A 72,089-nucleotide genomic window follows, 5' to 3' on the forward strand; every position below is an offset into this window, starting at 1 on the left:
GTTTTTAACCCTGCATGTTCTGTTATATTTTTCGCTACGTTTTATTCTTATTAAATTTAGGAAGTGCCAAGAAAGGTAACTCGATTTGTTAATTGAAAAACATATTCGGATTTGGCATAAAAATTAAGGTAGATTATGCTAACGTAACAATACATACATTTATATTTTTTAGTTCCACATTATCCATAATATAGATGTGTCAAATCGCCCTTATGCATATCAAATATATTTTGCAGTAAACACAATCATTATGTAGACTGAATAATTGCAACTCTTTTTTTTTCATCTGACTTGGTGATTTGACTTCCTCTAATACCTCCCTTTAGTACTGTCATAATACCATATCCTCTGTTCAATATTGTGACTGGATATACAAAATACCCTAAAACCTTATTTTATCCATTTTTAGGTAAGCACAAAAAAATTCAGCTTTTAGTAATATCGGTAAACATTTTCAAGATGGAAGTTATGGTTGTCTCAAGGAATTTTAATATGAATAATTAAACTCATCATAGATACCAGTATTAAATTTTGTATTTTCGCCAGACGCACGTTTCGTCTACAAAAGACTAATCAATGACGCTCGAATCCAAAAAATTTAAAAAGACCAAATAAAGTACGAAATTGAAGAGCAATCCCTTAAATATATATTTATAAATAATATAAACACAAGGAGGCAATTAGGATTTCCAATAAACCAATTATTTAATAGAGGTCATCGAACAATAATGTGAAAAACTACATGTATAGGGCGCTGTATGGCCTTCAACCCAAACCGTATAGTAATGCTTTCACATGGTTTGTATCATCATAAAGACAAGAAGCTTTGTTTGATTGCCTATGTAACAAGACCCACTCAGAGAGCAAATGACATGCATACATGCTTATTCAATTTATTCGGGATGTATTAAGCTTGAATTGTTCAATACTGTAAATTGGCCACAACAGCAATCATGAAGAAAAGTTTTCTAGACATACTCAATTTTTTGGTCAGTGAATGTTCAAGCTGCAAAAATAAAATATCCCAGTGCAATCACGTTCATAAAAGTATAGGCCTTTGGGAACTTATGGTTAGCATTTGTTTCTGAAACGGTTTAAGTAATAGTATTTTAAATAATAGATTTCTTGTTTATAAATTGTACACACCTTTGTTAGACACTGCATGATGTGGTCATAGTTTGTGCTACGATTTATTCATTTTCAGGAAATTCGGGCCAAGAAAAGTAACTCATTTTTACCACTGAAAAAAACATTGATATCAGGCAGCAAAAACAAAGGGAGATCAGATATTCTAATTATAAATACATTTATTACTTATAACAATCACGACCGGTTTGACATTTCTGTGTCCCAACTCATTAATAACATGGTTTTGCATTCAGGATCTTTAGATACCACGATATGCGTCTGAAATGTTATCGATTGTCCATTACCGATTGTAACATGTTGTGGAGTGTGCATTCGCATGGTTGCTGAAAGACAATTAAAAGCTGATTTTAAATGTCGCATAACCAACTACAGTGTGTTTTCAACTGACTGCATACAAGATAAATAAAGGCAACAGTAGTATACCGCTGTTCAAAACTCATAAATCCATGGACAAATAACAAAATAGGGGTAACAAACTAAAACTGAGGGAAACGCATTACATATAAGAGAACAACGACACAACATTAAAATTTAACACACACAGAAACGGACTAAGCATTAGACAAATCCTTTGAGAATAACAAATATAACATCAAAACCAAATAAATGAATTTGGAATAGATAAGTACCGTGACACGTCTTATAGTAATGTGAATTCACACTCAAAAATAAGAGAAAACAAACGACACAACGTAAATATGTAATACACACAGAAACGAACTATAATATAACAATGGCCATATTCCTGACTTGGTACAGGACATTTTTAAAGAAAAAAATGGTGGGTTGAACCTGGTTTTGTGGCATGCCAAACCTCCCTCTTTTATGGCCATGTGAAATGTAACATTATAACGACAACACAACGTTACAGGACTACAATATAAATAAATAGGAGAACACAATTGACAAAGAAACACACGAATAATAGCTAACAAAAGGCAACAAGTTTAAAAAATAAAAAAAAATACGCCAGAAGTGCATTTTGTCCACACAAGACTCACCAGTGACGCCTAGATACAAAAGTTTAAAAGCCGAAACAAGTACAAAGTTGAACAGCATCGAGGACCAAAAGTTCAAAAAAGCGGTGCCAAAAACGGCCAGGGTTTTCTGCTAGGTACCAGAACATCCCTATTATTTAAAACAATTTATACTTTTTCAAACAGTAAATTTTATAAAATGCCTATACAAAAGATGTAAATGATAAAACTGAAGTATTAGCTAATTACAGGAAACAACCGAAATACATTACATAACCCGACAAAATGCAACACATCCAAATAAGTTTAAACCTCAACGCCAAGTGACGTCATATTAGAATTCGTTAAAAATGACAAAAATTGAGAATGGAAATGGGGAATGTGTCAAAGCGACAACAACCCGTCCATAGAGCAGACAACAACCGAAGGCCACCAATGGGTCTTCAATGTAGCGAGAAACTCCCGCACCCGGAGGCGTCCCTCAGCTGGTCCCTAAACAAATATGCATACTAGTGCAGTGATAATGGACGTCATACTAAACTCCGAATTAAACCCTCCCCCTATTCCTCTATCTAATGTAGAAAAACAAACGCACAGTAAAACTCAGTTGAAGAGAAGTCCGCGAGCGATGTCAGAATATGAAACAAAAGAAAATAAACAAAATGACAATAATACATGAACAGACTACTAGCAGTTACTGACATGCCAGCTCCAGACCTCAATCAAACTGATTGAAAGATTATGTCTTCATCATATGAATATCAGGCACAATCCCTCCTGTTAGGGGTAAAGTATTATACCATCATGAAATATATGAGAAGAACATAACCCGTGTCATTCCAACAACTGGTTTTAGAATGAATGTGTTTAATTCCGATGCAAAGACCATATAAGTGAATCAATATTAAAGCCAAAATATGCTAATGACCTGACAACAGTATCGTAACTATATCCCTTCTTAATAAGTCTGTTAAAATAACATGCCAATTTATGGAATAGATAGATAGATATTTTTATTTTAAAGTACAACTTGATACATATACATGAAATACAATATATTACAATTTTCAACATAAGCAGTCAATTAACATGTATATTTATACCAACCAGCTTTATTAGAAGCTTATGATGTCATTTATGCACGAAAAATTATTTGAATAAATTTCAAGTCCATTAATCCGTATTATATCAGAGGCTAATTCTTATTAGATACAATATAGTTTCAATATATCAGTTGTGTTTAATAATTAAATGAGAAAATAAGGATGAAAGTAACTTAATAATTTTGGTTTGACAATGTAAGGGTTGTTCATGGAAAATTTGGAAGTTAAGAGTTGTCTCTCTTTGCACGTATCCACATTATATTAAGGGGAAAAAAAATAGAAATTGAAATAAAGGATAAAAGAGAATTTATCACATAGAATTGACTAAATTCTGACAGTTGATCTATCTAATAGTTATTTATCCCATTTGCTGTGAAAGCAAAATAGTATGTAAACACTAGCTATGACTAATATTTGAAAATGTCAACAGGTACATTTAAATGCATACAAGTAAAAAATAAATAAAAAAAAATATGACACTATTTATCACAATAAGTACATAACAAGCATGTGGGACAATGAACTAACTATACCCTATTAAGTACAATGCAGCTCTTATAGAAATATAAATTTAATGACTAGAGTTTGTATAAATGTGTAGTTTGCCTTTTCATCTTGGTGTTACTTCGGGTTATCTCTCTTTATCAAAATTGAAGATTTGACATTTACTTCTTAATTGGGTGTATTTTGTTTGCTCTTTCTTATATTTTAAAGGTAGCTTTACTGGCATATAAATTGGTTCTATTGTGTTAAAGTTAATTTGTATTATTGTGTATATCATCAAATCATGTGTGCCTGTTCCAGTGATCATACATGAATATTCCACAAAGTGTTTTTTCTTCAGTTAGTTTGAAACATAGTAATATAATTCAAGCTTTTTTCAACAGTAAAAGAATTCACATTACATATATTATATACAAATTGTATGCACTGTAACATCTCTTACTTTTACGTTTATATTAAAAATTTACATTGGATTCACATTACCACATCAAAATAATTACATTAGATGTAGGTTTCATTATGATACTTTATTCTGATTCCGCGCTTCATACAAAATGTACTTCGGTCAACGCTTTTACACCCCAACGAAGTTACAAAAAGAAACATTCAATTCTTAAATAAAGTGCTCATGTACACTTTTCTCAAAATTTCTTAAGGGGTCTAAGCATAGGTTGACAAACTCAAAAGTGTGAATAGAATTGAACCGTAACATGTAGGAAAAGTTATGTTACTGACTGATGACAAATTTGACTAATAAATGAACAGACTTTGAACATAAATATTTATATATTGATCAGGTTCAAACTTTTCGATAAAATTATTATGATCGTGTAAAATAAGTATATAAGGGTTTAAAAGAGAATGTATTTACAAAAAGGCATAGAACAGACACTGTATGTATTTACTACTGATCACAAATAGATACTTTTTAAGTTTCTACAGTTAGAAGGGCACAAAATTTTTTTTTAGGAACCAACAGTGCATTTATTGCCATTTTGGGGGGTTTGAAAGGCACTTATTTTTATTACTCTCATCCATATAATTGCATTAAACTTTGAATGCATATATTTAAATTTCATGACCTGTTATTCATTACAGTAAGCCATGTATTGTCCTTTTGTAGATATAAAGTGTTTCCTACAACTTTGAGCATTGTGATTGCACAACATAGAACTTTGATACAACACAGAATGTATACTTTGTGCTGCTTCATATGTCACAGCCATACATCTTGTTATTACATTGCAATATATATCATCAAGAACATGATATCTGTAACCGAAAGTTGGACGGACTGAAGGACGAAACAATGGATCGAAGAACTATCTAACAAATGGACAGACTAACAGACGAATAAAGAAAGACACACACCATTCTTGATGCCCCCAAATGAATATTTCAAAATAATGTGCTGATGTTCCTCATGTTCTCTCTAAGAATGTGTCTGATGGAAATAGTCTTTACCGTTAGTTTTCAATCGACTCTTTTTCTTATTGTTAGAATCAAAACTATTTATTTAATTGTATTCACATTTGATTGTTAATCGTAATTTAAGTTCAAACAGTTGGTTATTTTTCCTTATAAAGTTTGTTAGACAAATTTATTCATTGACCTACATTTAAACCTATTTTACAGCTGCAATGTACATGTTCACAAGCCTATTATGTTGCTATACCTATTTCATCGAGAGAAGAAAAGTATTTGCCATGGAGGTGAAATGAACAGTACTTTTTTATAAACCTCTATTGTACGTTTTTCGTAAGTCATTTCCAAGATCAGCGAGTAAATTTCAACATCATTAAAGATTCAGTTTCTATATATCCTTGTTGTTTAAAAACATTTCACAGTGACAGCATTTGGAATTGAATAAGACGGTAGGCTAATACTACATTCATTATCTGTTTGTCGAAATTTAGGGATTTTCGTTAGTTCATGTCTGTTGTATTTGGTTTTATTTATCGCCCCGAAACGAAGTTGTCGGTGCCATATAGTTTTACCCTTGTCAGTAAGTCCAAAACTCTTTCCGTCATTCCTCAACAAACCATTATACGGAGTTTTTTCTAAATGCCTTCAGATATTGGGCTGATTTTTTGTATGTGAATAAACCATGATGAGTTACAGATCAAGTTTAAGTTTCGTTCCTCTCCGCTCATTTTTGCCGAAATTACGGGCTTTGGACTGTGATAATTTGTTGAAAATCACAGTTATACGGACTTTTTTTCGAAACGCTTTCAGATATTTGGATGATTCTTCGTATGTGAGTTACTTATGATGAGTTAAAGATCAAGTTTAAGTTTCGTTCCGATCCGCTAATTTTTGCCGAAATTACGGGCTATGGACTTTGATAAATTGTTGAAAATCACAGTTTTACAAACTTTTTTCTTTACGTCTCCAGATTTTGAGCTGATTTTTGATACGGAGACTACCATCATGTTTGTGTCCACATGTGTTATTGAAATTGCAGATTTTTCAACTTTTTGAGACGGGGCCATTCGTGTCGCATTGACAAAGTTTTAAATTGTATTGTTTAAATCAGGTCATATTTTTTTCATTTGAATTATTTCACATGTTTCATGTTGGGACTGTATTGCTGATTATCGATATGAGTTTTCTCATCGTTGAAGGCTATGCGATGACCTATAATTGATTGCATCTTAGTCATCTGAACTCATATAGATAGTTTCCAGTTGGCTATCGTACCACATCTCGCATTTTCTCAAACTACAGGTTGTGACAAAATGACACGTTTTGTATGGATTATACAGAAAAAAAAACACCATTTTGTGATAAGAAACTAAACTAAATGATAGAATTGTGTAATAAATTACGCAAAGATAGCTCATAGAGAATGCTTTAAGAATATCATTAGAAAGATAGGGTCACAGTACGTTTTCCCCCGCTAAAATACAAAATATGAAAATTCCATTTAGATACCTTCAGAAAATGCACTGTTTTAGTTACCTCCCCTTAAAATGCCAATCTAAAATCATTTAAAAATCACCAAAAAAATCTACACAAGTAAAAATATTAATATGTATTAGTTATATTCTTATAAACTGGTTCTTTTAAATTACTATTTATATTATATATCTGCTAACTTGATAGAAAATCTGGACCTTAGGTTCTCTGTTTTTTACAATCCAAGATGGCGAAAGACACCTTAAATTAAGTATGTTGGAACAAATGCACCGAAGATAAAGATCAATAAAGGTTTTAAAGAAAACAAGTCTGGGAATGTCCTTTGACCGCAGAATTCTTCACGACACGACAGAACGATCAAAACTGGCTGCAGAAATGAAACAGTACCATTGCTGTGCTGTTTTCATTATTTCAATAGATACTTGTAAATTTTGTAATTTTTTTAATATTCTTGCTTGTTAAAGAAAAACATTTTTTTTTCGATTCATCTTACGGCTATGTCGTGATTTCATTCCTGCGGTTTTTTTTCTTGGATTTTTTTATTTCTTATCTAATGTTGTGGTATACCTGTGTGTTCATATATAAGTGATAGTTTAATTTATAGTATAAAAGAGGGACGAAAGATATCAAAGGGACAGGCAAACTCGTAAATCTAAAACAAACTGACAACGCCATGGCTAAAAATGAAAAAGACAAACAAAAAACAGCACACATGACACAACATAGAAAACTAAAGAATAAACAACACGAACCCTCCCCCCCCCAAAAAAAAACTAGGGGTGATCTCAGGTGCTTCAGGAGGGTAAGCAGATCCTGCTCCACATGTGGCACCCGTCGTGTTGCTTATGTGATAACAAATCCGGTAAATAGTCTAATTCGGTAGGTCACATTCATGAAAGGGAAGGGGATTGTAGTTACGACGTAAGGAACATATCCGATATCATTTGTGAAACGGTTATTCCATAACGGTCAACCAACTTATGATGGCGTCCGTAAAATTTACGAAGGGATGATTTCAACTTCACCATTTGGAACTCTTGGTTTAATAGCGTCCTTGTGAGCAGCAACCCTCTATCAAGAAAATCATGATAGGAAATGCAAGCACAGGAATATTGTATCAATTGGGAGATATATACCCCGTATGCAGGTGCTGCTGGGATGTTGCTACTTAGAAATGGAAAGTTCACAATTGGAAAGCTGAAATCATCTCTTTTGTCGTAAAGTTTTGTTTTCAACCGACCCTCATTGTCAATTTCTAGATGTAAGTCAAAATATGAGGCCGACTTAATTGTATCTGTGGTATCCTTTATCCCTAGCTCGATGGGATAGATGCGTTCCACATAGTCACCAAATTTTGAATTATTTAGTGAAAGAACATCATCTATATAGCGGAAAGTAGAGTTAAAGGATATTGCGTACTTCTTATCTTTCTTCATAAGAAGTTCCTGCATGAAGTCAGCCTCATAATAATTAAGAAACAAGTCGGCAAGTAGAGGGGCACAGTTTGTTCCCATTGGAATGCCGACAGTCTGTTGAAAAACACGTCCCCCGAACGTAACAAAAATGTTGTCAATCAAGAAATCAAGCATCTTGATAATATCAGTTTCAGAGAATTTTTTGTTTGAATCAGAGTGGTCCTTTAAAAAGTAGGATTTATCCCTCCCTAAGACAAGATACTTGTATCTGCGTTGGCCATTCTTTTTTATAAAGCAAAGCAATACCAACTCTTTCAATTTGTCTCTTAGTTTGGAATGTGGAATACTAGTGTAAAGAGTAGAAAAGTCAAATGTTTTAATACCGTTACAAGATGAAAGAGAGTTAGATTGTATGTACTCTAAAAGATCTTTGATATTTTTAAGTATCCACATCTTATTCACGCCCCCTCTAGAATAGGCAGTTTCATAATAACTTTGAAACTCGTCTTTAATTGCTGATAAAATATCTTTTTAACCGATTACGTTTTTAGCTCACCTGGCCCAAAGGGCCAAGTGAGCTTTACTCATCACTTGGCGTCCGTCGTCCGTCGTCCGTCGTCGTCGTAAACTTTTTACATTTTGAACTTCTTCTAGAGAACCACTGAATGGAATAAAACCAAACATGGCAATTCAATTCAATTCAATATTTTATTTACGTCTTACCTTATGTATAAAATTACACAATACATTTATAAAAGATACATTTTGTATACATAAACCAATCTGTACAGATTTATGAGAGACGATCATTTAAAAGAATATGTATATGTACATAATAAATATTAAACCTGAATGGTAAAATTATACAACAAAAGTATTTAATTATTATTTACAATATAAAACTTCTCGGCGTCGTTTAAGAATAAAATTACAGGTTTTGGCACATAATCTTATAATATCTTGATTCGAAAATAAAAAAAACATTTTCTGACAATCTGTAAAACTGTTAAAATGTTCATCAATTTTAAGAGACTCAGTAAAAAGAAATTGTCTAAGATCATTATAAACAGGACAATGTAAAATAACATGATATTCATCTTCGACAGTATTAAAACAATTAAAACAACATCTCTCTTCCAGCGGCAAATTTTCATACCTCCCAGTTTCCAGTCTAATAGGAGCCACCCCACATCTAAATTTTGCAAAGGCGCTTCTTTCACAAAAAGGCATTAACAGTTTACAGTAGTTTTCTACAACAGACTCCTGCTTAAAAATATTATAGGTTCTCAATTCATTACGCCCATTTCCCCGTCTGGAAGAGGATGAACTAACAATACTTTTCCATTCTTCAATATAAATATCAAACATTCTTGACATGACTGTATCAATAAACATATTTTTATTAATATTAGTGTTTGTATTACAAAAGTCAACCAGTTCAAGTTCCGTGAAATGTTTTTTAACAATGAAATTCCAATTTTTCACAATTCTATGTTTCAGACTGACCTCATCTGCCCATATGAATATACTCCTATTAATACGATCTGGCTCCATATTTACTAATCTGTGCCAGTGTCTTGCAATTACTTTCCATTGAGTATGGTAAATTGGAATGAATGTTCCTTATGAGGTGCTGACCAAGTGTTGTTACTTTGTAGCCGATCCATTATCCAAGATGGCTGCCAGCGGGGGACTTAGTTTAACATAGGACCCTATGGGAAATGCATACAAATGACTTCTTTTAGAGAACCACTGAATGGAATGAAACCAAACATGGCATGAATGTTCCTTATGAGGTGCTGACCAAGTGTTGTTACTTTGTAGCCGATCCATCATCCAAGATGGCCGCCAGTGGGGGACTTAGTTTAACATTGGACCCAATGGGAAATGCATACAAATGACTTCTTTTAGAGAACCACTGAATGGAATGAAACCAAACATGGCATGAATGTTCCTTATAAGATGTTGACCAAGTTTTGTTACTTTGTAGCCGATCCATCATCCAAGATGGCCGCCAGCGGGGAACTTAGTTTAACATGGGACCCAAAGGGAAATGCATACAAATGACTTCTTTTAGAGAACCACTGAATGTAATGAAATCAAACATGGCATGAATGTTCCTTATGAGGTGCTGACCAAGTGTTGTTACTTTGTAGCCGATCCATCATTCAAGATGGCCGCGAGTGGGGGACTTAGTTTAACATAGGACCCTATGGGAAATGCATTCAAATGACTTCTTTTAGAGAACCACTGAATGGAATAAAACCAAACATGGCATGAATGTTCCCTATGAGGTGCTGACCAAGTGTTGTTACTTTGTAGCCAATCCATCATCCAGGATGGCCGCCAGCGGGGGACTTAGTTTAACATAGGACCCAATGGGAAATGCATACAAATGACTTCTATTAGAGAACCACTGAATGTAATGAAACCAAACATGGCATGAATGTTCCTTATGAGGTGCTGACCAAGTGTTGTTACTTTGTAGTCGATCCATCATTCAAGATGGCCGCCAGCGGGGGACTTAGTTTAACATAGGACCCTATGGGAAATGCATTCAAATGACTTCTTTTAGAGAACCACTGAATAGAAAGAAACCAAACATGGCATGAATGTTCCTTATAAGGTGCTGATCAAGTGTTGTTACTTTGTAGCCGATCCATCATCCAAGATGGCCGCCAACAGGGGACTTAGTTTAACATTGGACTCTATGGGAAATGCATACAAATGACTTTGAATTCTTTTAGAGAACCATTGAATGGAATGAAACCAAACATGGCATGAATGTTCCCTATGAGGTGCTGACCAAGTGTTGTTACTTTGTAGCCGAATCCATCATCCAAGATGGCTGCCAGCAGGGAACTTAGTTTAACATAGGACCCTATGGGAAATACATACAAATGTCTTCTTTAAGAGAACCACTGAATGGAATGAAGTCAAACATAGCATGAATGTTTCTTATGACATGCTGACCAAGTGTTGTTACTTTGTAGCCGATCCATCATCCAAGATGGCCGCCAGTGGGGGACTTAGTTTAACATTGGACCCAATGGGAAATGCATACAAATGACTTCTTTTAGAGAACCACTGAATGGAATGAAACCAAACATGGCATGAATGTTCCTTATAAGATGCTGACCAAGTGTTGTTACTTTGTAGCCGATCCATTTACCAAGATGGCCGCCAGCGGGGAACTTAGTTTAACATGGGACCCAAAGGGAAATGCATACAAAAGACTTCTTTTAGAGAACCACTGAATGTAATGAAATCAAACATGGCATGAATGTTCCTTATGAGGTGCTGACCAAGTGTTGTTACTTTGTAGCCGATCCATCATCCAAGATGGCCGCGAGCGGGGGACTTAGTTTAACATAGGACCCTATGGGAAATGCATTCAAATGACTTCTTTTAGAGAACCTCTGAATGGAATAAAACCAAACATGGCATGAATGTTTCCTATGAGGTGCTGACCAAGTGTTGTTACTTTGTAGCCAATCCATCATCCAAGATGGCCGCCAGCGGGGGACTTAGTTTAACATAGGACCCAATGGGAAATGCATACAAATGACTTCTTTTAGAGAACCACTGAATGTAATGAAACCAAACATGGCATGAATGTTCCTTATGAGGTGCTGACCAAGTGTTGTTACTTTGTAGTCGATCCGTCATTCAAGATGGCCCCCAGCGGGGACTTAGTTTAACATAGGACCCTATGGGAAATGCATTCAAAGGACTTCTTTTAGAGAACCACTGAATAGAATGAAACCAAACATGGCATGAATGTTCCTTATAAGGTGCTGATCAAGTGTTGTTACTTTGTAGCCGATCCATCATCCAAGATGGCCGCCAACAGGGGACTTAGTTTAACATTGGACCCTATTGGAAATGCATACAAATAACTTTGAATTCTTTTAGAGAACCATTGAATGGAATGAAACCAAACATGGCATGAATGTTCCCTATGAGGTGCTGACCAAGTGTTGTTACTTTGTAGCCGAATCCATCATCCAAGATGGCTGCCAGCAGGGGACTTAGTTTAACATAGGACCCTATGGGAAATACATACAAATGTCTTCTTTAAGAGAACCACTGAATGGAATGAAGTCAAACATAGCATGAATGTTCCTTATGACATGCTGACCAAGTGTTGTTACTTTGTAGCCGATCCATCATCAAAGATGGTGGCCAGCGGGGGACTTAGTTTAACATAGGACTCTATGGGAAATGCATAGAAATTTTATCTTTTTATATGATTTCAAAAAAACAAGTAGAATCAGGTGAGCGATACAGGCTCTTGAGAGCCTCTAGTTTTATTACACATTTCTAATCAATAAATGATGTAAAATGAAACCAATGGTACAATACAATATTTTTTTATTTGCATGTACAAAGGAAATTATATGTTTTATCAATACACAATAAAATCAAACTTACAGACGAGGGGCGACAATCTGCTCACGGAACGTCGGTATGTTTTATATCATGTTTATATTGCAGTGATAATATGTCATTTATTACAAGTTATTCATATTGTTAACATCAAATTGATACATATGCTGGAAATATGAAAGTGAAAACACTCCCAAACTCTTAAATGATGCACATGTTGTAACTTATTAATTCATTATGGCTGTCATGTGCTGCAATTCGAAATTGCGACAACCGTTCATGCTGATTGTTCAAAACTCATCCCTCTGAAATCACATGGGCAGTCTTTTGCTTTTTTCCAACAAAAAAGGGAGGTTCATGGAAGAGCCTACACAATCGCTCTATACTCATACACATCGAACAGAAATTACCTGATTGTCCTAATCAGAATCGAAATAATTGAAACAAGCTATACTTTATTGTAGTTTTAACATGGGTAGATATTATATTCGTGTTCTTTTAGCCTCACTATCAAAAAATAATCACGAATGTAATGCCTACCATAAAGTATAGCTTGCATCAATTATTTCTTAAATGTACGATTTTTCACATGATAAGTATTATGCAACCTACCTGTACATATGTAAGAAATGAACTATTAATGAATCGAATATGTAAAAAAAGGAGATGTTCAATCTTATTTATAGGTAAATTGTTAATTCCTAGTGCTATAATTGCGTACTAAAACGCCAAGGATATTTTTCAAATTTCTTTATATTAATTGTGTTTTAGATTTTAATTGTTTTTTTTATTATAATTAATCCTAACACAGTACAAAGCATTGACCATTTTTTGAAATCAATCTTTTATGTCTGAAGTAAATCAAATAAATTACGAATACGACAACTTGAACGACGTTCCATACGTCATGTGTCCGATATCTTGCAACCTTATATGCAGCCAATAATGGACACTTAATGAGACTTTTGATATTCTAGACCTAATCAATATTATACATTTACTGACTATACAAATAAAGGCAACAGTAGTATACCGCTGTTCAAAACTCATAAATCCATGGACAAAAAACAAAATCGGGATAACAAACTAAAACCGAGGGAAGCGCATTAAATATAAGAGGAGAACAACGACATAACACTAAAATGTAACACATATAGACAAAATCCCACGAGAATAACAAATATAACATATATATATAACATCAAAACCAAATACATGAATTTGGGATAGACAAGTACCGTGACACGTCTTATCGCAATGTGAATTTACACTCAAAAATAAGAGAAAACAAACGACACAACGTTATAATGTAATACACACAGAAACGAACTATAATATAACAATGACCATATTCCTGACTTGGTACAGGGCATTTTTAAAGGAAAAAATGGTGGGTTGAACCTGGTTTTGTGGCATGCCAAACCTCGCACTTTTATGGCCATGTGAAATATAACATCAAAATGACAACACAGGACTACAATATAAATAATTTGGAGAACACAATTGACAAAGAATCACACGAACAATAGCCAACAAAAGGCAACAAGTTCAAAATTTTAATACGCCAGAAGTGTATTTTGTCCACACAAGACCTATGTGTGACGCACAGATACAAAAGTTTGAAAGCCGAAACGAGTACAAAGTTGAACAGCATCGAGGACCAAAAGATCAAAAAGGTTGTGCCAAAAACGGCAAGGGTTTTCTGTTAAGTTACCAGAAAATCCCTATAATTTAGAGTAATTTATACTTTTGCAAACAGTAAATTTAATAAAATGAATATTCAAAAGATGTACATGATAAAGCTGAAGTATTAACTAATTACAGGAAACAATAATGTATGTCATGGGTTATATACTTAAGATATATTAAAACCCGAATAAATAGAAGAAAAAACATTATGACAAAAATAAAAAATAAAGAAAAGGCAAGACAATCAGGCTAAAAAAAAGACAAATCATAACTGACAAAAGATAATTCAAAACTGTTTTATTCATCGAAAAACGTAGTTGAAAGGGTAGGAAAAAAATAGAGAAAATGTAATGAATAAAAAAAAATAACCTGAACAGAATAAATTGAGATTTAATATCTTAACATTTCATGGGAATGTGATAACTATGTTATTTACACTGTTCTCAAATCTTTGACACATGTTCTCTGTTAATTTTTACACTTTTCTCATAGTTTTGCAATATTAATATTTAAAAGTATAAACTTAATTATTCTGTATTAAAGTAAAAATATTGTTCTGACCACATGTATATGTTACCTCCAAGGGTAAATTTTAGAAGGTCTTTAAACCTAATGGAATTTGAACATCTAATAATCTTTGTCTCATCGTTGACCTACATTCAATTAGTTCTACATTATTTTGTTGAACATAATTCTTTTACGAACATTCTCATTCTACACGGTCTATTTTTTTATTCAAAGGACATCTTTCATAAATATGAGTTAACTTTATTCTGTAAGACAAAATTTTCCGAATAATTGCACAGTACGAGGTTTTTCCAGAAACACTAAAAAGTAGAGATGATAAGCTTTCAAGTGATATATTATAAAGTCATGTGTTATGTCGGGATGACATGATAATGTTATGTTTAATGTCACTCCTCTGTATTATATTATAAAACTTGCTTCCTAAAAGGAGTTACTGTGAGCAAACAAAACTACAAAGTATATCTAGATGATTTTTGTTTTATTTAAACTAAGTTTTTCAGTGAAACCAGCATGCTTGAATCGTCGAAGTTAAGATATGTTCCCTATGGCCATGTTATTATGGGGGACCTCAATATCGGTTAGGACAGAGAGGTTAAAACTTTTTGAAAAAAGGACAACATTTGTAAAGCTGTTTGTTTTTGTATCGGTCGACAAAGCATCCAACAATGTGGTGGTTGTATGCCGTAAATACTACACGGACGTTCTTTAGAATGAAATTTTAAATTCATCAACATTCAAGTCCATGCGCTCCACAGAGAGTCAAATAGTAAACAAACATATCAGCTTAATGCTTCTTCTGAACATTTGAAGTCACCTTCTTTGTATTGGTTACCTAAACTACACAAAACAAACTGGTAAAATATAGTTTCATTTCGGCCTCTAGTAAGTGTTCTACAACTATTAATTCCAGTGTTGTTAACAAGTTCCTTGACTACTATCAAAGAGCCGGTTTGGCTTCATATTTTTTTTTATATGAGCGTCACTGATGAGTCTTATGTAGACGAAACGCGCGTCTGGAGTACTAAATCATAATCCTGGTACCTTTGATAAATATTATCATAAACTATTGAAATAGTAGACTGTAACTACTCAGTACTTGGTGCAAGCGCAAGCTGGTAATGGGAGGGGGTATTGAATCAGAAAACAAATCTTTTCACTCAACATGATTAACTTATGTCCTGTGCATATTAATGTATGCAGTAAAAGTCACACCTAGTACTTGATTGTTTAACAAACAAGAAGTGTGAATATTTAATTATCACATATTAGTTGCTCGTCAAATCACTTTGCTTTTCGCTCATAACTGAGTTTTAAATCTTCGACTATACTGTTTGAGTCATTGGTACGTCGGAATAAATGATATTTCAATGCGTGTAATAGTATCATCATTTTTAATAAGTGACATCAACGTTTAGGTGTGATGTAGATTGTTCGTAACGTACTGAATATTATGTTGTCTAGTAAATGTGTAATTACTGAAAATGCAGGGACAAATACTTTCCATATATATGAGATGCAACAATGATACTACAACTGCATAAAAATGTAATTAGTGGTTTCCCTAAAACTGACCTACTGTGCATAATTGAGTTCTTTTTTTTTTTTTTTTTTTGTTGATTTCATAAGAATACGGAAACCACACATTTTTGTGTTCAAAGAAGTATATTTTTTGAGGGCTTGCTTACAAACATATGATAAACCGCATTTTCCAAATTTCACAAAAACGTACATTTTTTCTCAAATCCGCGAGAATTGGTATCAACAAACAAATAAATCCACAATTATCACAAACTAATATGGAAACTGCTCCAAAGTATTAAGTCACTTGACTTTTAATGAGGAGACAAAAGACAACATTTTGAATACTTATAATATGGTCTACATATAAGTCAACAAATCGTAAATTATCGAAGAAGTAATTGCCCTTGAATAATTGAATTACATTTTTTTTTGCTTTAACAAATTAAAATCTATTGGCATTGCATTAATTTTTATAATGCAAAACTGCCAAGCGAAGACATACATTTTGGAGGCTCTAGTTTAAACAAGTATTATGTTTTAGATTATTAAGACACAGGAAATTTTGGAATGCGTGTTCATGTATAATTCATTTGGGGATACCCTGTCTTTTATTTATCCAATTAACAAGGGAGTGTCTAAGTCACTGCTGCATGAGCTTATCGGTTATTGGTTTTCAAGAGCAACCTCTATATAAATCAGATTTTACATTTCATTTGATCTGATCAATCGCCTCCTAATTAACAGATCCAGTGATTTAGATACACAAACACTGTTAAAGGGAGGGGGTAATGAATCAACAAACGAATCTTTTACGCAACATGATTAAACTACCCCCTGCTCTGCATCAAATACAATGTTTGCAGAAAAAGTTTCACCTTATACTTGTTAGTTTATCAACCAACAGGTGTGAATATTTAATTATCACCTATTGGTTGCTCGACAAATCACGTTGCTATGCACTCATAATCAAACTTCAAACCTTCGACTTCTTAGTTTGAATTATTGGCTGGGGAATAAATAATACTCTTTACGTGTATCGGAAGCATCATTATTGACAAGTGACATCAAGTGCGCCGTCAATTGTTTTGTGACATATTGAATAGGGAAGATACTGTTGCATACTGTTACCTGGTTTTGAACAGGAAGACATATACCTTTGCGGCAAGAAATGCTATTAAATAATCTTATTGCATACCTAAATATGGCATTCCATTTGTTTACTAAATACATTTTTTAATAAATTTCTTTTATTTGTTTAACTTGCAAGTTTGTAATCAAGTTCTACGGAAGCGTATTAGCGCCACACATTTTTTTAAAATTTTTCTTCCTATGTTTACGTTATAACGCAAACCTTTGCGTTATAACGCAAACATTTGTTTTATCTTATTTCTTTTTTAAGATTCAAAGGAAACAGTAGTTATTAATAGAGGAGGCTGTATATAATAAAATTTATCACCTTTGTAGTAATTGCAAAGTAAACTGCTTGAATAATTAGATCATATCAATGACTAATAATGAGCAGAATAATATAAGAAGATGTGGTATGAGTGCCAATAAGAAAACTCTCCATCTAAGTCACTATTCGTAAAAGTAAACCATCATAGGCCGAATTACGGTCTTCAACACGGAGCATTGGCTCACACTAAACAACAAACTATAAAGGTCTCCAAAAACGATATCCAAGTTACTACTAGTATATATATTACAAAGAAAATTGAGTAAATTGAGGTTATACCTAAGAAAAAAATCAACCCTGCTAATATAGCTATAACCGAATATAAATATACTTCCAAAGTAAGCTCTCGTTTGAGAACTGTGTAAAGTAGGTAACATTCAAACAAGCTACCCTTTGGCAATAAATGTATAGAATGAAGATGTTTTATTAATAAAATTATGTTCTCTCTATTCAAATTGCTACCCAAGCATCTTTAAAATACTTCATTATATTGAAATGAAAATTCAATAACTTTCTATCAAAGAATCTTGATCATATTCTGAGATTTAAAAAAAAAAGTTTCCTTATTAATTATTCATTTTAAAGCAGAAAGATCATTTTGTCTATTTGACTTGGAGGTTTCACAATTGTATGACATTATTTTTGATCTTTCAATTTTAATATGACTATATACTATATCTATTTCTTGTTAAATTATATACTTTTCTGATGCACACATCAGTCTTAATTTATGTATAATTGCACTTCAATTATTCCATTATTCCTATGCATATTTATTATAATGATTTGGCCTTGTATGTATGTTTCTTTTTTTATCTACTAGTAAATCACATCCGAAATGAATGACAGACGGACATATATACAAAACTTAATGAATAATTGAAATAAAGGTGTTTGCGTTATAACGCAAAGGTTTGCGTTTAACGCAAACATAAGAAGACAAATAAAAAAAAAATGTGTGGCGCTAATACGCTTCCGTAAAGTTCCTTCCATTGGTTACATTCTTTCATCCCGGTTATCCCCTCGCACTTTGGCTGTCCGGTTTCCGAAGTTCCAACGAGAGGTATGGAACGCCACAGCTGTCTAATGTGGAACTCTGATATTACGTTATGTTGTTCAATTATTACATGATTATAGTAAATCGTCAAATTTTGAAACATCATTACGTAATGTTAAAGCCATATGAAGAATTTACAAATCATCATTACGAAAAAACAAAACCACATTATGTAATGAAACTGCATTACGTTATGTCACATACACATCAAGAAATGTTAAAACCACATTGCTAATGACATAACCACATTAAATAATGATGACACCATATCGAGTATGACAAAACTACATCACTGCAATACGAAACCATATCATATAATATCGACTTATCATTATGTAATGTCTACATCATTTTGAGTTCTATCAAAACATCATTACGTAATGTCAAAACCATATTATGTAAAGACAAACTACCATCAAGTAATAATAGAACAACATAACGTAATATCAAAGTTCCACACAAGACAGCTGTGGCGTTGCATAGAGAGGTCTCGTAGTAAAGGTCACTGTATATATGAAAAGATCGGGACATTGATGTACGGGAAGACAATTATTCAACAATAGTACATCTATAGAAAACTCATATACTAACAAGAAGATGTCCGCAAAATCGCGGTAAAATTTGGCAAGTATCGAAACAAAATATGGGTAGAGGATTTACGCTTAAAAAGGGGAGTGATCAGAACGGAAGATGCCTATGTTTACACATTAAACAGAGGAGGGATGTCTGCGTATACACATTTAAAGGAGGAGTAGTGCCTGTGTTTACACATTAAACAGAGGAGGGATGCCTGCGTTTACACATTTAAAGGAGGAGTAGTGCCTGTGTTTACACATTAAACAGAGGAGGAATGCCTGCGTTTACACATTTAAAGGAGGAGGTAGTGCCTGTGTTTACACATTAACAGAGGAGGGATGCCTGCGTTTACACATTTAAAGGAGGAGTAGTGCCTGTGTTTACACATTAACAGAGGAGGGATACCTGCGTTTACACATTTAAAGGAGGAGTAGTGCCTGTGTTTACACATTAACAGAGGAGGGATGCCTGCGTTTACACATTTAAAGGAGGAGTAGTGCCTGTGTTTACACATTAAATTGGGAGGTGTCCGGACGTTGGGTACCTGCGGATACACACAAAAAGGGGAGGATCACGTCAACACGTCCAACGCCAACTTCATTTTTGGACAGTTCTGCACCTAGGTAAAATTGCTAGTGGTCTTTTAACTTAACAAAATGGTGCACTTACAATTCAATACTGTTACTTATAGGCCTATATTTCATATTTTCTATCCTTACTTTCCCTTGTATTTCGCGAGCAGGACCTCTAGTGAGCATGCGCGAAAGCGTATATAACACGGATCGATAACAGTTTACAATTTTTCAGGCATCCTTCCAATGTGTTTATGCTTTTTTTTGTGATTAAATTGTCAAAGAGCAATAATCTTGATTTTCTCAAACTGAGAGTTGTTTTCAGTGTGATTGAATTGCAGGTGGTAACATCTGCTATTCTCGTATACTAAAGAACACGACAGAGAAGGAACTTTGCGTACATTGAATTACAGATGTTGGACAAATCTGTGACATCAAAATCCCTCTAAATGTCAATACAGCACGTTGTTATAAAATTCAGTGGAAAAATAACACTAAACAAAAAAGCTATAAATCACACACATTAAACATACTGTTGATAGACTGTCACACATTAAAAAAAAGCTATAAATCACACACATTAAAAATACTGTTGATAGACTGTGTAAATGAGTACTAGTTTATATCGTATATAACACACTGTGATGTTCTACATTGGTGAATGAATGGTTCAGATCACTCGAAGGGTGTTCACATTTGTTTCTGTTGTATCTTCAGGTGTTCGTTTGTAAGGATTTTTTCTGTTTTTAGGAAATTTTCTGAACTTTTTTATGACAATTTTGTTATAAAGAATGACAGAAACTTAATGCCAATTGACTTTTAAAGTTTTCTATATTTGCATTTTCCATATTATCATTGAGTGTTCCTGATAATCGTAAATCTAACAAAGTGTTTTTGGACTTAATTAATTAAAGATAGTTTCTTCCGCAATTAAGTATCCTGATTTTTTTTATATTATTTTTTTTACATTTCAGGATTTCAGAAGTCTCCAAAAAAATAAAGTTTTAAATATCATTTCTTATAAGAGGCATATACAAAAAAAATATGTGTGTAGCACGTTTATAGTTACCCTATCACCTTAATATGTAATTCTTATCTCGGTTATCCTTTAATCAATTTCAACAACTCAATTTTTGGCTATGGATTTTGAAAGAGTAAATATTTCCACTTTATAAAATCATTGTATAGAACTTAATATTTAACGACTGTAAATTAACAATATAGGTACAAGACTTATGATATGCAAAACAAACAACAACAAAAAAAACACGCAGAATTGACTTAAATAGAAATGTGGTTATCACTGGTTGTATTACTTTTGCTAAAGTGAAGTGTCCATTTGACTTTGTAAAATTTGTACATGAATCAGTATGAAGTTAAATCCAGTAAGAATGGATAGTTTAAGTATGATGTCCCTGCATGTTAAACACCTTTAAATGACGACGAAGGAGAAATGTATGCCTCTACCAAACTATCACTTTTAAGAGAAATAAAGTCGAAATTAATTTGTTCATGTATACATAAACACTTCCTGTGATGTTAGGATTAAAAATATCTGAAAGTGTATACTTTCCTTTGAGCCATAATTACTATATAGTACCTTAAATTACGTCTCAGCAATACTTTAAACATTACACAATATCAAAGTATGAAGATGACGTATGATTGCCGCTTACATCTTTCAACCAGAGACCAGATGACATTGAAGTAGGTAATTACAGGAAAATTACTATCTTGAAAAAATAGCATTTAAATAGTGTTAAGTAATGTTTTTAATCAAATGACTTTCCGTTACCATCTCTAAAAAATACTGGTACCTATCCATAGATAATGTTATCTGAAATGAAGGACATTACTCTCCTAAAAATATTCCTGTACACATGCACATAGAGTAAGATATGGAGGTTAGATTGTATCCACCCTGAAAAAAAGGAAAAAGATTATGCCAATTATAACCTTACTCTATATCATATGTAGACATGTGCAAATTAAAGAAACGGTTAAGAACAGAGTCTGGACTGATATGAAGGAAACTAAACTGCTTAATTCTTAAACTAGAAGTACTGCCACTGGAATCCATAGATTAACCCCCTCATTTCCTCCTGGAAGAAATTTATTACTGTGACTTCTCCACCTTTAATTAGAAATTTGATCAAAATTGAAATTCGGTTTATCCAAATAAACTGTTCAACTGTTCAATAGTTATCAAAGCTACCAGGATTATAATTTAGTACGCCAGAACTGGTCAGAAATTTTAACCATCTGCTGTAAAAAGCAATAGTCAACAAAGTTCAAAGTATCACAAATGAAATATAAAAAATCTGTCAAATTGGATTTGAAAATTAATAAGGGCAAGTAATTTTTAATGCCGTTTTAGTCACCAACAACTTAATCATTACAAAGGACAATTGCTAGAACAGAGTTTGAAACAGTTCTGGTTTCTTCTTCAAACAAGTATACATAATAAAAGTTCAACAGAGAATAAAATATCATAAATTTGTGATAACATAAAAAATAATGCCCTATCATATGTTAGTTTCATTATGTTTCAGACAGAAATCCATTGACCATGAGATTTGTTGATCAAGGAAAAAACCTCATACTTCTTAAACAAAAATTAAAAATTGTCTAAGAACACATTAGTGTTCCAGATCATCTTTATGGAACACAATTGCCTCATCATTAAGAAATATTACAAAATATTGACACGTGTTTCAAAAACAAAATAATATATCATATATCGAAATCAATCGAATGGAAAAATGTTAAAATTTGGTTTTTTTTCATTATGTTAATTTTTTTCATAGCATATTATTCAGCTTTTTGAACACTAGCCTTATACTTGATTTTTATATTGATAAATGGAAAATACATTTTTCATTTTTATCATTCAACTCTTTTTTATGCTGTTATGTAATGATGGCCTCTAAGGAAAAATAATTTACCTTTATTTAATATAAGTATTATTTTTTATACAAACAAACATTCCAGTTCACACGTTTTTTTAATTGTATCACAAAGATGCCGGGTAGATTTAATTAACAAACAAAGACCTCTTGTTATATTTCCCTGACCTTTTACACTTTGAAGTAAAAACTAAAATCTAACCAGGAGTCACACTAAGCTTTTCTTAATTAGATAAATGTCACAATATTGTTATTATTATTGTTGTTATCATGAACAATAATTTTAATGTAAAACAACTCTTGGTATACTGTTCAAAAGTTCAAAAGTGTACTCAAAGTTATCGCCTTTGGGAGAAATATATAAGGCTAATTATTGCTCATGAAATTGACATGTGTTTAACTTTGTACTTTATTTGGCCTTTTAAACGTTTTTAGTTCGAGCGTCACTGGTCAGTCTTTTGTAGACGAAACGCGCATCTGGCGAAAATACTAAATTTTAATCCTATGAGTCAATTTACACCTGACAGTCGACATGACACATGATAACAAAAGCAACTAACGATTTAAATTAAACAAACATTCGGTGGATTTTGCAAATGCAACAAAATTTCCCCTACCAAAATAAGATGTTTGCACAATTATTTTGGACACGCATTTAGTTTTTACTGATGAAAAATTGTCCAACATGAAACAAAATCAAATTGATTGATAGCTTTTGATGTTATAACTGCATACCTAATATCTAATCACTTGCTCCAGGCAATATAGAATATAGTGCTTTTAACAAAGCAATTTTCTATTTCAAAGGACCAAAACTTCAGATAAATCAATTAATTCAACAGCAAATAAACTCTGTAACTTCTTATGATATAACAACATAATATCAAACCAATGGATTAAAGCATTACAGTAAAAGTGTGGAAAACTTAGACTTCAGGAAATTTTCTTTATACATTATATTTGCTACACAAAATGCATGTATAAAATATGGTACCTTTACAAATACATAATAAAAGTTTTGTTATTTGACATGAATTAGTTCATAAAATTTATCACGTATAGTCTAATGGTTAGACAATTAACCATAAAACTAAACCGGTCGGAGTTCATCATACTTTCGCGAAGATCTATTTACTACGCCTATCAACAATTCATTCTCTATATAACTTTTGTTTGATAACCACTGTATCCAATCTCTACTCGAAACAATACTAACTAACAGCTTTCATCTGAGATATCTCAAGTCATAGACTTTTCTTCCCTATTCACATTGAAATAGATATAACGGACAACCTTTACTTTGACTCCATATTCATGCAACCTACGATTTGACCAAAGATAGCATGTGGTTATTGTTTTGATTTATTAAAAAGAAAAGAATGTTAACACACAAGGGAGCCACCAGGAAAAACCATGCCGTAAACTAATTCGTTCCACAAAGAAATGTTTCATAGAGTAGTGTAGCGAAGATTTACATTAGCTGTCGGCAATTTTCTAAGGTCATCTTTTAACGAAAGTTACCAAAGAGGAAAACATCCTGAGTAATCCATAGTTTCAATTCTTAAACGTTGGAATTTTTAGATTTTGTCACATTTTGGAGTAACACTCCAGATGTTGGAATATTGGCATGTCGGTGAAAATTATATTGAACATTGGGTTTAAATTAGGAAGTAAAAAACCGTAAACTAAATAATAACATTTTTTTGCAAACCAACATAACAATGATAACATGCCTTACTCTTCTACCATTTAAACCTAAGTCATGCAATACTACTATTCTTATGCTTACAATATTTAAGATCCAGGTGAGACCTGATCTGTTGCTCTTTATTGACGTCCTTTTTTTAAACTTTGAACCGAAAAACGCAAACGAAAACGCCGTTTCTTTGTGCAAGATATTCATTTTTCTCATGAATCAATACACCTTAACCCTTCGTCGATGTTGTACGAAAGGATACCTTTTAATTAACTAATTAACACTGATCGAAAGGAAACCTTTTAATCAACATTGATAACGTCAATTTTGACAACTGATTTGAGTTTTTTTGGAAATTAAAAAAACTTATTTCTATAACTCAAGGAGGCAACACTGAACCCTTTTACTTTTTAAATGATTGAGAAATTAGTTTTGATTTTTACGCATTTTAAGGTGATATTGGAGTCTAAACTAAAAACGATAGAATTTGTTCATACTTTGCAAAACGAAGTATAGTATAATATATGTTAAAAATATAATAAAAATAAGAGGTCACCGCGCATTTTCTCAATTAACCGCCTGTGCCAAAATGACACATTTTGTATGGATTATACAGAAAAAAAACATCATTATGTAATTTAAAGTTAAAATAAATGATAGAATTGTAAAATAAAATACAGGAACAAAGCTTTTAAAAAATGCTTTGAGAATATCAAGAGAAAAGAAAGGGTCACTGTACATTTTTTTCGGCTTAAAATATCAAAATTCCATGTAGATTTCTTTAAAAAATGCCCTATGTCGGAGTTACCTCCCCTTAGAGTGCAAATTTAAAAACATTAAAAATCAAGCAAAAATAATCTACACTTGTAAAACTACCAATATATATTTAGAAAATTACAAACTTGTTCATTTAAATAAAAATTCACATTAATTTAGTTATTTGCATTCCTGCATCAAATTTTGTTACTTTTATTGAAAATCTGGGCTTTGGTTTCTCGTTTTTTGTACAATCCAATATGTCGAAAGACACCCATACCACTTAAAAGTAATTAAAAGTCTTGAAATGTCTTCATTCATCTAAAAGTCATTAATCCGTCAAAATCTTCTTTTAGGCCAATCTGTTTTATGAAAATAATTGTTTACAAATCTTTATCTCAAGCTTCTTTCATATATTGCTTGTGTTAATTTGAGATTTATCTTGTAACTTTTGAGGAAAGATACCAGAGTGACAGTCAAAATCATAGATCGAAAATAAACTGACAATGACATGGCTAAAAAAGAAAAACACAAACAGACAAATAATAGAACACAACCCTCAACATAGAAAACTAAAGACTAAGCAACACGAAGCATTGAATACTTTTTTTCAAAATAGATTTTCAGCTTTTAAAAAAAACATAGACACAGCACTTTCAAAATATTCCATTTTCTTCTTTAAAGAGAATTAGTTTCACAAGTTTTGAATTATTTATATGAATTCTTTCGTCCAATTTTTTTTTTACTTTTTGTGTAGTTTTATTTTTTGGTATAATCAACAGTGTTATCCTAGTTTAAAAAGAAATTGTCCGTGTAGTGTTAAAACTTTCTATTTACAATCTAGGTATCAATAGGAGTAAATGTTGTAATTTTAATATCAAAAGTGTTTTTTTTTTATTGTTTTTTATTATTCAAATTAGGGAGAATATTTTGTATGTCAAATTTTTTATATATAGTATTTTTTCTATTTTTTTTTTATTTTTTTCATATTGGGATCACAGTTTAAATTTTTAGTTTATCAAACTGATTAGGTACCTTCGTTTGTAAATTGTTTATTATAGTTTGAGAGTTATTACAAAGACAATGAATATATGAAATGATATGAAGTATATTGATCTTGGGACGGCACCAACCGTGGAATATATTATATAATGATTATCCATCCGGAGCACCAGTGATCATCTGGACTTTTGTCGTTTATACTGTTTTATACTGTGGTTTGTCTTTTCGTCAATTTTTGTTGTAATTAAGTTGCCTTTGACTTATTTACTATGGTTTCTTCCGAAGATCTTTCACTATCTTTTTTTTATATAAAAAAAATAGCTTACGTCATCGCAGTCTATTGGACAGAACAAGAAATCTGACTCAAGAGTCCTTGCAAGTTTCGCAAAGTTTCATTATAAAATTTCATTGAAATGTGAAGTATTTGCTAGAGGCCTTTCAGTATTTGAAATTGTAATAAACAAGTTTTACTGAAAAGATGGGTCTTTCAAGTTTTTTCTACTTGTTGTTGAAAGATTACAACCCAAGAAAGGGCAAAAAAGTCCGTTCAATCATATTTTTAAGAGAAACATTATACCCACTGATAAAATGAAAACAAACTCAAACACTAACTGTAAAATACCTCAAAAGTCTTCAAAAGTCTTCAAAAGTTTTAGTACCTCGTACCCAACAACCCAGTAAAACTAACTTCTGGGTAAAAATAAAGCAAATACCCGTGTTGAAATTCAATATATTGTCGAAATAAAGTTGAGAAAGGAAATTTGGCATATGTCATAGAGACAACCACCCACCCAAAGAGCAGACAACAGCAGAAGGTCACAAATGGGTCTTCAACGCAGCGAAAAATCCCGCAGCTGGAGGTGGTCTTCCTCTTGACCCTAAATAAAATTGTGTACTAGTTCAGTGCAAATGGACGTCTCACTTAACTCCAAAACATATAAATGAACTACACATTAAACAACATACAAGACTAACAAAGATCAGAGGCTCCTGACTTGGGACAGGCGCAAACATGTGGCGGTTTTTTTTTGTGAAATCTCAACCCTCCCCCTATATCTGTAGCCAATGGAGAATAAAGAAACACATTACAAAACGCACAGTTTAAAAGAAGCCCGAGTCCGATTTCAGTAAAGGTAACAAAAGAAACTAAGCAAGATGACAAGTTGCATACACTAACAAAGGACTACTAGCAATTATTGACATGCCAGCTCCAGATCTCAATTAAACTGATTGAAATATTAAGTCTTCTTCATCTTAAAATCAAGTACATTCCCTCCCGTTAGGGGTTTGATATCATGCCATCATAAAATATATGACACGAACATAACTTGTGCCAACAACGGATTTAGAATAGATTTGTTTATTTCCGATGCAAATACCTATGATTGAATCAAAATTAATACCAACATATAAAATCCTTCATACCTTTGCAACAGTATGATAATTATATCCTTTCCGAATAAGTCTGGTTAGAGTTTTGATTAGCTTTTGAGGTGAATGCCGACATTTTTATGCTTTTTAAAGAATATTACCATAAAATATTGGATATGAAATACATGAACGTATAAGATGTCTGCATGTTGTTTTATATTTACAAATGATGTCCTTGTACAGATAATAACACAAGTAGATGTTTTGATTAGTTTGTGATATCGAAAACCAGGTGTTTTAAATTTTCAGTAATGCAGAGATTTCTTTCGTTGAAATCAAATACGTTGTTACATACAAGAGCTAATCGAACAAGTTGAGATTTATACACGCCATAAAATGGGGACAACGGAACGTCACCATCTGAAAATGAAACACGTTGTGCTGTTTTATATATGAATAAAAACGAATCTATTGTAAAATGTATTAATATCTTCATGTTAATTGTTTATCAAATGACAAAATATACAGTAATGATAAAACAAATTTTACATTTACTTAGTAAAGAAATATTCAATTTTTTTATTATTATTATCAAAATGGAATAATAATGTGGCTGCAATTTATAGATTAGCAAAATAAAGATATGATCATGAACATCATAAAGCTGAAAATATGTTGCACAAACAATTTCTTTTAATAAAGCAAAATAGTGTAAACAAAACATTCATCAATGTTATTACAAAAATACCGAACTTCCAGCTAATTTAAAAAAGCGAATGTCCATTAAACTAACAAAACCAAACGCTCGACTGTATCTACCAACAGAACGACTTGGTACACTCGGGAGAAAAAATACGTCTCTTTGAATATACACACAATCTTTTGTACAAAAAATGCCTTAAAATCTTTCGAAAGTTAAAACGTTTTCTATGCCTTTTCAATAGATCTCTCCTTTTTTGGTCTATTTGAGTCACATATCAGCTGTCCTTCCTGTGTATGTATGGAAACATTTGGACCACAGAAATTCACAGGGATACTAATGGGATGATATGCTGTTGATCCCTTGCTATCGTCTTTAAACACACTTTTGAAATATATAGGAGGTATTGTTACGGGAACATAATGTGTTCCAAGAGGATGAAGTACAAAGGCAGGTAAAGGCACCTGTTTTGAATCAAAACGACCATTCTTCCCAAAGTCATTCTGATTACTTGGAATTTCATTTTTCTCGCAACAACTATTTGAAGAACTATTTTCAGATCCTAAATATTGACTGTATTCAGTGCTAGGACTGGAAGTACTGTAGCTTATTATGTTTTTCTTTCCTTGTTCATTTTCACCCTCCATTGAATCTGAAGATCGATCACTTTTGTGATGCCACGGACTTCTTTCTTTAGAAAACCTTTTTGTTATATTGTGCTTAAATTTGTACGCATGTGACTTGTGGTAATCAATCTTGCTGTCATTAGTGCCTTCGGATGAATTTTCCTCACTGGAGTATAAACTGCCTCTTGAGCCGTTACTTTCATCTCTATCTGCTGTATCTCCCTGAACTGACTGTATTGTAATGCATGATACGCTTCCTTCTGACAATGACTGGCTTCTGGTGGTACTGCTGTATCCTGATGTTAGACTGAATGCTTGATCTGTTCGCTTCAGCAAAGTACAAAGATCTTCATCTTGTTTTATCATTGTGACGCTCTTTTCTGATATGCCCATGCCTTGTAGTATTTGACCATTTCTCTGTGAGCTTAAATTTGAAACTGGTGCTTTTGACGTCAAAGAATCATTAGCCTTTACATCTTTGATATTGAATGCAGATTTTACTACAATAGACAACAATTAATTGAAATATGTGTACTACCGTTAAGTGAAAATAGACGAGAGAGTAAACCTTACTTCTATATCATCTAAAACAGAGGGTCATTTTAACGTGTGTATTCATCTTAAGATGTTTTTTAAATTCATTTTTATTCATAATTAGCAACACTTTTAAAAATAAGTATTAAAAATTATCAAATAACTAGAAATTTTTTTATCAATTTTATACATTAAAAAGTCATATTTAACTGTTGCACCAGGAGCATATGATTATTTCGTAGTCTGTGTTCAAGATAAAAAATCAAACAATTAAATAATTATTTAGAATATGCTTACTAAGTAATAAAATATACTACATAGCTTTTATATAAATATAAAAAACATGTACAGTATCCTATTTGTTTGGAAGCAAAACAACAATGAAACTCACCGAAATCTCCTAGAGAAGTCAACGATTAAACAATGAACACTGGTTGATTACACCATACACAGGAATAATATTTCAAAACGTAATCGGAGTTAAGGTTGTGACAAATCTGTCTCAAAGAAAATGCATTGACTGTTTGCAAAGGCAGAAACATCTTTAGTGTTGTGTATGTAGCATCCAAGACAAAACCATTGATATTACAATGTAAAACATTCATCATGCAGAACATTAGTGAAAAACTAGTACTGGAACATTGCCTGTCAACTCTTCAACCAATCTTAAACATAACAGAAGATTATTTTGAAAATTGCATCACCAGTTTTAAAATGGTTCATCACTTTTCATACACACCTGTTAAGATATTCAGATAAACTAAAGAACAACTGGTCATGGAATTTTCTTAATGACTTTCAATTATGCCTAAGACTGACGAAGAAGTCGCAATTGATATGGAATTTTAAAGTATTAGTTTTTACACCCAGTGACATGTACACTGTATTACAGACTATTGTTCAGACAATGACACATGGTGAAAATTATTTAACAAAAGTCTATTTAGTACTGATACTAACATAAACAACCACACATCATAACTACACAGAATAAGAGACTTATAGTATGACTAATTCATTAGTTAAAGTCAAATACATGTCATTTCAGTAAAGTAGAACAATATGGACTATAAAGAACCTCTTTGATACATTTTTGTTTGTTTTTATAGTGCTTTAGATTATAACACAATGTTAACAGCTGTATCCCTATTTTTTTGGCATTTTTATCTATTATATCTGATTGTTTTGTTCACATTTTTTTTGTCAATATAATTGAATATTATGCGACTGTCATACAATTGAAAGGTTTAGCTAACTATAAAACTAGTTTTTATCCAACATGTTAAAATAGAAAATGCCTGTACCAAGTCAGGAATATGACAGTTCTTGATTTTGCCATTTGATTGGAGACTTTCCGGTTTGAATTTTTCAAGGAGTATTTTTGAGATTTTACTTTTCACCACAGGAGTAAGCTACATAGCACAGAGCTTTGATTTTGAGTGGTACAAAACAAGATTTGTCACTTTAAAAGAATAAAATGCATTCTGAAAACAGATTTATTGGACGAGAATTGTCAAATATATAAAAGAAATGTATTGTTAATAATTAAATTTGTCTTTCAAGACCAACATCGCAAAGGAGTAGTTCCGGTAAGGCCGATTTTGGCTTCTAATTTCTGGTGTATCTGATGCAGGATTTTGGACACTTTTTAAACACTTAAGTGTCTCCTTCAGTCGATTCAATTAGTTTATGAGAAAGATTTGAACTGATTTAGTCTTTCAGGCGTTCAAATTCAAGCTTGAATATAAGAAATAAATTTCAAACATGGCATAATAAGTCAGTTTTCAGATGATTTTTGTCAAAAATGGAAATGGCCGCATCCGTGTTCACTCCCAACCTTTCTTTATTTTATGTATTATCATCAAATACAACTTACATTAAAATATTAGCAATGAACCCAAATGCGACCACTTCCATTGAAGACGGAACCCGTCTAAAATTCAACTCAAATGCTAAAATTGTGAAGATTTCAGTAAGATTTCAGATTTAATGATGCCAATATCCGATATATGTTCATTGTATTTTCAAAAACAGCCCATATTTATGTAGCAGAAGTGTTCAACTTTACACAAAATAGCTAAAAAGTTTTCATGTTAACAATTTTGTAAAATGCTATATTAAAAAGGGGTCATATCGGACCTACTCCTTTATTTATATGATCAGGCAAAAGCCTTTTTCATTTCATTTCTTTTCATAAGTAAAACATTACCATGAAATTTATTTGTTGCTTTTCTTTTTGGTTCGGGTTTTGTGTTAGATTCAGTGAAATATGTTTTTTTAATATATGTATAAACAAGAAATTTATGCGCCATTGCCACTTTCACTTTTTTTATTTACTTTTAATTGTTTCAACTTTGAGATATTACATAGGTCTCATTGACCCTTTAGAAAAATGAGCTTAATATCAACAATCTTTGATAGCACATATAAGAATGATTCCTACCTGTTGATAATCTAAGATGTTTCTTACTGCTTTGATCTAAAAAAGTTGTAATTCTCTGAAAGAAGTCATCTTTAAGATCCACCCCATCTGTGTCAATTAAATATCGCAGTATTTCCTCTTGACACTCTTTATATCCCATGTAAAACTTCTCTTGGCAACATGGTTTTGTTCCATCAAAACCCGACGATAAGTCTTTCCCCATCATTTCTAAAATTATTCCAATTTAAAAACTGTCAATTAGTAATTGACTAGGTTGTATAATCGATGCTTGTCAAGATAAATTAAAAAAAGGGAAGCAATATCAATGTTTCCTTTTTACATTCCCTTGAATTCATCAGTAAAAGGTATTATCAATCTATCAAAAATTGTCTATCATATCACATTAGTCTGTAAGATATCAGTTCTGTATATTAGAAATTAATAAAATATTTATTACTTTGGTCTACAAATGACCTCAAAGTTTATGATTTACAAAGGAAGTCGGCTAATTCAACAAGTTGACGTCTAATGCAAGTATCTTCACATAATTATTGGAAATGTATTCGAATAATATATACGAATATTAATATCAACATACTGAAAAATTTCAAAACTGAATAGTTTACAGAACAACGAAGACATTTGACTAGCATACTATAGCTGTATTCATGTGATGGTAATCAGTAGGCTATGCCTACACTGCTGATCTTAACCAGGTCAACATTTTTATTATAAAGAAGTATTATTCATGAGAAGGAGCACAATAATCCTGTTGGCGATAGAAAATTATTTTAGAATATTATTTTATATCTTATGTTGCAGTTAAACTGATACAAAAATTATAAAAATATTTCATACCTCTAAAATTTTGCAAGTTTAACAGGTTTCGTATAAGCTTGGATGCAATTTCTATAATCTCTGTCTTCTCAATACGACCTTGACCCTGAAGAACATAATTGCATTTAATGAATGTATAATGATTAATAACGAATATTTCTTAAATAGCAATATTCAGAAACTTAGGTTTCATTGCCCTCTGGAAAATTGTTTTCATTCTTTAAGATTTTCACATGTAATTTACTTTGATTCATTTATATATTCATATGTTTTTTGGGGTATTTTCATGATAGAATTAAAAACAACAATATTTCGTTAATGTTTGATTGAAATGCCTTGACATATTGTGCTGACAAGGCAATACGAAAATGGTAGTTGACTATACATTAGAAAAATTACCAAAGAAAAGAAGCCAATGAAAAGATAAAATAAAATATTAAAGTAATAATCACATATATTGTATTGAAATAAATATCTTAAACATACTTAAATCAACATGAGGGTTTGTAACTCAATATGAATAATGCTCCATGGTTTAAGAAACATAGCTCCACGAAAATGATATCTTTGATATTATTTAGCCAAAAATACTCTTTGAATTCTATAAAAAAAAACTATTTTACCTGTTTTAAATAGTTTTGTGGAATAAGTCGACTGAGTTCTGCCAAGCAGTTATTCATGCGATCTCGTCGCTTCTTCTCAATGATTCTGTGTGCCATTGGATCCTAAAATACAATGATAATGACAAATTCTAGTACATTTGTCATAAACACATACTATAGTAGCTTGGCATTAATTATTTGGTTAAGACGGCGGTCTTCAGAAGTCATTTGACATATGTTATTAATCTTCGTGCTTTCTGCAAAGTTGGTTTTTTAGCCTTATTTCAAGGTACAAGAATAATAATTAATAATAATAAATTGAAGATTGAAAAACGCGTTATACATGTTTTAGGTAACCTACATCAAGTATCTTGAACCTATGGATCCATTGTTTCATGTTTCCAGTCTTGTAATTTATTCTAATGTTTAGATAAGCAATTGTAAACATTATTGTCTGAATAATTCAAATGAATCCAATTGTAACAGATTTGTCTATATATTGAATAAGATCAAGGAACTGCAATGGTTGTTAACCCTCATTCTGAGATTTTTACATTAGTATTTGCATTCATTTTTTTACGGGGATGTTCAAAGTTTCAAATACCTCACCTTTAACAAAAACCCTACTAACATGAATTTGCAATTAGGTAGTCTCGCTGAGATTTTACAATTAACAGTCCAGGTCCGCTGCAGCATGTTATGTCAATAATTTTGTGTAATGAGTTGATACATCATTTCCTTAATTTTCCTTCCCATTCAAAATGTATTCATAGTCAAACTTATCTAAATGTTGATGCACTTACTAGTTTGTTATGCATTTTCAAGTTTATAAATCAGATTCACAGACAACACAGTATGAAAATCTTACCCTTGGCATTTTTGTCTTTTTAACTGACTGGATCTCACGTTCATCTGATGATATTGCAAAGTTCAAGGGCCTGTAAAAAAAGAATACCAAAACGGAATTTAAATGATGATCACAAGTTTATTGTGTGAAGTCAACAACTTATACCACGTACCAAATGCCCTTTTCTTTTGATTTTTCAAATGAGTAAACCTTGAGCTCAACCTTACTTGATGGAGTCAAATTGATAAAATTAGTTTAAACGCATCTGATGAAACATGGTATTCAAAACCATGTCCCGCTCTTACTGGACATTGGCTCTTTATTGAGCCAGATATCTAAATTTTAAACTTATGCAGCTCAAACAGGCAATTTGGCTTAAATAATTTTGAACTCCGACAGTGAAGTAAGAGCATATGTACATGCATGCTTAGTTAGAAGTAAATAACTTATAAAAACCTTTATTCTGAAGTGAAAATGTTATTATGAAAAGGGTTTTCTGGTATGGCTCAAGTGCCAAAATATTACATTTCAAATAACATCATTTTTATTTTCTTCCACATAATGAATTGAAAATTGTCCAGTTTTTTTCTACGACGTCAGTTTAATTATTTGAGGGACCTCTGACTTCAAATTCTTGGAACGTGCTAGTTTACTGCTTCAAATTTAAAACATGTAACAAAAAAGTTATGGAACTTATGAAATAAGACATGTTCTTTTTAAAAGTTATCTAGTCTATTTGTCATGAGAAAAAAAAAACCGCTTAAACTATATCCAATGCATGTTCTGTTATATCTTAAGAGGATGACAGAAGAAAAAAACCAAATAACGTTATCTTACCTTTCTGCAATCTCGAGCTTTATTCTCTTTGCTGACTGATTATCCATGAGAGAATCATACATTGAAAATTCACTTGTTTCCATTCTGTTAATATTTGATACAATGACATCCAACGGCTACAGTTCTAACTTTTGTAAATAAAGACCACGTGTCATATAATGTATGCATATTACATTAGGCTATCTTCTAAAAAAAAGTCACGTTGGCATTTTCAAGCTCCTCCTTCAAATGGTAAATTAAGAAATATATTATTTGAAATGATAATATGGTTATTTGGTGTGATGTTGTTAAAGAAAACCAGCTGTTAACATTGTAGATAGCATATAAATGATCTATGACGAAACACATGCACCGGAGATAAACATCAATATTTCCAAAAAGCTCAGGTGTCAAAACATGTGTTGAACTGTGTGTTAATGTAGGAAAGGTCTCAAAGAAGAGAAGTCTGGGAATGTCCTTTGTCCACACAACACAATAGAACGACCAAAACAAGCCGCAAAAATGAAACAGTATCATTGCTGTTTTCATTATTTTAATACATATTTGTAAATTTTTGGTACTCTTGATTGATAAGGATTATATTTTTAAATCTTCTTATCTCCGGATTGTGTTGTCTTTTTATATTTTTTTCGGAAAGTTTCATTTATTATATTATGTTCTGGTATACATGTGTATTGATATGTAAGTGTTTGTTCAATTTATAAATATAAGAGCTTTATAAATGCAGTGATTCTATTCTATTTATTACAAGTAATTCATAGTGTGAATACAGAATATGGAAATTTGGGAATGAGCGTACGATTCATCACACTATAAGCTTATGCAATCTACCTTTATATAGATATTAGAATGATTTTTTTTTAAATGTTAGTTAATGCAATATGTAAAATAAGGAGAATTTTAGTCTTATAAATAAGTATATTGATAAATCCTAATACTATTTTTACGTACTAAACTGTCACAGATATTCAAAAATTAATTTTGAATAATTGATATTTAAATTTAAATTAGGTAATTTCTTTTGTTTATTATTTCAAACACATTAAACGGCATAGACCTTTTATAAAACAATCTTTGATGTATTAGGTAAAACAAAATCCAATTACGAATTTGCCAACATGGACACATTCATTTGTTATGTGTCCGATATGTTGCAACCTTATATGCAGCAAATACCAGACACTTAATTAGAATTTATATTCTAGAACTAATCAACAATAGGTTTTTTTCTTCAAAACAATCATTGATCTAAAGGTGGTTTCGAGGAGATTTCCTCATGCGGGTATCACCAGCGTATTGAGCAGTGTCTTGATCTCAAAGACTACATGAGATAAGTCAAAAATCAAAATCAAAATCAAGAAAACACTACCAGGTTACAAAATAATACATAGCAACCTAAAAAGGTGGAGCAAAAACGTTCAAGGGAGTGGCTTGATTTACTATTAAGAGCCAAACGTTGGATCGTTTCTTTATAAGCAGAACCTTTTTAAGAAATGCAAGCATTGTAATATCGTATCAATTTAGAGATATTCTCAAAAGGGAAGCACTCTGAACTATTCGGTATAAGAACATCTTTTATATTTAAGATAAAAGTAAAGTTAAAAGGAACGCGATTTGTATTGGTTTTGGGAAGTTTATGTAATACTACAACTTGTTTCAGTATTGAAATTAGATTTTTAGGCTAATAACAAAATCCGAAAAATCATTACTGACAAAAAATAATCAATCAATATAAAAAAGAAGATGTGTTATGATTGCCAATGAGACAACTGTCCACAAAAGACTAAAATGACACAGACATTAACAACTTTCGATCACCGTACGACCTTCAACAATGAGCAAAGCACATACCGCATATTCAGCTATAAAAGGCCCCGATATGACAATGTAAAATATGACGAGAAAACTAAACGGCCTCATTTGTATAAAAAAAATTAACGAAAAACAAAACTGTTTATTCAATTTGAAAAACGATGTTGATAGTATAGACACATTCGAAGAAAAGGTGACAAAAAAAAACTATGGATCTTTACAGAATAAATTGATATTAAATATTTCACAATTTCATGGAAATGTGCTAACTATAACATTGAAACTTTTTCTAAAACCTTTGGCACACATTCTATGTTAATTTTTACACTTTAAGCATTGTTATTGGAATATTAATATTTAAAGGTGTAAAATAAATTATTCTATAAATTAATCAAATATTTAACAGTTCCGACCAAGTTCACTTGTATTTGTAATCTTCCCGCGGTACAAATTAGAGAGTCTATCAGCATAATGAAATTTGAACATCAAAGAACATTTACCTCGTTGTTAAAATAGTTAACAGTTCATCTGAGTTAAGTCAAATACAATGTTGTTGAAAACAATTTTCTTTTACAAACGTTCTCATTTACACATTTTTGTTTTACTTTAAAGGCAAAAAACATCTTTGAAAAATATGAGTTAACTTTATTCTGTAAAACTAAGTTTTCCGAATATGATAGGAAACTTATAAGCAAAATACAATTTGCCAATTTTTTAAATTCCTTTAAAAACGATTTTTTTCAAATTCCGGTTAAAGCAAAATAAAAGATCAATAATTATCTGTAAAGATAAATAAAACTTCATTTGCAGTAAATAAAACGTTTGATTTGGTTGTCAGTGATAACAGTTGCCTCACAAATATTGTTAGGTTTTGACTATTTTTTGTCGTTTTCATTGGAATTTCTAGGATAAGATGCTACTTTATTTAAACCTCGTCGTGAGCATATTAAACTGTGTTTGAAAAGTGACACTTAATCTCTCTTCTAGCTGTAGTTTGTAATCGTTAAAAAAGGTTAAGTCAGGTTTAAGCTATAGTGTTAATTTAGACATGTTTCAAATGAACCATCGTTATCACATACTATTTGTTACTGCATATTTTTTAACTTCTATTTTGGTTTGCTTATGAAAAATATTAAATTTTGGTTCTTTTCCCCAAACCAGTAATTCCAGTATATCTGCGCTCTTTCGGATCTGACTATTGTAAAACAAATGCATTTATCAGCAGTGACTGACTGTAAATTCTAAGTATTTGGTTCAACCTGTAAGGGAGGGTATTGAATCCACAAATCAATGTTATCTCACAACATGTATTGCATCAAATACAATGTATGCAGTAAAAGTGTCGCTTAGTACTTGTTTCTTTAACAACACACAGGTGTGAATGTTTAATTATCACCTGTTGGTTGCTCGTCAAATTACTTTGCTTTTTGCTCATAACTCAGTTTCAAACCTTCGACTACACTATTTCAATTCTTGGACGGCGGAATAAAGAATATTTCAATGCGCGTAATAGTATCATCATTATTGATAAGTGACATAAACGTTTAGGTGTGATGTAAATTGTTTTGTAAAATATTGAATAATAAAGACAATTTGCAAACTGTCACCTTGTTTTTAACAGAAAGACTCCAATCTTGTTGGAAATATTTTTAGTAAACACCGTCAGAAAACAAGCCCTTAGAAACGACCGTTGTTGCTACTTTTTTAAGACAACAATGGGACTGATATTAAAACCCGCCATTCTGAAAATGTTTAATTTCACGGAAAAAAATATTTGGATAAAGAATTTGAACACAGGCAGCCAACAACCTGGGGGGGGGGGGGGAGGGTGGTGCTATTTTGGTTTTTGGGAAAACAATTTTGTTTCGAATTTTTGGATAAAATAAAATAATTTGTTTGTGACCCTGAGAAAAAAATGTTTGTTTTACCCTCAGCTGCCATTAAATGAAAAAATGCGAAAAAAAACTTTGTCTCAAAATAAATCAATAGCCCCCCCCAACCCCCTCACCGAAAATCAAATGGTTACTGTCTTAAAACAATCTCTTTCAGAGTAGCATTTTAATCAATCTTATTCAAAGCATGATCATACTGACATGAAGTGTGACTTAATTTTGACTTGTGATCTAAAACATAATTGTTGACTTAGCCTCCAGAAACTGCTCTGAAATACTTTTATATAAATATAAAAATGCATAGTTTTTCTAATGTTATTATTATTTTTTTCAAATAGTAAAAGAAAAATATTACTGAGTCTTTTTTGTTCTTATTCATTTTCAAGTTAATGATTAGCACCATTTATTTATTGGTTTAGTGTGGTTTTTTTTATAATTTGAGTCCATTCATTAGAACTAACTTGCATGAAATCAATGAGACAATATTTATTGTTACACTTAGTTTATTCATACAAAGATTGCAAACTAATTTCCTTTTATTTAAAATAATGAAGATTTTACATTCAGAATACTTTCATTATGATCTATTTTAAGTTTAAGTGGTAAAGGGTAGGACCAGGTATCAGTAATGAAAAGGAACTCCTGTTTTTTTTTATCATTTTAATCCTGTCTTGATCTATTATTCATGAATATTTTGATTACCCTTGTATTTAAATTGAGTAGAAATATATTTCTGTGTTAAAATAATTCGGTTACAGCAGTAAAAATACTTACCAAAACATAAATATTAAAAATGTGTTTCTCTATTTTTTTTGCACATGTTTACAGTATCAAAATATATTTAATAAGATTATTTCAATGTTATCCACAAGTAAATAACAGCATATGGTGCTTGATATAATAATAGTTTGTTCATGATAGTGTCAAACAAAGGGACATAACTCGTGAATAACCGCCGGCCCCGCTTCGTCAGAAATATCGACACATCGAAGTCACACATTTGCGTATCTTATCGTATCAAGTGGCACAATCATAGTCAAAGTTATGTTACATAACATAATTTAAATTCAGCATAGCTTCCCAAGAAGTTAAGAAAGAAAATTACGATTTTAATTTTCTGTGACCATTTTTTTTGTCAACACCTTGACTTTAAAGACACATTTTGAGAGAAAAAAATGAGTTTAATCCATAATTGAGTTGAGTAATATATTTCGTATATACTCAAGAATGTTCTCTTAAAAGGAAATAAGTTTTAATTCATGCAAAAAACTACAAATTCCAAAAAACGGGCTTCACTTTTTTTGGTAAAAAATGCCCATATATGGTAATCACATGACGTCCATTGTTGCTTTAAGAAATGGGGTCAAGCCGGGGTCAGCTTTCCGACTGAACAATCTTCTTGTATATAATCAGATATATTTCCATTTGTTTAAATTGTCATTTTATAATCAAAGTCCTGCTTAAATAATATTTAAGTCATTAGAACCTACATCTTTTTTCTTATGTTTTCATATTTGAATAACTCTCTATAAACATACCTCTGCTTCCGATGTTTTGTGTAGTGCACTTGATAACAAGTTTACTTGTAAATCTGGGAAAGGATCAATATGTATTTCAACTTTTTAACTAAACACTTTTGCACTAAAAAAAGGAAATAATAAACAATTTTCCTACATCTACAAGCAGACATATAAGATTCAATGATAGCTGTTAATGCTATACAGACAAATGATATTTAATTCAGTGATTGGCAATCGCTAGTCTATTAATTTTCGAGTATATTTTCGAAGTTTAACGGATCTTAAATTGATAAAAGACCCCAAATTGAACCTCGTTTTTTCATATTTTCCATGCCTTCCTATTTTTTTAAGCAGTTCTTAATTGATTGGGTGTATTAAAATTGTTCTTAAAGTATCAGTTAATACTATTAACCTTCGAGTACACGGTTGTTTACATTTTGTAATCACGTTTATCCCCTGGCACTTGGGCTTTGCGGTTGCAGAAAATCTAACGAAAGGTCCCGTAGTTAAGATCACTGCATATGGGAAAGTATCGAAGATATAATTTATGTGATCATGGTATGATTGCGATTGGATCATCTGTTACGTCTTATCGTTTGTGGTCTAATTGATTATAAAATTGCCTTTCCTTAAAATTATTGTGATGAAAACTGTTAAGATGAGTATTGTGTAAATAAATATATAAAGTTCGTGATTGGATGTTAGTTGCGTAAGTGTGTCACTGTTTCTGACATTTTGTGATGTCTATCGTTGATGGAATATGGTCGTTGTGCTTCTGCATTCACTTGAGGTTCCATAGTAATGTTATTCTAATAAGATAAAAAGTGAAATATACTATCAGTTATAAAGGAAAAAGAATTCATGATCTGCAAAAAAACTAGGTTTGACTTAAATAGAAATATGGTCATAATTGGTTGTAAAACCCTGGCTAAAGTTGAGTACCCATTTGGCTGTTTTAAATTCAGAATTAAATCAATATGACGCTTAAGTCCAAAAAGAATGGATAGATAAGTATGATGTCTCATGTAGGTATATTGCTTATCTCTGCACGTGAAATACAAAATTAAGGTGACCTGTTAGAAGGCACAATTTCTGCCTCTAACGAGCCATAACTTTTAAAAAACATAAGTTTGAAAATTAATTTATTTAAGGAATGACTGTAACATTTTTTCTGTCTATGAAGAAATAACATAAAAAATTTGGTGCACACTGAATAACGCGCGTAGCGGGTTATTTAACAGTGTGCACCACATTTTTTATGTTATTTTGAATAGACAGAAAAAATATTACAGTCATTTCTTAAAATTTGATTCTAAGTTCAATTTAAACCGCAGAAAACCATGAAAAAACGTTGATGACGTCACGGTCACATGACTAAATTATGTCTATGGGCTCATAACAAAATAACGTCAGCCAATCAGAAGACGCGTTACATCCAAAATTAAATTATTATTTTATGGATTGTGATATTAGGGTAAAAAGATTCTGAAGTTTTTCTTTCCGTTGAACCATCCTTACTATATAGGAACTTAAATCAAGTCTCGATAATACGTTAAACATTATACAATAGGAAAGTAAGAAGATGATGTATGATTGATACTGACAACTTTCAACTAGAGACCAAATCACATTAAGTAGGTAATCACAGGAAACTAACTTCCTTCAACAATAAGAAAAATGCATACTGCATTGCAAAATTTAAAAATTCTTATATTTGTAAATTTGTTAATTTCATATGGGGTTCAGGACATCACGTCTACTGCTAAACTCCAGCTTCACCCCTATGGATTTTATAAACCCTCTGTGGATCTGAAGGGGGTTAGTAGCGAACCACATAACTTATAATGAACATGTTTGTACGAAATTCTGTGTGTTTTTCAAAAAATCTGTATATCTTTTCATCTAATCTTTCTTATTTTTGTATTATGAATAAAAATGATTAATTGAATACTTTTGATTTTGAAATTATCATATACGGAAAAGCACTCATATTGACGTATGATTGCTAGTTGTCTTATGACAGTCGTATCCCATCTCCTTCTCATATCGAACATTATTAGCTGCAACCTAAACTTTAAAGTACATTATGTTTCAAACATAAATTCATTCCCAGTGAATAATGTTTTAAGGAATACTCATACTTCTTATATATATTATATAATTGTTCATGAAAACTTTATGGTGTTCCAATCCATCCTTGTGAAACACAATTCCTTCTTCATTTAGAAATGTCACAAAATGATGTACAGTGTTTCAGAAACAAAATATAAAATCATTTATTTAAAAACCTTTGAAAAATGTTTAAAATTGGGTTTTTGTCATGTTTTTTTATTCATAACATTTGATGCAGCTATAATAAACATTAGCCTTATTCAAAACATTATGTTGATGAATGATGAATGGCAAATAAATGTTTGCATATAAAAAAGAAGATGTGGTAAGATTGCCAATGAGACAACTGTCCACAAGAGACCAAACTGACACAGACATCAACAACAATATATCATCGTACGGCCTTCAACAATGAGCAAATTCTATACTGCATAGTCAGCTATATGTATTATTTAACCATTGCATTGTTTATGCTGTTCTTTAATAATTACCTCTAAGGAAAAACAGCTTACCTATATGTATTGAAAGTATTGTTTATACAAACATGAATTCCAGCTTAAAAGTTATTTTACAATTATGATGCTGAATAGAATTAATTAACAAACAAAGACCACTTTTTATATCTTAAGGTATAATATAGGTTAATTTCCAAGACATTTTACACTTTAAAGTACCAACTAGAGTCTAAGCAGGAGACACACTAATCTTTTCTTAAGGAGATAAATGTCACAGTATTGTTATTATTAATAATGTTATCATGAATGATACTTTTACAGTTAAAGAACTCTGACTAGGTATTATGTCCAAATTTATTGCTTCTTGAAGAAATATATAAAGTTGATTATTGCTGATCACAGCAACATATGTTCAACATTTCATACATGAAAATGAATGAGTGAAATACGTCACGCCACGCCGTAGACGCGGCGTATTGTTACATTGATAGTTCCTCCATCGTTAGACTGTCCTTCATTAAGATCCCTGAGTCTTTCATGTTTTCGTATGTGATTTGTCACATCAAAAGAAAATCAAAGCCATTTTGATTTTCTTTGTTGACATTGTTGTTTGGTTTTCTGATTAAGGTTCTAACGCAATGGTCGCTGCTGTACCTCAATAATAGTACATTCTTAATTATTATTGAAAACAAAATGTGGAATGATTGCAAATGACCAAATGACACAAAAATTATAAACTATAAGTCACCGTACGGCTTTCAACAATGAGCAATGCCCAATACCGAAAAGACAGCTATAAAAGGCTCCGAAATGACAATGTAAACCACTTCAAACGAAAAAACTAACGGCCTAATCTATGTACAAAAAATAAACGAAACACTAATATGTAACTAATAAACAAACGACAACTTAGAAATTGACAATGAGGGTTGGTTGAAAACAAAACTTTACGACAAAAGAGATGATTTCAGCTTCCCAATTGTGAACTTTAAATTTCTATGTAGCAACATTCCAGCAACGCCTGCATACGGAGTATATATCTCCGAATTGATACGATATTCCCGGGCTTGTATTTCCTATCATGATTTCCTTGATAGATTATTGCTAAACCAAGAGTTCCAAACGGTGAAGTTGAAATCATTCCTACGTACATTTTACGGTCGCCATCACGAGTTGTTTGACCGTTATGGAATAACCGTTTCACAGATGATTTCGGATATGTTCCTTAAGACGTAACTACAATACCCTTTCCCTTTTCACTAATGTGACTGGCCACGTTATTACTAGAGACCTCAACATTGTCAATAACACTTCTCTACGAAATTTGTTATCCAAAGGTCCGAAATATTGTGAGCCGTAATCCATCAATTGGAAATACAACTTCAAAATACTAATGGATTCAGTCGAGGATTATGCCAGGCAATGGGCTAAACGCGAGAAAAAAAACCGTAAATACTCTTTCCGAATGGATTAAGGCTGTGAGGTCTTTAATACAAATCCGAATAAAGAAACTTAATGGGTTCATCAATACCCACGCTATGTCAATTTTTAAAGACCCAAATGTTGCAAAACACTTGTCCTACCTCCCTGACAAATATGTTGTTGTCCCTGCAGATAAAGCCCTAAACAATATCGTTTTTTTGTGTAAATATCATTACATAAACTGCTTGATCAATGAATTAGGTATTGGCAATTCACTTGGAAACTCAATATATACCCTCACGACACTTACCAAAGAGGAAATCCTGGATAATCATAGTTCTGTTCTATGTTCCTTTGGAATTTCAACCAAAGATGAAGAATTGGATCTTCAATCACCGTATTTGATACCTAAACTACATAAGAGTCCTTACAAACAATGGTATATTGCTGGGTTTTCCAAGTTCTCCACGAAACCTCTTTCTTAATCATTAACATCTATTCTATCAGCAATCAAAGCCGGGCTCCAAAGTTATTGGGAAACTGCCTTTTCTAGAGGTGGCGTGAAACAGATAAGGATACTAAAAAATCCCAAAAATCTTTTAGAGTACAGACAACCTAAGACTCTCTCATCTTGCAATAGTATAAAAACATTTGACTTTTCTTCACTTTACACATGTATTCCCCATTCCAAACCCCCCTTGTTCGGGGAGGGACAAATCCTACTTTGTAAAGAATCACATTGGTGCAAACCAAACATTCTCTGAAAGTGACATCATCAAGATGCTTGATATCTTGATTGACAACAAAATTGTAACGTTTGGAGGACGTGTTTTTCAATAGACTGTCGAAATTTCAATGGGAACGAATTGTTCCCCTCTTGTTGTCGACTTGTTTTTTTTTTATTATTATTATGAGGCTGACTTCATACAGGAATTTCTTTGAAAGAAAGATAAGAAGTTAGCAATATACGGAGTATATATCTCCGAATTGATACGATATAACCGGGCTTGTATTTCCTACCATGATTTCCCTTGATAGAAGATTGCTACTCACAAGGAAGCTATTAAACCAAGAGTTCCAAATAGTGAAGTTGAAATCATCCCTTCGTAAATTTTACGGACGCCATCACGAGTTGTTTGACCGTTATGGAATAACCTTTTCACAGATGATATCGGATATGTTCCTTAAGACGTAACTACAATACCCTTTCCTTTTTCACGAATGTGACCTACCGAATTAGACTATTTACCGGATTTGTAATAACATCAGCAACACGACGGATGTCACATGTGGAGCAGGATCTGCTTACCCTTCCGGAGCACCTGAGATCACCCCAAGTTTTTTGTGGGGTCCGTGTTGTTTAGTCTTTAGTTTTCTATGTTGTGTCTTCTGTACTATTATTTGTCTGTTTGTCTTTTATTTTTAATCATGGCTTTTTCTTCTATCTATGAGTTTGACTCTCTCTCCGGTATCTTTCGTCCCTCTTTTTTCATTTGAGAATAAGGCTTTAAATTAGCTGCAGCAAATAAATTTGCACTCGGGTTTACCAAACGACCATTTAATCTAATAGGAAAACTTTTGATTGATAATATTGTGTGGAAGTATAGTTTAAAGAGAAGAAAAGTCAAAACTGTCCACAGAATCAAAAAGGTCCATCAAAAGCACGTTATTTATCTAAAACTTCAAACGAATTGTTTACACTACAAAACAGTTGATTTCACTATTTCATATATTTTATTACAATAGTTTATGATAAGCACTTTGATAGTACTTGGAACTTATCAAAAGCACTGAAAAATTAGTTGCAGAACACTTACTAGAGGCCGAGATGAAACAGAATTTTACTTGTTTTTCGTGTAGTGTAGGTAACCAATACATAGTAGGAACCTTCAAATGTTCAGAAGAAGCCTTAAGCTGTGATGTGGTAATGATATATTTGTTTACTATAAAACTCTCTGTGACTTGAACGAAAATGAATTTAAAATTTCAGTCTTAAGAAGGTCCGTGTAGTATTTACGGCATACCACCACCACATTGTTGGCTGCTTTGTCGTCCGGTAGAAACACAAAACACTTTGAAAGTTCTTGAAGTTTGTTTTTTTTTATTCTGGAAATACTCTATTATTTACTTCTTTTATTATTTTCAAAATTTGATATTCTATTATCTATAACATTCATACATTTAACTTTTTTGGATTCGAGCGTTACTGATGAGTCTTTTGTAGACGAAACGCGCGTCTGACGTATATACAAAATTTTGTCCTGGTATCACTGCTGGTGGACATTTATTTCCCCGAGGGTATCATCAGCCCAGTTGTCAGCACTTGTGTGCTGACATTAATTATCATTGATATGGTTATATTTATAAATTAACGGTTTACAAAATATTGCATTTCTGAAATACCAAGGCTTTTCTACCTAAGACATAGCTAATTACCTTAGCTGAATTTTGTAAAACTTTTAGGAATTTTGGTCCCCAATGCTCATCAACTTCGTACTTTATTTGGCCTTTTTAACTTTTTTGAGGTCCCCCAGAATAAGATGGCCATAAGGAACATATATATATGCTTCGACAATTCACATTTTCAAGTTAAAGGAGTATTGTTTTCTACATTGTCGTCTGATGTTACCGACGTATAATTAAAAATTAAACTTCTGCTGGTGTTTTTTGTATGTGTATGAAATAATAGGTGGTTATGTGTTATCAAAATAGGAAGATAGAAAGTTTTGAACGATAGAGTCATTAAAGTCATTATACAAGTAAGAAGTTATTTTTGCTATAAAACCAGGAAATAACCACCATTTTTGAAATCCCTATACCAAGTCAGGTCTTTGACACTTGCTTTCTCTTCATTTGGTGTGTTTGAGCTTTTTAAATTGCCATTTGTTATTTTACTTTGTGATAGTATATGTTTTCTATCTGGTCCTTTCTGTAGATGCTCTGTAAATAAGATGAATATGTTGTCTTGTATTGTTGTAGTGATGGCTATCGTATAATGTTATCATACATCAACTACTCTTTATGATGTGAGATTCTGACAATTATGCAGAAGCCGTTGGGTATGCTTCATGTTTTCGCAAAGTTCTATTTACTACGCCTGGCAAATTTTATGCTCTGTATAGCTTATGTTTTGAAACCAGTTACCAATATCTATTCGAAACAATATAAACTAACTATCGTGTTAATTTGACCTGATGATACTATTCGTAATACATTTTTGTTATTAAATGTTTACTTATTTAGTTTTATATCTCTTCTCTCTATTTTTGATTTATACCAGTTTCGATAAGTGTTTGGCATGACTACAAATTTTCACGCTTCTTCAGATCTAGCAGTGTTAAAATTCAGTATAATTGTCAACCACCTACTGCTTCACATATGAATGAAAACGAATGTATGGTAAAGTGTATTGATATCTTAAAATTAATTGTTTTCAAATGATAAAATATACAATAACGATAAAATAGATTCAACCTTTACTTAGTGAAAAAACATTCAATTCTTTTTTATTATCAAAATGGAAACAAATGAGGATGCAACTTGTTGTTCAGCAATATTTAAAAAAACATTTTATCACTTTAGATATAATCATGAACATCATCAAGCTGAAACATGTTGCAGAAACCATTCCTTTTTACTACACAAAAGAGTGTAAATAAAACATTTATAAATGTATTTACAAAACTTTCGATATTCCAGTTCAGTTCAAAAAAGCGGATGTTCTTTAAACTGACAAACCCAAACGGTAGACTGTTTCTATCAAGGGAACAACTTGGTTCATTTGTTGGAGAAAAACAATACGTATCTTTGAATATAAACACAATCGTTGTTACAAAAATATACATACAATCTTTCGATTTTTACAGTCAAAAAGTTTTCTATGAATTTTCAATAGATCTTTTCTCTTTCTGTCCTTTTTACGCACATATGAGCTATTGTTATACCTGTGTTTGTATGGAAACACTTGGACCACAGAAGTTCACCGGGATACTAATGGGATGATATGCTGTTGATCCTTTGGTATAGTCTTTAAACATACTTCTGAAATTTGTAGGAGGTATTGTAACGGGTACATAATGTGTTCCAAGAGGGTGAAGCACAAAGGCGGGTAAAGGCACCTGTTTTGAATCAAAACGACCATCCTTCTCAAAGTCATTCTGATTATGTGGATTTTTATTTTCCTTGTAATAACTATTTGTAGAACTATTTTCAGATCCTAAGTATTGAATGTATTCAGTGCTGGGGCTTGAAGTACTGTAGCTTACTATTTTTCGCTTTCCTTGTTCATTTTCATCCTCCATTGAATCTGAAGATCTTTCACCTTTGTGATCCCAAGGACTTCTTTCTTTAGAAAACCTTTTTGTTATATTGTGCTTAAATTTGTACGCATGTGACTTGTGGTAAACAATCTTGCTGTCATGAGTGCCCTCGGATGAATTTTCCTCACTGGAGAATAAACTGCCTCTTGAGCCGTTACTTTCATCTCTATCTGCTGTATCTCCCTGAACTGACTGTATTGTAATGCATGATACGTTTTCTTCTGACAATGACTGGCTTCTAATGCTGCTATATCCTGATGTTCGGCTTATTGTTTGTTCTGTTCGCTTTAGCAGGGTACATAGATGTTCATCTTGTTTTATCATTGCAATGTTGTTTTCTGAAACTCCCATGCCTTGTAGCATTTGACCATTGCTCTGTGAGCTAAAATTTGAAACTGGTGCTTCTGACGGCAAAGAATCATTAGGCTTTACATCTTGGATCTCAGGTGCAGTTTTTACTAAAATAGAAAACAATTAAATGAAATGTCTGCACCACAGGTAAGTGAAAAAAAAGAGGAGAGAGAAAACCTTAATACATTATAATTTAAGACAGAAGGTCATCTTGACATGTCTAGTTTATTAATCTTAAGATGTTTTAAATTAATTTTTATTAATAATTAGCAACACTTATATAAGTATTAAAAATTATCAAATAACGAGAAATTTGTTGATCAACTTTATACACAAAAAAAATTAAACTGTTGCACCAGGAGCATATGATACGTTCGTAGTTTGTGTTCAAGATAAGAAATCTCCTAGAAAAGTCAATGATTAAACAATGAACACTGATTACACCATACAAAAATATAATATTTCAAACCTCTTCGTAGTTAAGGTTGCGCCCAAACTCTCTAACAGACAATGCAATGACTGTTTGCATAAGCAGCAACCTTAACACATTTTAGTGCTATTTATGTAACATCCAAGACAAAACCATTGATATAACAATGTAAAACATTCATCATGCAGAACATTAGTGAAAAACTAGTACTGGAACATTGCCTATTAACTCTTCAAACAATCTTAAACATAACAGAAGATTATTTTGAAAATTGCATCACCAGTTTTAAAATGACTCGTCTCAATTCATACACATCTGTTAAGATATTCAGATAAACTACCGAACAACTGGTCATGGAATTTTTAGCAAGTCAACAGTCCTTCATGGCTTCAATAAACATTACATTGAACACCAAATCGGAGGACTTACCTTGTTCGTATTGGATACCAACGCTTCATAAAATTCCGTACAAACAACGGTATATTGCTGGCTCATCTTCATGTTCCACTAAAGAATTGTTCATTAGATTGATTAAAATTCTATCCGCAGTGAAAGAGGGTCTTCAGAAATACTGTGAAACTGTTAACTCGCTTAGTGGTATTAACTATATGTGGATTCTTAAAAATTCTAAAGAACTTCTAGACAATTCTAAATCTCGATCTTTTTCTGAAATTAGTTCTATCAAAACTTTTGATTTTTCAACCCTGTATACCACCATTCCCCATGTGAAATTAAAAAATCGTCTAAATTAAATAATCCACAATGACGTTCAACATAAAAATGGTAGCATACGCTATAAATTTATTACTTTGGGATTTCATAAGGCATATTTCGTTAATAGTGACAAACAAAAAGGTAAAACATGCTACACAGAAGAACAAGTGGTCAGTATGCTTGAGTTTCTTATCGACAACATATTTGTTGAGTTTGGAGGTAGACTTTTTCAACAAATTGTCGGCATTCCTATGGGAACAAATTGTGCGCCTCTTCTTGCCGACCTCTTCTTATTTTCATATGAATCGGAGTTCCTCAAGACACTTGTCAAAAACAAGAAGATCAAAGAAGCCAGATTATTTAATTTCACTTTCAGATATATTGATGATGTTCTTTCTATAAACAATCCGAACTTTTCTGATAGGGTTCCATTAATATATCCCCAAGAACTAGAGATTAAAAAAACAACAGACACGGCTTCCTCGGCCTCATTTTTAGACTAACATCTCGAATTTGACTTACACAGTCATCTCAGTACCAGAATCTATGACAAACGACACGATTTTAATTTTGAAATTATAAATGTCCCCCACCTTAGTAGCAATATACCAACTTCACCTGCATATGGGATATATATTTCCCAACTTATTCGATATTCAAGAGCTTGCAGCTCCTACTCAGACTTTGTAAAACGTCATCAGTGTCTGAGTAGAAAGTTAATGAACCAGGGGTACATGTATGTCAAAGAACGTCTCGTCCTTTTTCTAAAAATGTTCATCGGAAGGTACCAAGACCTTGTTGATAAATATTCTGTATCAACTTCACAAATAATACACGATGGTCTTGATATATAGATTCTGCGTACTGATGTTGTTTATCATCCTAACTACGTGTTTTATAGTTCTTTCATTTGTCCTTGTTCTATTCTTTTTTTTTTTGTCTTTATTAATATTACTTTTACTGTTAAGTCTGTTTTTGTTATATCCTTTTGGCGTAACTCTGTGCTTAAGAATCCCATCATACTTTGAACGACAAAATTATTTTATGATATGACTCTGTACCTATGTATCTTGTCATACTTTGAATACAAAATTATTTTATTTATTAATATTACTTTTACTGTTATGTCTGTTTTCTGTGATACACATTTGACGTGACTCTGCACTTATGTATCTCATCATACTTTGAACCACACTATTATTTTATTCATTTTTATTACTTTTACTGTTCAGTCTGTTTTTGTTATTATATCTATTTTACGTGACTGTATTTATGTATCCCGTCATACTTTGAACGACAAAATTATTTCATGTCTACCTGTGCGAATTTCAAACGCGCAATTTTACACCAGTACTTAAAACCCTCCATCCTTTATGGGTGCATTTTACATATATACATTAAATCGTATAATATAAACAAAATGAGGATGTTAAATTTGATGTATTCCTTTTTGTGCTTCTTCGTAACATTTGTTGTTTTTATAGTGATTTAGATGATAACACAATGTTGACTGCTGTATCCCTATTTTTTTTTTTACCTTTTTACCTATTGTGTCAGCTTGCTTTTGTTCACGCATCGGTGACAATCTAATGGAATTTGATGCGACTGTCATACAAGTGAGAGGTTTAGCTAGCTATAAAACCAGGTTCAATCTACCATTTTCTACATTTCAAATGCCTGTACCAAGTCAGGAATATGACAGTTCTTGTCCATTCGTTTTTGGTGCGGTTATTTGATTTTGCCATGTGATTATAGACTTTCCGAATTGATTTTCCTCTGAGTTCAGTATTTTTGTGATTTTACTTTTTTCTTAATGACTTTCAATTATGCCTAAGACTGACGAAGAAGTCTCAATTGATATGGAACTGAAAATATTAGTTTTTACACCCAGTGACATGTACACTGTATTACAGACTATTGTTCAGACAATCACACATTGTGAAAATATATTTTCAACAAAATAAAAGTCTATTAAACATAAACTTTGAACTAAAACTAAAATAAACCACCAAAATAACTACACAGACTAAGAATACTACTAGTATTACAAATGTATTAGTTAAAGTTAAATACATTTCAGCAATTTAGAACAAAGGAAGTACATAACCACAGAGGAAATATTAGATTATCAGTAGAGTGCATATGCATCAATGCAATTGTGTTTTCTTATTACTTTTTGCTGTAAGCACAGAGCTATGATTTTGAGTCGTAGAAAATAGATTCGTCATTTTAAAAGAGAAAAATGCATCCTGAAAACAGTTTTATAAGAAGAGAATTGCAAAATGTGAAAAAGATGTGTATTGTTAATAATAAAAATTGTTCTTCGAGTCCAATATTGCAACTTTTAACATATTTATATGAGTGGGCTTTTTTTTTTTTTAATAAAACAAGAATTTTATCCATAGGCTGCTATGCCCCATTGCCACTATCACATTTTTTTTTATCGCAACGCTCTAAAAAGGTTAAATGGGAGTATCACTAGATTTATTTCACCTGACTGGGCGGGGTTTAAAAAGTTCGCTTATTTAAAACCAGTCCATCTATAGACAGGAGTTTTGGGATAAACTCATCAATGAAGTGTCCATTTATTCATCCCATATCATACACTCATTTCTTTTGTATATACATTTGATGACATTGATAGGTGATTAGAATTCAATAATAATTATAACGGCAATCTTCCTTATCACACACGTCTTCAAATAGACTGTCCTTATGCAAATTTAAATATAAGCTCAGCCCGAACAGTTGAAAAACATTGGTTATATCAGTGGCAAAGTGGTCTAAGTAGTTGATCTACATTATCACTAGCCAGTGAAAATATCTGTTTAGTTTGAACCCCATATATGACAGGTGTGTTCGATTCCGATCTTGATTTACTACGATTGTCAGTTTTCTTGTCCGCGTTCGGCGGTTTTCTCCTGTCATTCCCACTTCCATTTCCTGACAGCCACAATATGGACAAGAGTGTTTAAAGTGGCGTGAATCACCAACAATCAATCAATCATATTCTGGTTTGTTTGAACTAAATGCTTTTTTTGGCAAGCTATGAAAGTTAATGCTCATTAAGTATCAACCGCAGATTTTTACGCAGACTTTTTTTCAGATGTTCAGCTGTTTTATGAACATTTATTTATTATTCTTTTTGTAAATGCATTATATCTTTTAATTCCATAGTTTATTGCATGTACAAATAAGTATCAATAGATAAAAAAAAAAAGTCAAAGTGGTTTTGTTAAACGTATCCATCGATCTGTAAAATATAATTTTTAGTAGTGTCTTTAATCATCAAAAGCGTTTTGGTTATTTGATAAGAAGTTACGGATTGCTTTTAACACTTGTTTTCTTTAACTTGGTTTAAACTATGTAATTTTAGAACTGTTTGCTGTAAGTTCTCTTTGCTTATGATCAGATGATATTTGACCTTTGATTGTATGAACAACGTAAGTAGGTTGGTTACAGTCGAATTACTTTTGACTTTATCTTTGACCTCATACTTTTTCATGGAACCTGCAGTGTCCTTCTTCGAACGCATGACATTTATAAAGAGTTCTTTTTAAGTTTGAGAAATAATACAGTTCTCATTAACCCTTTAGGAAAAAGTGGAAAGGGATAAATATAAGTTGCAAAACTTGTTTCCCAATCCACTATTAATAAATATGTTTAAACTAACCCTTTAGGAAAGATGAGCTAAACATCAACATCATGTCACAACACTAATAAAAATGGTTAATACCTGTTGATATTCTAAGATGTTTCTTACTGCTATGATCTAAAAAAGTTGTAATTCTCTGAAAAAAACCATCTTTAAGATCCATCCCTTCAGTGTAAATTAGATGTCGGAGTACTTCATCCTGACATTCTTTATATCCCATGTAAAACTTTTCTTGGCAGCATGCGTTTGTTCCACCACAATCCGACGATAACTCTTTCTCCATCATTTCTAAAATTATTCAAATGCAAATTTTGTTACTTGATAATTCTCTATGTTGTATTTATGATGTTTGAGAAGAACAATATAACAAGGAAAGGATACAACTGAATTTGGTTGCTTTGATTCATTTATACATAGGTATTATTATCAATCTATTAAACATTGTCAATAGATCTTTCCTTTTCTGTCCTTCTGAAGCACAGATATTGATATATTGATATATTTCAAAAGTAAAATTGAGAATGGAAATGGGGAATATGTCAAAGAGACAACAACCAGCCCATAGAGTAGAAAACAGCCGAAGGCAACCAATGGATTTTCAACGCAGCGAGAAACTCCCTCACCCGAAGGAGTCCTTCAGCTGGCCAACAAACAAATACTCTATTTGGCCCTTTTAAACTTTTTTGGATTCGAGCGTCACTGATGAGTCTTTTGTAGACGAAACGCGCGTCTGGCGTACATACAAAATTTAGTCCTGGTATCTATGATGAGTTTATATAAGAACACTGATAACAAACTCTGAATTATACACAAGAAAACTAAAATTTATTCATACAAGACTAAAAAGGCCACAGGCTCCTGACTTGGGATAGGCGAAAAAATGAGACGGGGTTTAACATGTTTTTGATATCTCAACCATACGCACAGTAACACTCAGTAACTTATTTATAGAACCGAAAGACGAAAACTAGTAAATCATAATTATATCTATCCATGATTGTCTGTAAGCAATGTCTACACTGATGTTTGAAACAGAGACCATATATTCGCATGTGACAAATTACTGATTAGCAATGGCATATTTTGAATACTTATTCGTAAAGTCTATAGAAAAACAATCTTTAAATCATAATGCTAAAATTACTCTTATATGAAAGTATGTGGAAAAATGTATTTTGGGAAGGAGCCTAATGTCCTACTTCGTCGATGGAAGCCTTTTTTCGGCAAAATATCACATCTCTAATGTTGAACTGAAACTATTAGATACACTAATTGTTTATATATTTCATACCTCTAAAATTATGCAAGTTCAACAAGTTTCGTATAAGCTTGGATGCAATTTCTATAATCTCCGTCTTCTCAATACGACCTTGGCCCTGAAATATTTTATGGAATTAAATTTAAGATTGGCATATGCAGATTTATAAATTATTCGTGTATCTGTTTATATTTTCTTATTTCTGAGGATTGAGGAATAATTGTTTTTCGTTGTTATTTCATATATTGGTTTTGAACAATTCTGAAGAAACGGCAATATTAAATTCTTACTTGAATGTCGATTAAAAAAAATCTACGGACTCAAAATTTCCCACAAAAAAATGTTTAATAAAGAAAGTTAAAGCGAGAATCTCTATTGACAAAACTACCCTAAACAAACTCATATCAGCATCCATTTTGAAAGCTGAAATAAGTAAGAATAAAAGAAAATAAGTATTCTACCTGTTTCAAATAACTTGGTGGGATAAGCCGACTGAGTTCTGCCAAGCAGTTATTCATGCGATCTCGTCGCCTCTTCTCTATGATTCTGTGTGACATTGGATCCTAAAATAACCAATGATATTGTCAGTTTTAAAAAAATCATCAAAGACAATTACCATAGTTCCCTTCCATAAAATATTTGGTAAGGCAGTCGATCCACTAAGTCCCTTGACAATGATTGGGTCTTTATCGGGCATGAATGTTTTAACTGAAAATTCGATTTTTTTCAAAGAGAGTTTCAGCCTTATTTTTAGTACAACAAGAATTAAAATGCATCATTGTCATCATTATAAGGCAAAACAAAAACCCTCAGGTACAGGCATGTCATTGGCAGCAATAATAAACAAGTTGTAGTAATTAGATGTACGATTCCAAATTAGATGAGTGTTACATATGTTTCTACAGTAATTGTCTTTGATCTTTAGTATTCTAGAATCTAAAGATCAATTATTTTTACTATCCCGTCAAGTATTTTTTTCCGTTGTTAAGGTCAACAACATTCGTAAATGAAAACCAGTTCTGTTCCGTTGCATAACATTCTGTCAATTGCATGAAAGAATTTTATGTCATGACTTAATTCGCCATTTTCCTTTTTTTTCAAAATATATCGAGGGTCGTCTCCTAAGACTTATGGTGACACTCTAATAAGTTTGATTTGCATTTTCAAGCTTTCCATTGTAGTCCTGTCATGTAATGTTTTCATTTTAATGGAATATTTAACATTGCCATATCAGTGGGAGGTTCGGCATGCCACAAAACCAGGTTCAACCCACCACTATTTTTTTTAAATGTCCTGTACCAAGTCAGGAAAATGGTCATTGTTATATAATGGTTCGTTTCTGTGTGTTCTACATTTAAATGATGTGTTTCTGTTGTGTAGTAGTTCTCCTCTTATATTTCATGCCTTTTCCCTCAGTTTTAGTTTATAAACCGGATTTGTTTGATTTTTCTCAATCGATTTATGAATTTCGAACAGCGGTATACTACTGCTGCCTTTATTTACCAGTCATTTTTATCAGAGACAATACAGTGTGAAAATCTTACCCTTGGCATTTTTGTCTTATTAACTGACTGGATTTCACGTTCGTCTGGTGATATTGCAAAGTTCAAAGGCCTGTAAAACATATCAAAACTGAAATAAACTGATGATCACAATTTCATACTATATAATATACTTTCTCTTAATAAAATCCATTAATTAACGAAATTAGTAAGAACTCTTCTAACTAAACTTGAGACATGGTATTCAAATAGCATGTCTCCCGTGATAATCAACGTGCAACTAAGCTCCATTTAGTGGCCAACTTTCTGTATTCAAAAATTATGCAACTCAAATAAGCATCGTCGTTTTGATTTATTTCAAACACTGGCAAAGAATAAAGAACACATGTATGCTTGCTTAAAATTAAAAATACTTTCAAAAAACTAATTGGTTGTTAAAACGTTTCTCACGAAAATGTTTTTCTGGCTATAGTACAAATGTAAGGAACATCTTGTTTTTTCCCTCTGAATTAGGGTTTTAATGTACAGTTTTTTTGTGTTTTTTTTTTTTACTTTGTCAGTAAATCCAATTAAGCAACTCAGATTTCCAAAATTATGTGTTGAAACACGTGCTAATTTTTAGCTTCAAATATCAAGCATATAAATCCAATCTTATAGAACTTATAAAATAAAACATGTTTTTTAAGTTTGCAAGAGTTCTTTCAGTTTCATCCATGATAGCATGCTTTGTTATGACTTATAGGAATTGCCATCGAGAGAGAAAAAACGATAAAATGTTCTTACCTTTCTGCAATTTCGAGCTTAATTCTCTTGGATGAATGTTTAGAATCATACATTGAAAATTCACTTGTATCCATTCTGATAATATTTGATATAATGACATACAACGACCTCAGTTCTAACTTTTGTAAATAAAGACCACATCACATCCAACGTGTCATATAATGTATGCATATGACATTTAGCTATTTTGAAAAAGTCACGTTGCAATTTATCAAGCTCCTCCTTCAAACAAGTCTACCTAGTGGTCGAGTATACAAAGAAATATAATTTTGAAACAGTAACTTATGTAAAAAAAAAAACGTAGCTGTAAACAGTTAAGATAGGACATAAATAGTGAATGTTGGAACATATGCACCGAAGATAAATATTTTTGATTTTTGAAAAAAGCTCAGATGTCAAACCATATTTTTTTTCAAAAAGTTCAGATGTCAAAACATGCGTCGAACCGTGTGGTAATCTAGATAAGTTCTGAAAGAAGCGAAGTCTGAGATGACCTTTCGCCACAGAACGACCAAAATATATCGCAAAACTAAGGGCATTATCATTGTTGTATTCATTAATACAATAAATGAATTGATGAAGGAAATTTTATTCTTAATTAATCTAATTTACAGGTTTTGTCGTCTTTCTACTCACGTGTTTTTTCTGGAATCACTGTGTATTGATACATACATAAACGTGTTTGTTAAATCTTAGGTATAATTAAAATATCTATAAAATCGATTACGTTTTACATTACAGACTTTTGATCAATGAATAGACCAAATTATAATAACTAATCAAGTGTTAATGGAAACCTCAGCTGAATGATAAAATGCCATCGATATTTATTATTTAAATGTGCACAGAAAATTATGTGTTTAATCAATAAACAATGAATTGTTTTAACTGGACACAGAGGAGGTGTGACAATCTGCACACAGGACGTTTGAATGTTTTGGGTTATAGATATATTGCAGTGATGATATGTTACAAGTAATTCAAAGCGTTAACATAAATTGGACACAAGAACAGATATTTGAAAATTATTTAATCAGCTTATAATTTGATAAATGACAAGTATAGTACAATTTTCCTGTACATAAATATAATAAAGAGTTTTTAAATGGTCAATTAATCGAATATGAAAAAAAAGGAGAAATTTATATTTAATGCATCTCCCTCAGTTTTAGTTTATTACCCCGAGTTTGTTTTTTGTCCATGGATTTATGAGTTTTGAACAGCAGTATAGTACTGTTGCCTTTATTTATACCTATTTAGTATTAAGCATATTGATCATTCCTGGTACTACGAATGCATATACTGAATCGACAAGGATATTGATCAATTGATTTTAATTACTCGAAATTAAGATTTTAATTGGGGTTTTTTAATTACATAAGTACATAACATTGACCTTTTTTCAAATCAATCTTAAATGTCTGACTTATCAATTACGAATTCGACATTTCATTCGTTATATGTCCGATATTTTGCGCCCTTATATTAGCCAAAACTGGAGACTTAATGAGAAACCTTTATGTTCTAAAACTAATCAACGGTTATCATTTACTGACAGATGCTTTATGTTTGTCAGTTCTTACATTCTAAAAACTGTATGTCTTGAGATTTTTTTAAGAGATTGAAATTCTCGCCATTAGTTGACAATCAATCACAACTTTATTTCTCATTGGAAAACGATTTTGAAATAACATAAACGACACCATTTTATCTGCACTAGTTGCGACAGTTGATGTTTCTTCAGTGTTGCTCGAGGAAAAATATTTTAAAATTCAAAGCTTATTAAAAATATAAAGAGCTATAAACCAAAAAGGATCAAAACGAATCACCAAAGCTTTGCAAGGAATCAGAGATACATTCCTTAATTTCAAATAATTTCCAAAATCGTGAAACAGCAACTTTTTATAGCACAAAATCCGTATGTGCATGCCAGTACGAAACTGGCTACTTGACTGCATGGTGAAAGTGTAGAAACAAGCAGAGAAATTGTGACGAAGTTAATTATGTTCCTTTACAGAATAAATTGAAATCTAATATTTTAGAATTACTTACGAATTGAATGCTTCTTTTTGTTACTTCATTGGGGTGTAAAAGCGTGGACCGTAGTACATTTTGTATGAAGTGCAGAAGCGCTTCATTCTGAAAATAATCGTGCGGTCAACGCTTTTACAAGCCTATGAAGTTACAAAAAGAAGCATTCAATACTTATAATTACATTTTTTAGCTAAGATCATGAAAACACTACTTTTATCAAGTTTTTATTTAATTTACCTGTGCACTTTATTGTGGGACCTCGTGTCATCATGAATGATACATTTTATTGTGTAAGGAAGTTGATTAAGGAATAACGCGAGATTGCAGTGTAGCCAATCCGAATTACGTATTATAATGAAACATACATCTAATGTAATTATATGAAAATGTGACAACTATGTAGTTGGCACATTTTCGACACATATCATCTGTTTATTTTTACACCCTTAATATTGTTTTGCGATATAAAAATTTAATCGATTTAAAAGAAATTATTTTTCATTACTACATTCAAATATTTTAGTAGATACAAAAGAGGCAAGACCAAATTCACAGTGATATATTTAGAAAGTTCTTTTAAAAGACGACTATACTAGTATTTTAAAAATCAAAGAACCTTTGACTGGTCGTTGAAAAACTTTAAATTTCAGTTAATTCCAAATACTTTTCAGTTCTATTTAATGTTGTTGAAATCGCATCTCATATAAAATTTCTACACGCTTTTTTAAAAATATTGCAGAAAAGGACATCTTCAATAAAATGAATTATCTTTATTCAACATTGAAATAAACACATCAGTAACATATACTGATACTTAAAATCTCTCCAAATATTTTCTTATTTGCAATCAATATTTGATTACTCAGATGGTAGATAATATTGACATTTTGAAATGAGAAAATTGTCTTTACTTGACCTCTGATCTTGAGTTGACGAAAATTGCACAGTAAGATATTTTCAATACCAGACACAGCTCAACGTAAGATAATAAGCTTTAGGGTGATAAATTATAAAAAGGTGGGGTTATTAAAAATGTAATGTTATGGTTAATGTTACTCCACTATATTGTATTATAAAACATATTTATATACTGTGATAAACCAAATCTAAATGTGAATGATTTTTTGTTTTATTCAAACTAAGCATTTACAAGAAATGGACAAGACGATGGAGAATTTAATCAACACATTTATATGACAAATATATTTCGAAATACGTACATATAGAACGATGTCCTAAATTTGTTTTTGTAATTTAAAAATCCCGAGTGTCAAAATGCATAAAATATGAACGCAAGTTTCATTGAAATTTAGGAATTGAAAACAAAAAATTAGGAAACGTTATGCATATACTCGATGGTAGAAAATCCTTAGTGTTTTAAGAATTTTGTAAACATTACTTCTAAAATGTATTAACTTATCAATTGTCTATGTCAACACCAAAGTGCTGACATCTGGGTTTATGGTACTTTTGGAATTGGCTTTCAAAAAACTTTCAAAGATAACAGGCTCATAGTTATCAAAGGTACCAGGATTATAATTTAATACGCCAGACGCGCGTTTCGTCTACATAAGACTCATCAGTGACGCTCATATCAAAATATTTATAAAGCCAAACAAGTACGAAGTTGAAGAGCATTGAGGATCCAAAATTCCAAAAAGTTGTGCCAAATACGGCTAAGGTAATCTCTTCCTGGGATAAGAAAATCCTTAGTATTTCGAAAATTCAAAGTATAACTTGTTTTACATTTTACAATTGTGGTTCTCTTTCATTTGCCATTCGGGTTAACTTTCAATAGGAGAACAAATATTGCAAAGTTACTGATGTTAACTTCTATAATCGTAGAATCATATAAGATAACCGCAGCATAGATACCAGGACTGAAATGTCTGTACTTCAGACCCGTGTTTCCTTTACACTAGACATATAGGTGAGCCTCGAATAAAACAAAAAGAAGAGCAATGATGAATCATTGCGATAGGTTTTGATACAAAAAAAATCAAATAGGAAGTTTGCAGGTTGCAAAAATTTGTACCAATTTAGTGACAAGAGTTTTGAAGAAAGTCGAACATTTTCTAAAACGTAGCTGTCTGTCAACGTATTGCTGAAGTTTTTAGTAATGTAAACAATCTGCGGTATTTTACGTTGACGGAGATTATTGTAAGTTGAACAAGTTATCCAAAAAACACAATCGGTTGGATTCAGATACTATTTAAATGACAAATATTAATTTGATCAATTTGATAGCAATAAATCTTAACAGAATTTTTGAATATTTTAAAGATTGATATTTGTTTGCTATATACGTTTGTACTTTATATTTTTAAATGCAAGAAGTTAAAAATTACCTTTGAAGGAGAAGTCATTAAGGTAATTCAGAGTAACCTTTTTCAAATTGAAAACAGGTTTTTTTGTATCTACAGATGTGACCATATTTGGTGGTAATTGTCATGACCATTCAAGTTATGAAAGCATAATAGTGTTGTTTGATCTTTTTTTTTTAATTTCTTATCAGACTTTCTGATAACGTGATAATAAAGGCCTGGCTTTCAAGGTCTGAAACTACAATTCTATATCGATTTTACTTTTAACCAGCTTTTCATCGTGCATACTTTATTTCGCAATCAATCTTTAAAAGACAACTTTACAACTACTCATTGTTTTCAGAGTTGATAATGTTGATATTGTAAAATGTTGGTTTACAGCATTGAGCTTTCGTCAGCGATTGAATGTTGAGCTTTTTCAAAAAACAAATTGCAAATTTACCTACTTTAACATATTGCTTATGATTTTTAAAAACTTCATCATGGAGAATTAAGGTGCCAATTGTGCAGAATATTCTTAGTTTTTACCTACAATAATTGATTTTGAAAAAAAAATTATTCACTCATCGTTACATGTAAACAAACTCCTATTTCTGGTTTACATGACTGTTAATTTCAAAATGAAATGTACATCTATTAGAGTTGCTTACATGCAAATTACTATATTAATCGAGAACGCAAAATCATTTGTTTACACCAGTAAGACCATGGAGTAAAACTAAACAAAGAAAGAGATATCAATTCTCTGAAAAGACCATCTTGCACATAAAGCTTTAGAAAAAAAAACTAATAGTAAGTTACCAGCTTTTTTTGTATACAGAGACAACATTAAAAGACACAAAAGGTATACAAATAAAAACAGATTAGCATATATAAGATCCTACTACATGGTGACATGCATTCTATCCCGGTCTACCAAATATAAAAAAAAGCAGATCTGGTATGATTGTCAATAAGACAACTCTCCACAAGAGACAAAATGACACAGAAATTAACAACCATAGGTCACCGTACGGTTTTCAACAATAAACACAGTCCTATAGTCATCTATAAAAGAGCCCGAAATGAAAAATTGTAAAACAATTCAAACGAGAAAACTAACGGCCAAATTAAGTACAAAAAATAACGAAAAAACAAATATGTAACACATCAACAAACGACCACCACTGAATAATAGACTGCTAACTTTGGACAGGCTTATACATAAGAATGTAGCGGAGTTGAACAGGTTAGCGGGATCCCAACCCTCCACCTAACCTGGGACATTTGTGTAACAGTACATAAGAATGAACTATAAAAATCAGTTGAAAAAGGCTTAACTCATCAGATGGATACAAATAAAGTTTCCTTGTAGACTTTGGAAGAAAGCTGTAAAAACATAACCAGAAAGCATTACAGTGTGATGAGTACAAAGAGTAGACTCACATTAAATGCGACTGACAGATCAATGAAGCTGAATAAACAACTTTCCAGAAACATGAACATTAAAAAAGATGGAGCTGGCATAAATGTATATTCACCAACGTGATAACGTTTTTTCTCAAGTATTACTAATTCATTCATTTCAATATAAAATTCTTACACTGATGATGAAAATCAAGACACAAATGATTTGAAATGATAATCTCAACACAAGTATTTACTCATTTTAACACAGAGTAGCATTTTAATCACTGGTTGACACCAATAGACAAGATTATTATGTGTAAGCGAGACCAATTTTGATAAAACATTTTAAAATCCATCTATTCTACCAAGTGATTATAATAAAATAATTAAAGAAAGGATATTGTGTCATTTGCCAGCAAGAAAACACGTATATTCACCGAACAAACCCACAACTTAATGCGAGATCATAAGTACAGATAGACGAGTAAGAACCACTACTTTGGATCATTCTAAAGAAATCAAAAAGGCACTCTAGAAGGAATAGAAATTATTGATAAATCACTCAGACAACAGCAACAATATCATATTGATGAAAGACTTCAATCTTCCGAGTATCAACTAGGAAATTAATGTAACAATCATATCATCAACTTAACATGGTACAAATATAAACCAAAGAATGCTACACATACTGAGCGACGACAACATTGAACAAGTTGTAACAAAACCAAACCCACAAGAGAAAAATTGTCCTAGATTTGTGTTTTACCATCAACCCAAATATCATACAGACAATAAAAGTTGAACCAGGAATGAGTGACCATAACATTGTTATGATCACAGTAAATACAAAGGCCAAAATTCACCCAAAAAAATCCCAGGAAATTATATTTGTATAAAAAAGGAACATGGAAAGTATAAGACCAGACCTAGACCTAGCAGCAAAGAAGACGTTGAATCATCTTAGGCACATTTTATGATAAAGCATCAAAATAACTAAAATTTGTAAGAAGAAATTTGTATCGATGCCCACTAAGATATGCATGATTTTAATGCTCTCATTAGACCACATCTAGAATACAGAAGTCTTGTATAGGATCCTCATTGGAAGGAGTGCATCAAAAAGCTTCACATTATTCAACACAGAGCAGCAATATATATAACCAACTACTTCAATTACCTACCTGGCTCAATGACAACAATCTTACACTCTTGACTACCACTTGAAACCAGAATAACAGTAAACACCTTGGTACATCTATCTTAGAACAATTCGAGGTTGGAACCAATTTCCAGGAAACATCGTAACAGATACCGACTTCTTTAAGTGACCATCTATGTTTTAACCTAAACCAACCATCATTTCAACTTGTACAGAGATTTTTTAAATTTTCCTTTGGTCACAATTTGTACAGCACCTTTACCTGATGACACAGCCTCAGCGTGATGGAAGTTTTCTTTGTTGGTTTACGAAAGGAGAACAAACTTGATAGCATGTAGCATTTTCCCTTTTAACCATTAATTATTTTACAAGTGACCATATTGGTTACTTTGTAAATAGTCTCATTAATTTCAATAGGGTACACCTTAATCATGAGTGGGACTATGTATTGACTAAATTCTTCATTAGTCAGAGAAATTTAAAACATGGTAATAAAAATTGGTAGTCATGTTTTGAGGATTACAAAATTGAAAAATTACCGACATGTTAAAGTAGACATTTAAAGTCATATAAAACTTCAAATTAAAAAAGGTTAAAAATAAATTATGGGTTTTTTTATACCTAAATGGCTATTTTTTATTATAAAACTTTTGTACATATACTTTTTTTAGGAAAAGATTCCTTGATTTGTTCAAACTTAAAACAAATTACTTTTTTTTAATTGTTTGCTTCCAGCAAGCAATTCGCAACACGTTTTCCGTATGCTGTTTCCTTAGTGTGACTTTTTGGTGATCACAATACACAAGTGCGAAGGTGAAAATTGACGTAAACATCGCTCCAACATCGATATCAACTATATCTTATTGTACATGTTATACACCTGCTGACCTCAATATCCATGCCTCTTTGTCGACTTTTAACAAAGGTAACAATCCGTTAACTTCGGCTTCAAAACACGACCATTAATTAGCTGTCATATTTTCACAACAACACTGACCGATTGAAATATTATTTTGATGATAATACGAAATGAATGCGTGAAAAATGATAAAATTGTGCACAGAAGACTAAGTTAATGATATATGTATGTATTGTTTCGAGAAGGATTGACATAATTTTTCACCGGGCATTTTTTTTACATGACTTTAATTACATAACTTAGTACAAAAGTTCTGACATTAATAGTTTGTTTAGACGTTTGAAATATAGAAATGACAGATTTCAAGCAGTAATTTTTCAGATGATAAAAGAGATAAATGCTTTATTTTTTTCGAAAATCAAAGCGGTTTGAAAAACAAAGTTAAATCTTTGGCATAGCCTTTTAACTGAAACTTGACCTTAAAACGATCTTATATGTTATAGTTGGACGTAACTGTCTGTCCGAGAAGATCGTTGATGTATATTTCCTAAAATTAAAATATTTCACTAGTAGACCAATTTTGAACTGAAAAGCTCTGAGAAGACTGAACAATAAATTATGAATTCAAATTCAGTCTTTCAGTCAATTTTCCGATTTCAAAAATGTTCAGACAATTCGCTAGCAGTCAATTAAGGTCTGTTCAGTCTGTGTTCAGACGGTTCATTAGTTTCATACCTGTACACATAAATAGGAAAATTAACCTTATAAACATTGTATACGATATTAAGATTAACATGCACTTTTAAGAAAAAAAAACCAGTGACTTATGTTTCCAAATTTACAAACCATACACGAAATTCTCTCAATTCTCATGTTTTTCTCTGACTATTCATGACGTCTTTACCCTAAATCCATTGGATGTTGGATGTGTAATAATTGATAATTTAGTCTTAGACTCATGATTTTTTTTTTATTAAAAGTAAGTGGCTTTGAACTAGCTGTCAGTAACTGCGAGTTCTCTCAGATCTGTACTTTGTGTCTTTTTGTTGTTGGGATGTACACGTACCCGGTCACGTCCACTTGTATTTTTAGTACTTGTATTTTTATTCATCTGATGAGTTAAGTCTTTTTTAACTGATATTTATAGTTCTTTCTTATGTTGTACTGTTACACCACTGTCCCAGGTTAGAGAGGGTAGGGATCCCGCCAACATGTTTAACCCCACCACATTATGTATGAATGTGCCTGTCCCAAGTCAGAAGCCTGTAATCCAGTGGTTGTCATTTGTAGATGTGTTACTAGTACTCGTTTGTTTTTTGTTAATTTTTTGTACATAAATTAGGCTGTTAGTTTTCTCGTTTGAATTGTTATACATTGTCATTTCGGGGTCTTTTATAGCTGACTATGCGGTATGGGCTTTGTTCATTGCTGGAGGCCGTATGGTGACCTACAGTTATTAATTTCTATGTCATTTTTGGTCTCTCGTGGAGAGTTGTCTCATTGGCAATCTTACCACATCTTCTTTTTTATATAGACATTGTAGGTAAAAATGTCAAAAAATGAGTATACAGCAGTCACAATTGTGTTATAACAAATATACCAACAAGGAATTTCAGTATAGAAATCTTCCAGGCTCATTTTCAAACAGACCTCCACTAAGTAATCTACACAATATTTTAAATACCACTGACACAATAACTGTTTATTTGCTTTTCAAATTATTAAAAATATATAATAAAAATAAAGTTCTGACATATATTGTTAAAGGTTAAACTTATCATGTTTCAGATATATGTTACTTGTTTGCATATCTTGTTTTGATAATTATCATTTTTTTTTAAGTTAACATTTTTTTGTTTATTACAGTAATTTTTGGAGATAAATGATGTTTTCTGTATTTTCAATATTTTCCTAGGTCCTTCGTTGTTGATTATGCTCTTTTTACTGTTTACAGTTCCTGATTATCTATTACCGTTTTTGAAGAAAAAAGGCAACTGGATTCAAACTGGTAAAATAAACTTTATATAAAAACAATAACTCCGAACATAGTTACTCATTTTTATCTTCTTTGGATGATTTTTTTCTACATTATATAGTATAGTTTCCATTCGTTTGATGTGTTTGAACTTTTGATTTTGCCATTTGATTGGGGACTTTCCTTTTTGAATTTTCCTTGGAGTTCAGTATTTTTGTGATTTTACTTTTTTCCAGGCAAGAGGGAAAAAATAGGGGATAATATTCTTTAAAGTATTGAGTATTACCATACCCCCCTCTTGTAATTCTAAACACAAGAAACATGCAGTGGTTTCTGAATGATACAAAATGAGCTACAACATATAACGTTTTTATGTTCATGCAATATTTTAAAAGTTTTAAAATATTAGCAAACAGGAAACATCCTTAAAGTATTTATACTCATTTGCTGATAATTTTTACAGTTTGTCTAAAAATGACTGAGAAGGCAGGAACAATTTTATTAATGAAAATGAGACTCTCCAATGTTATTAAAACTGCATAAAAATATCAGTGACATACATGTATCATCAGTGGTTCCCTATAAAAGAGGGACGAAAGATACCAGAGGGACAGTCAAACTCATAAATCGAAAATAAACTGACAACGCCATGGCTAAAAATGAAAAAGACAAACAGACAAACACTAGTACACATGACACACCATATAAAACTAAAGAATAAGCAACACGAACCCCTAGCAACACACCTAACCTACTGTGGGTCATTGGGTATCATTTAAAAATATTTCATTGGAAAACAAAAACCAAAAATTTAAATGTTCAAAGAAGTTCAAAATTATCCATAGGCTTGTATACAAACATTTGCTTAACCACAAATTCAAGTTACAACTAACTACATTTTTTTTATGTAGTTTATCAAATGATACTTTGTAAAATATTTTAAACCAACAAATTATGTTTGAAACATGCCAAGAAGAGTAGGCTTAAAAAATCTACAAATAAGAGAAGAAACACTAGCTACGAGATAAAAAAAAATCATTAATGAAAGTGAAATAGTGCGTAATATATCGCTTTTAGCAGCCTCTATGGTTTAGTTTTGTCAAAATAAGATTAGAAACTTTGATGACGAATTATCCCCTTGAAAGTGAAGAATTGAACCTCATTGAACCCGTATTCACGTGACCTTCAATGTAATCCATTAGCTATAGATTATACCGTATGCATTGTGAGTGTTCATATATTCATGGGAGATTAATAGCAACACTGAAAGTGAAACAACGGTTAATCAGTTGATTGTCGGGTTCGATCAACAAAATCATTCTTATAAAGGTAAATACGATGATGATCATATATTTTTAATCTATGGTATGAAATTCAACAGACATAGAGAAATCCAAATGACCGAGTCTGATATTTATTCATATCTATATTTAGGTGTATGTCGCTTATATGGCAATCAGAGGTCGTCCGAGGCGGGGGTTGTCAATGCAATAGTTAATTAGATGGCATCAGGACTGAAAATACACACAAGACGAAGCTATATATTTTCGAGTCCTTGCCGGGTATATTGTTTATCTTGGACTTTTTTATAATGTTGATAAATGTTTTAAATTAACCTTGTTATAAATCAAAAATGAGAATTTTAGTTAAATCGGTGAATATGAATTTGACACCTAGTGACCTGTACTATATTTTTACAGTTATGATACACATGTTCATGTTTATTTTCAAATATGTCTTTTCATCACTTTCAAGCATGTTAAACTCCTCTTTTTTGCCAATACGAAAAAAATATATCATAAAATGCTTATTCAAATTTCTATGCAAAACCACCATTATATTGTGTATTTTTGAAAGGGGGTGCGCTTTTATAATACTCATCTCTAAAAACACAATCAACTGTGCTTTAGGCAATAATTGTTTTGTATCAATTCCATGCAAAAATGCCAAGCAAAAACAGACATTTTGGAGTCTCAAGTTAAAGAAATAATTATGTTTAAAAAGGGTAATAAGACACAAGAAGTTTTGAAATGCTTGTAAATATATTTTCCTATTTTGGAGACGCTGTGTTTGATTTATCCAATCAACAATGGGGTCTCAAATTCACTGTTGCATGTTGCTTCTAGTTTAACAACTGTTTATTTTCGAGAGCATGCTAATCATCCAAGAAGATTGTGTAAAATACATGTTGAATAGCCAATCAGCTCCTAATTAGAAGAGTTTTTTTTTTAATAAATTGTGGTTATTTTCCAAAACCTATGTGTCTTTAGTTCCAGTATATTTTGGTTCCTATTGCATCTGATTAGTTTTAAACCAATGCATTTATCAGAAGGGACTCTCAGTATTTGGTTCAAACGCAACCCGGTAAAAGGAGGGGGTTTGAATCAACAAATGAATGTTTTCACACAACATTATTTAAATATCCCTGTCCTGCATCAAATACAATGTATGCAATAAAATTTTCACCTAGTACTTGTTAGTTTAACAACACACATGTGTGAATGTTTAATTAATACCTATTGGTTGCTCGTCAAATCACTTTGCTTCTCGCTCATAACTAAGTTTTAAACCTTCGACAGCACAGTTTAAATTCTTGACGGGAGAATAAAATAATTCCAATGCGTGTAACAGTTACATCATTATTGCTAAGTGACATCAACATTTAGGTGTGATATAAATTGTTTTGTAACATATTGAATATTACAAATGGTACCTTGCTGATAACAGAAAGACTTCCAACTTTATGAAAGGAATTTTATTGAACAATCTTCTGGTATATATTCAGATATCTTTTCATATTATTCCTATTTGATTTACTCACTATAATCATACCTCTGCTTTCAATGTTTTTTGTGTATCTCTTTATTACAAGTTTACTTGTGTATCTGGGAAATGATCTATATGTATGTCAACATTTTCACTGAACACTTTTGGACTCAAAAAAAGATATAATTAACAACTAAATCTACATGCGGACATATAAGATGTTGTTAATGCTATACAGAACAATGATTTATATATGCTACTTTAATCAGTTTTTACATTTTCTATGTTTAAATCTAGTTTCAATATATTTTCACTATTACATTTTTACACATCAATGTAAGACAATAACAATCAAAACCAAGGAATAAACAAAGACTCACAAAACCAAAAGACATTTACATGAACAGTTATAAATTATAAATAAGAAACAACACGAACTCCACTAAAAACGGGGAGTGAAATCAGGTGCTCCGGAAGGGTAATCATTTCCTGCAACGTATACGACACCCGTCGTGGTATTTCTTTGTTCAGTTCGGTAATGATGGAAGGTTATTATGACTAAGGAAGAATATCAGATATGATTTCTGACACACATTTGTCATAATGACCAATCAGATCATGATGGCGACCGTAAAATTTCTCGAGTGATGAAATTTGATTGATTCATAGCCCTGTCTTAGCAACTTTTGAGAAAGAAGTATTCCTCATTCAACAAAATCAATGTACTTTGTGCTAGCTAAAGAGTAACATATCAATTGAAGCACATATACTCCATATGCTGGTGCCGCTGGGATGTTGCTACATAAATGGAAAGTTGACTATAGGAAAATTAAAATCATCGCGTTTGTCATAAATTTTGGTATTTAACCTTCTATCAGTAGTCATTTCGAGAAAAAAGTATAAATATAAAGTAGATTTATCTGTGTCGGTAGTATCTTTTATTTCAAGTTCACTTGGATATATTAAATGTTAGTGATCACTGAATCTATTATTATTAAGAGACAGTACATCATCAATATACCGAAAGGTGAAATTAAAACAATGGGCTTATTTCTTTTCTCCTTTCTGTACAAGACCTTGGATAAATTCTGCTTCATAAGAATACAAAAACAAATCTGCAAGTAGAGGAGAGCAATTGGTACCCGTTGGGATTCCAATAGTCTGTTGGAAGACCAAACCTCCAAATGCAACAAATATGTTGTCAATTAAAAAAGTCCAGCATGGCAGTGATATCCTCCTTGGTGTATTTTTTGCTTGACTCTGTATGATTTTTCACAAAGTAAGCTAAATTCCTGCAAAGACTAGATATTTTAAACGTCTAGTGCCCTTTTTGTTAAAGAAAGATAAGCTGACGAGTTTTTTCAGTCGAGCTTTAAGTTTAGTATGTGGAATAGTGGTATAAAGAGTTGAAAATTGAAGGTTTTAATGTTGGTTCAATGTTTAAATGATTGAGATTGTAAATTGACCAATAACTCTTTTGAATTTTTCAGTATACACATCTGATTAACACCACTTCTTAAATATGCCGTTTCGGAATATTTCTGAAGTCCTTCTTTAACTGAAGTGAGTATGGCAGTAAGAACTTTAGAAAGGGGTTCAGTGGAACACTTGAAAGAACCTGCAATATACCTTTTCTTATAAGGATTCCTGAGAAGCTTAGGAATCTAATATAAGGATGGATGATTATGGTCTTCATCCTTTGGATTAACACCAAAGTAGATTAGAACCGATTTGTGGTTTTCCAGGATCTCCTGCTTCGTAAGCGTACTTAGTGTATATGTAGGATTTCCAAGTGTATATTATTTATCCCGAGTTAAATTTATATGGTTCATATATTGTAGCCATTGAACCAACAGAACTTCTTTCCTGTAAGCATTTACATTATTATCGGTTACAGTACTATTGGAATCTTACTCCATTGATATTTTTTTACCGTAAAAATTGTATATTTTTTTTTCACAAGGATTGCACAAACAATATCATCTATATTGCCTTATTTGACATTCTGTTATGCTGTTTATAATTTTTTATATATAACCCATATTTCAGCCAATACATACATCTCATATATCCAAGTGAACTTGAAATTAAGGATACTACCGATACTAGAAGGACTGCTTCATACCTTGATCTTTTCCTCAATATTGACGCAGATGGACGACTCCACACGAAAATCTATGATAAACGGGACGATTTCAACTTCCCAATTATAAATTTCCCATTTCTCAGCAGTAACATATCCTCTGCCCTTTCGTATGGTGTTTACATATCACAATTGATACGTTATTCTCGTGCTTGTTTACACTATACGGACTTCATATACAGGACTGTGCTTCTTACACAGAAACTGCTCCAACAAAGTTA

General features: G+C 31.8%; 2 protein-coding genes across 2 annotated transcripts; both read right to left on the reverse strand.

The window, feature by feature from the left end:
- Nucleotides 1–28,205: 28,205 nt before the first annotated feature.
- On the reverse strand, nt 28,206–35,082 carry LOC143078940 (uncharacterized). The gene is made up of 6 exons (XM_076254021.1): nt 34,992–35,082; nt 34,176–34,245; nt 33,329–33,430; nt 32,727–32,811; nt 31,890–32,096; nt 28,206–29,412 (listed from the first exon to the last, which is right to left on the reverse strand). Exons 1-6 carry the CDS (start codon nt 35,072–35,074, stop codon nt 28,514–28,516), a joined length of 1,446 nt encoding a protein of 481 aa, XP_076110136.1. The 5' UTR covers nt 35,075–35,082; the 3' UTR covers nt 28,206–28,513.
- Nucleotides 35,083–47,760: 12,678 nt separating this feature from the next.
- Nucleotides 47,761–57,329, reverse strand: LOC143078950 (uncharacterized). Its single transcript, XM_076254031.1, has 6 exons — nt 57,217–57,329; nt 56,476–56,545; nt 55,393–55,494; nt 54,965–55,049; nt 53,755–53,961; nt 47,761–48,981 (listed from the first exon to the last, which is right to left on the reverse strand). Exons 1-6 carry the CDS (start codon nt 57,288–57,290, stop codon nt 48,143–48,145), a joined length of 1,377 nt encoding a protein of 458 aa, XP_076110146.1. The 5' UTR covers nt 57,291–57,329; the 3' UTR covers nt 47,761–48,142.
- Between the last annotated feature and the right edge of the window lie 14,760 nt (nt 57,330–72,089).

Source organism: Mytilus galloprovincialis, chromosome 1 (genome assembly GCF_965363235.1).
Source record: "Mytilus galloprovincialis chromosome 1, xbMytGall1.hap1.1, whole genome shotgun sequence".
Taxonomy (NCBI): Eukaryota; Metazoa; Mollusca; class Bivalvia; order Mytilida; family Mytilidae; genus Mytilus; species Mytilus galloprovincialis.

Excerpts from the sequence above, each read along its gene's own strand:
- LOC143078950 (XM_076254031.1), bottom strand. The coding sequence starts at position 57,290 with ATGGATACAAGTGAATTTTCAATGTATGATTCTAAACATTCATCCAAG. Across the intron at positions 56,546-57,216 it reads AAGCTCGAAATTGCAGAAAG|GCCTTTGAACTTTGCAATAT; the intron begins GTAAGAACATTT and ends TATGTTTTACAG. Across the intron at positions 48,982-53,754 it reads ACATCTTAGAATATCAACAG|TAAAAACTGCACCTGAGATC; the intron begins GTATTAACCATT and ends TTTCTATTTTAG.
- LOC143078940 (XM_076254021.1), bottom strand. The coding sequence starts at position 35,074 with ATGGAAACAAGTGAATTTTCAATGTATGATTCTCTCATGGATAATCAG. Across the intron at positions 33,431-34,175 it reads AAAAGACAAAAATGCCAAGG|GATCCAATGGCACACAGAAT; the intron begins GTAAGATTTTCA and ends ATTGTATTTTAG. Across the intron at positions 32,097-32,726 it reads AAACTTGCAAAATTTTAGAG|AAATGATGGGGAAAGACTTA; the intron begins GTATGAAATATT and ends GAATAATTTTAG.